Source organism: Epinephelus fuscoguttatus, linkage group LG19 (genome assembly GCF_011397635.1).
Source record: "Epinephelus fuscoguttatus linkage group LG19, E.fuscoguttatus.final_Chr_v1".
Classification (NCBI taxonomy): Eukaryota; Metazoa; Chordata; class Actinopteri; order Perciformes; family Serranidae; genus Epinephelus; species Epinephelus fuscoguttatus.
Window position 1 is genome coordinate 18,651,196 of NC_064770.1, and position 72,089 is coordinate 18,723,284.

The 72,089-nt window shown below is 40.3% G+C and overlaps 1 protein-coding gene across 1 annotated transcript; it reads right to left on the reverse strand.

Annotated features, from left to right (window-relative positions):
- Positions 1–17,986: 17,986 nt before the first annotated feature.
- On the reverse strand, positions 17,987–50,431 carry shisa9b (shisa family member 9b). Its single transcript, XM_049562191.1, has 4 exons — positions 49,656–50,431; positions 45,279–45,385; positions 27,908–28,048; positions 17,987–23,788 (listed from the first exon to the last, which is right to left on the reverse strand). The coding sequence occupies exons 1-4, from the start codon at positions 50,162–50,164 to the stop codon at positions 23,406–23,408; spliced, it is 1,140 nt and encodes a 379-aa protein (XP_049418148.1). The 5' UTR covers positions 50,165–50,431; the 3' UTR covers positions 17,987–23,405.
- Between the last annotated feature and the right edge of the window lie 21,658 nt (positions 50,432–72,089).

Consider the following 72,089-nt stretch of genomic DNA (forward strand, 5'->3'; position numbering starts at 1 on the left):
AATTGTGGTTACTGTGCTGAGTGTTACTGTTATTTGAAGCATCCTCTGGCACAAGAATTTCCTTTGGGATAAATAAAGTTCTACTGAACTGAACTGAATTAAAGTGATAGAGAAGGACAATGACTATTGAGGGCAAAGTCACCACAAAGAACTTTTCAATCAACTTTTCAAACTTTGAGCAGAGTTTTCAGGAAACTCTTCTCTTCTCTGCTAAGTTAAAGTTATTGTTCATCTTTAATATCTTTAGATGGATCATTGAAGAGCAAGATGCAAATCCTGCACATATAGCAAAGCGAGTCTGCATGTAAATGTCACTTTTCAGTCCATGGCACATATTAAAACATACTTCTAAAACCCAAATCCTCATAAAGCTTTATTCTAAAATGACCCATTTGTTTCAAGTTCATCATAGATAAGCAGGTGGAAATGTGTGTCACTGCAAGGTGATTCAAATGGCTATGTGTTATCAACCTGTAGCCCAGGGCTCCTGCTCCACATTTAGGGCAGTAGAATGAATAAATGTGGATAGAAGTGTAGGTCAATAATAAAAAATAACATGCCTTTGGGATGAGGGGAATATTTTGATCGTTCCTTTTCTGAGCCACGATTTGTAGCACACAGATATCACTTTGACAAGGTTTTATTCTAAAGTCTTAAGAGTCCTTGTTTGGTGATGAACTTTTCTTATAGCTCATGAAGAGACTTCATAGAACACACACTACGGGCCTTTGTTTTCAGTCAGATTGCCCTCCCTTCAGCATTATTTGAATCTTTCATAACTGAGCCTCAGCAGCTGAACAAAGCCACAAATTTTTCTACTACAGCTCCCCAAACAAAGACAGTTTTAGGATTCCTAGTGAGTGAGCAGAAGCTTTAAAAGCTTCTGAAAGCTCAAGGAGGATGTTCACATTGTTAGACGGGCCTTAACAACACACACTTCTTTTTGTCAGATTTACTTTTCTTCAGATCACGTCGCTCCGCAATCAGAATTCTCTATAGACGATGGATAAATGAATTATTAACTAGTCCAACAGCAGTTTCGCTGCAGAGGAGCTCATTTTGGCTGACAACATGGGTCCTGTTGTTGCTGTTTGAATACTGCCAACTGTGATGCTATTCCTCCAAAGAGATATAAGGCTGCTTCATTCCATCTAATTTTATTTGGGCTGTAATCTTCACAGTTTTGTTGCCCTCCTGACTGAGAATGGTTTGGGCCTCTGCTTGTGTGGGGATATTGTTTTCTCTTGTTCATATTTCAGTCGCATGCAGTAACACATTTTTGTTGTATTCTCACACTTAGGTAGAAAGAGATTTAACATTTTGGATGGTGGGAGCCAGAAAACTTGTGGTAACAGTAACAAGATTACAAGAATCCCAGTTCCTCTTTCAACTAGAATATAGTACACAATATTAACCAAATGATGCTGACTTTTCCTGTATTGCCTTACATTTGCCCTTACTGAGTAGTCCTACCAGCATGGACATTATTGAATTGTATTTTAAATACATTCACCGTTGGCAAGAATAAAACTTATGCAATGCCAGGAGCCTCAAAGTATAATCCAGCCACAATCCTTTCAGTTTAAGACAGGGGATAATTTAGCAGAAATAATACCTAATTTTCAAAACTACATTTTCAGTACTTTACAATCACCTGAAAATAAGAAACATGTTTTTGTTACCTTAAAATTAGCCATTTACATCGACATACTAAGCAGGTCAACTCCCACAGGGTCAGCCATGTTGTTTCTACAGTAGCCCAGAATGGACAAACCAAACAATGGCTCTAGATAGGGCACTTGCATTGTTGTGTCAGCCACTATAGTTCTCCTACACGCTTGGCACACAGGAAAAGTTTCAGTTGGCTGCAATCTGCAACCTCAACACTAGATGCCACTAAGTCCTTTGATGAATGTGTTTGAAGCACTTAGTGTTGAACATTTGATCTGTAGTAATCTGTAGTAAGTAATTTTATCACTATTAAACGTCACTCACCATTGTTGGTGCTTTCATCACACACAGTTAAAAAGAAAATAAGTCAAACGCACATGCTTTGCCAGAAATTTGATGCTTCAGGACTGTGATTTGTCATGCAGCAGTGTTCCTTGCAAAACTGACATTGTTAGAAATCTCTGTCTAGAATATATCTTTATTGTCCATCACTGGTGGAAATTTGTCTTTGGCTCACCAAACACAGAAGACAGCATTGTTAAAAGCAGACAAATAGTCAGTAAGACAAGCAAATAAAGTCATTACAAAACACATTAAATCAGCTCATTGTCTGTCTGTGGTTTAAACTCATCAGTCACTTTGTTGAGTTAAGGATACTGATGGCACTTGAAATGAAGGACTTCTTAAATACATTTTCAGTTCCCAGAGGGACTCTATAGCGCAAGATTAGAGCGACTACTTTACAGAGACTCACCTTTCTCTGCAAATCGTTTCCATACTGGGTAATTAGCTAGCCCTGGTTGCATTTCACGAAATATGGCTGACCGGAAAAAAAGGTTTTCTTTTCCCCTGTAGGACTTGAAGGACTCGTTTTGTTTCAAATTGTCTTCTTATGTTAAATTCCTTCCTCGCAGAAATTGAATATCAGCAAATTAGGCAGAAACACATGCACTTGAACTAAGTTGTCATTTTGCCACCATGTCTTCTATCTCCTGCATTCATGATGTTTTTTTCCCCCTTTCTTAATGCTGCCGTTATGTCCAGTGTCTGTGACTGGTAAAGCCTCTTTGGCAGGAAAACAGCACACAGGCTCTGTGTCCATATGGCGATTGTGACAACTGGTATTCACAATGAGAACAGCAATTTATTATAGTCAGCGGGACAAATATGATTTTAATTTTAAAATAACTCCTCGGTCGAGGCTGCACATCACCTGCGGGATTTAGTTTTGACACCCCTAGTGTAACTCAATATAAGGCTAGACTCATCAGGGGATTTGGATTTTGCATTAAAGGTTCAAAAATGGTTTTTTTTGGAGTCGTCTTACAGAAACTGTTGTTGATAACTGGTGTAAAAATAACCTTTCTATTTGCTGAAACTGTAACTACATCCACACAGCATTACACAGTATTACATGACATCATGTTCCTCTGCCTCCTTGTAGTTCACGTGAGCAGAGGAGTCCCTGATGCAACTATCAGTCATGTTAGTCACTGCTTGTAAGCTGTGGTCAAGCTGTAAATCTAGGCAGCACTGATCAAACATGTAGCTGTAAAATGAGAAAGTTTGTGACTCGGCTGCCAAAGAAACGAGCTGGAGCAAACTTTCTCATTTAACAGCTAAACGGTACACTAAAATATGTTTCTGGAAACATTCAGGGCCAGAAATATGCAATGCAGTTACAGAATCTTGATTCATATTTGATCAGCGCTGCCTAGTTTGACAGTTTGACCACAGTTCATGAACCGCGATTGCCGTAATTGGCCACTGGGTTAGAGACTCCTCTGCTCTGATTGGCTGTTTTCCAACAGCCACGTTAGATTCTAGCAAATGCCACGAGGAGGCAGAGTCTTTCTCTGATGTTCTTCTCACTCATGTTGCACGCTGTGGATGTGGTGAAAGTTTCAGCAAATACGTCACAGAGGATTTTTATAAAAGTTACCAACTGTAGCTTTACAGAAAGGTCTTTATATTGGTCAGTGTCTGCTCTGACTTTGCGACTAAACCTGGTCTCCAGAGGGCTTTTGAGGAGCTGGAAAACCAAAGGTGAAAGGCCATTTGTTGAATGGATGTGAAAGAAAGAACTGAGATAAAGAGGTGCAGCCAGTCTGAAGGGACAAAGACACCAAAAAATTATGAGCCATGTCTGTGACTTGAATGACTGTCATCACTCAGTGAATAGAAGGCAGAGACTGCCGAGAGAATGAAGCGGGAATTAAATTAACACATTATATGACTTTTTTGAGTCCATTCGGGGACCTGTTATCTCACAGTTTGCTTGTTTGTACTGATAGTGATTTAACCAAAAGCATGCAGTGTTGAACAGAAAGGAGTAGTAAGACACAAGTTAAAAGAAAACTTATAAACTAATATAAAACAGGCTCTGTAGCCCTTTTTCAAGTCACTGAGATTTCCAGAATAATTTTGGATCCACTTTAATTCCTCATGACCCAAGAGGTTCTCAAGCACATATTTAAAAATCCCTGTGCTTTATTAAACTAAACCTGATTTTACATGTCATCAGCTCGCTCTCTGCACTCGCTCACCCTTTCCCTGACATTTCTTGATTAACTGTGGTCAAACTTAGAACTCTTTACACAGTTTGTCACCAGTATCTGACTCATCTGAGTTCATTTTAAGTTGCAAACTGTAGAGCATCCCTTAGTGATGCTCCTCTTGCAGCATTTTATGGTATGTTTTCATATTTACATTTACTCTCATCCTCCATATGTGGAACGTTTCTACTTGCTGTGTGCTGCAGCAGTTAGCCTCTGAGGAACCTTCTGGTGCTGACTTGTGTTACAATGTTAGCAATAAGATGTACTGACGATTTAATTGAAAACTTAATCACGTCTGTTGGTGTCTGATGGTGGGACCCAAGGCCACATTGGAGAAGAGATTTGGGAAATAAAATAGTCACTGTGGAGGCATGACCCACCTGGCAAAATTGCCATCTCGCTGAGCTGGTTAATAAGAATTTGAGACACTTAAGCAGTGTCACTGCTAATTAAGAACAGTGTTGGGTAAGGGTTACTTTAAAAGTAATCAAAGTATGTTACTGCGTTACTTTTTTAAAAAGTAACTAGTTACTTTACTGCGTTACTCCCTGAGTAAAGTAACTCAATTACTTTAAAAGTACTTCCAATGTTACTCCCTGAGAAAAATAACTCAAGCACTTTTAAAGTACTTTTGAGTATTCTACATTTCCTATTGGGCAATGGACCACAGGGTGCTATGCCTACATTTTTTTGTCTCCAAAATTAAAGTTATGGACCACTTGCCCTTCACTGAGATCCAATTCTCCCATCACAGCCGTCACTTTGACCAGTAGAAACACACAATGATCTGCTGCCGTAGACAACTGTATGACAACAACACCCCAGCATTTTAATATTTCCTCTAGGGATGTTACCACACAGAGTAAAAGGGGGAAATGATGGTGTGAAACAGCAGAGGCACTTTGTCAACCCGCTGAGTTAACGTTACTGTCATTAGCATCAAGCTAGCAAACAATGGTACATCCTCACAGTCGGACATAAAGTAATAACATTAACAAATAGCGGCAGGGCTTTTACTCACCACAGCTGCAGAGGCTCCCAGCTTCATTTGAAACAAACTACATTATAGACACTCCGTTATTTATTAATCCCTCTGTGTGTTTATATATTTACTTTATATCCGCTCTGTTGTCTTTGTAAAGTTAACATATCGCACCGTCATTTCAAACTCAACACTTGTTTCAAATTAAAAGCCCCTTATAACCTCGGCTAGAGAATCCCTCCATTTTCTAAATAGACTTTTATTCTGAAACATTTGTCAGAACTTCCTGTGGAAGATACAATAGCTTGACAGTTTACATATGGCACTTCAAATGTAGCTCCTGCCATCTGCTGACGCTTTTAGGTGACTACAACAACATGTCGGCTGGCACATGAACAGACACAGTTCTGGCAGAGTATAATAATAGTCAAAGTAATAAAAATAGGACGAGAATAACCCTATGACATCACACATGCCGTGAAAGACGACCGGGGATAATTGGTGAGTACCAGTGTGTAGCGTGTACCAGACATAATGCAAGTCCTGAGTCTGAAATATGTCTGTCAGCGACTCCTACTCCACCTATTTAGACTCCACTGTAGACAACGACAGCATTTCTCCGACCACATAGTGAGCCACAAGCTCTGTGGCTTCTTTCAGACTGATAGGTTTAACGTTATCTCCATTATTAGAACCAAACGACAGCCGTTGCTGTTTCGGAGCTGAAGGACCAGCGTTCTAAAAGTAACGGAAGTAACTGATGTCTTGTTTGAAAATGTACTTAAGTATTTGATTACTCAAACAGCAAACTAACACGTTAGGTTACTCGTTACTGCAAAAAGTAATCAAAGTACTCTAACGCATTATACCCAACTCTGGTTAAGAAAATGGCCTCACCATCTCAACCAGCCAAAGCTCACACTTTATTTTTAGGACAGACTACTCTCTATAAACAGATATCTGCTTATGTACATATGTAGAATCTGTAGGCAGCAGGACATGATTTTGGTAATGGAAGCATACTGGTTTCCGTTTGTAGTCCGAGTAGCAGAGGTGGGACCAAGTCATTGTTTCGCAAGTCACAAGTTAGTCTCATGTCTTTGCACTTAAGTCCCAAGTCAAGTCCCAAATCAAGACAGAGAAGTCCAAATCAAGTCCAGAGTCCTAAACTTTGAGACTTGAGTCCTGAAAAAGTCATAGCGTGCGCTTCAACAGATGTAATGCCATTTTAATAACAGTGCTATATTAAATTTACAAAAATCCTAAATGCATTTAAAATTTTATATTTATTTATTAAAACATTTTTGTGACTGAACTTTATTATAAAAGAAGTATAGCTGATATTGCACTATCATTGTGTAAATCACTGTTCACCACAACAAGATGAATTTTGTATGTTTTTTTGCCCATTCTTGTTGTTTATAACTCATCTAATATTAGAAAAATGTTTAAAACTTTCCGCTCCCAAACTGGCTTGGGGGAAGGTATTCATATTTGTTATTTTCAAGTCAAAAGGCTTAGGTCCCAGTGAAGTCACGAGTCATTGGTCTTCAAAGTTGGTCTATCAAAGGTGTGACTTAAAAGCCTGACTCAAGTCCAAGTCATGCGACTTTAGCAGTATTGACCCATCGCATTTCAGCTGCAGTTACACAGGGGAACTGCCCATTGGTCCGACAGCCCATTGGTTCGACATCCCATTATTCCGACCATATTAAACTCATTGTTCCTAAGTCCTTTCCGAAATCATCGTGATGCCCTGTGGTTAAGGTCTGGTTAGGTTTAGGCACAAAAACCACTTGGTTAGGGTCAGGAAAAGATCATGGTGTGGGTTAAAATGAAAAAGAAAGTGACAAACACATAAGCCGTGAGCCTGCTCCGCCTCAAGCCGGTCGCGGCGCACCATTCGCCCGCCGCGAGCCGTTCAGCACCGCGGACAGTCGGACTAATGGGATGTCGAACCAATGGGCTGTCAAACCAATGACATGGACCCTTACACAGTCCGTGTGAGGAGACAGGATGCCTTGGCCAAAATGCAGCCTTGGAACCTGGAAAATATATCTGCATTCTTACACCATGTCATAACAGCAAGCGTCTGACTATTGTGCCACATCGTGTTACATCGGACGTTCTAATCCCTTTGATATGACACTTCACCACTTGTTGTGAACAAACCTGCTGTCTCAGAGTAACCACTGAAGAGATGTGAGTATGCACTTCCTTATTATATTCACAATACTACTATCCAACACAATCGCAGGTAACTTATAGATATCATTGTAGCTACCGTACAATATCATGCCACCATCTCCATTTTGTAAGACAAGCTACCTTGCTGGCAAGCTCTTCTGAGCACCCCACACAACAACACTTGCCAGAAACATTCAGCCCCCTGGTGTTCTCCCCTCAGCCAGATGCCAACTTATTTAGGTATTTGTAGTGAAATGAGAAGGTATTATATCAATAATTCCTCATTTCAGCTTTGTGAATCAGCCATTCCTCGTCCATTGCAGCACTTTTAATACCAGTGACAGGAATAAAATAGAAATGGAGCATCCAAAGTTTTGTTGCATGCCACATCATGCTGCGTTGCTTGTGGGCAGTTAGGACATGGTGTTTTGCAGATACCTGTTTATAGAGATGAGACACAATGACCTTGTAGGGAAGAGAAAGTCTTGGCCCAGATATCCACTGGCTACATCAGATCTCCTGAAATATTGGTCATTGCCTACAGAGGCTTATCATCATCAGAACGATAGCTTTGAGATTGAGGACTGACTGAAATTAGGCTTATTTCATCAAAGATAATACTCACAGAAATTACCGGTACCCTAATATTGTTTTGTGACATAAGAAAATGTTGTCAAGCTTCATACAAATTAACAATGAATACAGAAAAAAAACAAAAAACAGAATATTGTAAGCTTGTAGTTCTACATGTGGCCATTTAACATAAATAAACTTTATTACATACATTTGAGGCAATATTTTAAATACTGTAAACATTTTGTATTTTGCATCTTACATTGTATGTAGCATGATTTTTTTCAAGCAATTTCCACTGAATTAATGTACAAAATTAGACAGTTTTACTAGCCTGGAAATCCAGACCCAAATCTAGAATGATTTAGGGTCTGGCTATGAGTAATGCAAATGGCCCAACTCGAGGGGGGCTCTCGCGAGAACTCTGGATTTCCAGGGTACAGTTTTGCAGGAACGAACTGAGAAAACATTCTGCTCTTGTAATATAAAGGAAGCTAATGTTTTAAAAGTTTCTTAGAAGGCCAGATTGAAATTATTTAATGATATTAACTGTATTATTATCTTTGAGCAAAGAAAAGGGCAACGTTGTTGAGATTGTAGGGGCAGGACCGAAGTGCATAACGTGCTTTGATGTGACACATAATTTGTGTGGACAAAAAATTGAAACTTCAAAATAACATTTGCACCTTGACACTGAATTCAGTCTAGTCTCTCCTTAACAAAAACATGCATACATACAAACAAACAGAAACAGAGATGCTCAGGATTCCTCCCTGCTAGGCAGCACTGTTTTTCTTCAAACTACCCTTGAAGTTGGAGCAGAGAATTCCCCATGGACCTCTAATATTTCTTTCTGTTTATATGATCTCTGTTAGAGAGGCATCTGTCTGATCTCCGCCTCACAAATACAGCAGGAGATAGCAAAGTGTAGGTTACACCAAAACTTAAGCTAAAGGAATACAATGACCAAAGATGTGAGGGATGAGTCATATTAATATGGTGTGAATATATTTAACCCCAAGCTGATACGAACACTCTAAAAGTGAGAGTTTTGCAGCGATGACTCTGTCAAGGTAATCACAGTATCACAGACTTTTAACCCAGGAAAACAGCCCCATCCCAAAATAACATGACCTTTCTTCGTGCCTCGAGCAGGAGGAAAGTCTTTCTAGTGTCTTTGTCTGCTGTGGAGGCATCTCTCTGAGGAGCTGCATATTCCTAATCTCTGTGTGCCTCCTTTCAGAAACTCTCAGATTTTGCTCCAAGCTGCTTCGCTTGCTTTTGTAGCGGCACAGTGATCTGGGCTACGTTACTCTGCACTGGCTTGGAGAATGGATTAATTTGGAGCATTGACAGCCTATTCTGGCCCTGCTGGTGTCGATTTATGTGAAGGGAATCGCTCCCTTATTAACAATCTAGCTTGACAGCAGTACAGTGGAAATTACAGCCATTGATGTCTTCTCCCTTTTTGAAAATGGTCATAGATCCCTGTAGGTTTTAGTTTTGTATTCTTTAATTATTGTTCCTTTTCATTAGAGAGGATACACCAGTGTTTGTAGATTAGTGTATGTGTTCACTATGTTGGTAGTTGCAAGTGTTGGAGTGCATGAAAAGCAACACAGAAAGAGAAATAATAACTATATCATGAAGCTGTGGAAACTGAACCTCAGCTCACAGATAAAAAGTGAATTAAAACGCAACATATCTTAAAATTTCTTGGCACACTGAAGAACATGACTGCACTCACACGACACCGGGTATACGGTAACCACACAACGGCAATTTTCCATTAAGATGCTAAAATGTCCCTCATTATCTCCGGCAATAAGTCATATTTAGTGGGGAAGTTATTACTTGTTTTTTTTTAATAAGCAGCAGCTAATGAGGAATGCCTCTGTACTGCAGACTGTCACAGTCCTTTTTTTTTTCATGTCAGGGACTGAGGGATCTCGACAGCTTGTCATTCGAAGATTCTCACTGAGTTCCTATATTTATTGCAGTCACGGTAAACACTTGGCATCATCGTTTGTTGAGTGTATACATGAAAGGCATGTATGACTGCATGTGAATTCTGGAGTCAGGATTTAAATTAGTACGTAATTTAATTGTGTGATATTACTCGTGATACACCTCTAAAATTGCATCCTCGTTGGTAGCTGTGGTAGCACAGATGACTTGTCATACACAATCCATATTTCATGGCGTAATTATGTGCATAAAATTAACTGATCTGTTTGCTGATAAATTCAACCTGAGCTTCTAAGTGGCTCTGTTTCGAACCAGCAGTCAGCTTTTCTATTAGCCTGTTGTTTGTGAGATTGATGGTGAGGTTGGAAATTACTGGGTATAATGTTGAAGAAAAGGACTGCAGTCTCAGTCTAGATTGTGTGTGTGTGTGTGTGTGTGTGTGTGTGTGTACTTGTACATGCTACACAGTGAGGACCACAAAACGGATTTTAGTGACAGAGTGAGGACATTTTGGCCGGTTCTCATTTTGTCAAAGGCCTGTTTGAGGGTTAAGACAGGGTAAGGGTTAGGCATTTACTTGTGATGGTTAAGGGTAGGGTTAGGGGCAGATAGGTAGATGAGCTTTGGTGTGATCATTTATGAGACAGGAGAATGGTTCTAGGATGCCAGAATTCACTGCTCAATATGTCTGAAAAGGCTTTATGACACCCTGCAGCTGATAACTTGATAACATGAATTTACTTATTTTGTCTTGCAGGGCTCAACAATAAGCATTGCCCGATAGCCTTGGACAAGTAAAATGCCATGTCAGGCTACTAAATTGGACAAGTGTTAAGAAAGATTTAAACACATAGCATTTGCTGGAGCTGATGTTGAAAGTAGCTGAGTGAGCCATCTCACTTTATTCTCATATCTGTTGAGGGTTGCACATGCACTGGACTGATCGGGCACTTGTGAGTAAATGGCGGTAGGTGAAGACAAAGTTAAAGAGCTGAAGTGCAAGTGAGCATTTCAGTAATCCTGGGAACAGGAGTTGAGTTGGGTGACGTGAGAGGATATGAATGAAACTTCAAGTACGTATTGCGCAGTTTGTTGCAAGTTTAAGAGCAAGGCCTATAAAACAGGGTCGTTGTCCAAAAGCACATCATCTTTCTCGAAAATGTCACTGGAGTGCCACAATGGTGGCAAACAGCATCTTAGTTGCAGGGCAGCTAAAAGAGCTGCCAACAGCCCCTTCTGTGGTGCCTTGCTGGTGCTCGTATGAAACATGACAATTAACTTTAGTGTTTGTTGTTATCTGATCACATCTAATAAATAAGACAATTTGTAAAGGAGCAAGTGAAAATTGACTTTGGGCAAGTAGATTTCTGACCTATTTGCCTGACCAAGTGAGTGAAAAAGAAACATTTTAATTGAACCCTGTCATAGTCAATGCACATTAACAAGTATTTCTATAAATATGTAAAAGTCATTTAAAACCTGGGTAGATGTCATTAATGTCAAACTGAAATTAAAAGCAAATGTCTCTCCCATTCTCCTGTCAAGCTAAATGTCTCATTCTCATCACATCTCATGCTGAAGTTTCTTTTAATATACATGAGCTCTATTACCTTAATCACTTTAAATTAACACCACCACCACTACCACCACTCCCCGCCCTACCTGGACCACTTAACTCATGTTATTGTCCAGCCAAGCTATCCCCTGACATGACTGGGCACCAAGTAAGGGATAATGCCCGACGAGGTGTCCGTTATCAGAAATGAATGGACGAAGCAGAGGCGTGAACCGTCCGATGCGAAGTCCATTCATTTCTGATAATGGACACCTCGAAGGGCATTATCCCGCTTATACCATGGTCACTTACCAAAGAAACGAATATTAAATCAATTATTTATGCTTTAATGTGTTTTACAGTTAAAATCATGAGTTTTTCACAAGCCACAGCTGAGCGGACTATTTAATATCTGTAGTTGACAGGCGTTGCTATGGAAACCCGCTGTGGCGGGTGTTCATTTATAGGCCCAAGAAAATTTGTTTCAAATAATCAACATCCAAATAGTAGGCTAGTCAAAATCGTTTTTAATTGCAACAGGTAATTCATAAGCATATAGCCTAGTCGTCGAGATTAAATCATATAAACACATTAACAAATTAACGATTGTTTTCTATTTAAAATTAAATGCTACATTACCATTAATAGTGACATTTGAAAGTGATATGGGTATGTTCATCATAGTGGCATTTGAAGGACGGAGATTGACAGATTGAGCACTGCTTGTTGGGACATTTGGAGACGACAAGATGTTGCTCCAGTCTCATCTCTCCTGCACTGATGGAGCCCAATAAGCCTGCAGGCTGCTCTCACACCAATGTCCCGTAACGGTCATGATCTGACGAGTTTCCAGGTGTCTCATCTTCTAAATTATTTAATTCTTCCGGTGTCACCTCCTTGTGCCATTTCTCCCTTTTCTTTTCATTCTGTAACCTCTCTTCTTCTGCATCCCAGTCATCAAATTTACCAAATTCACCAAATAACCTAAATTAAATGAAAGGATAAAATCACTCATGATGCCCGTTGTAATCCGTTGCCTCTGCTCTGAGTCTCCGTTGCTATGGTTACAAACTAGCAGTTGAGCCAGCGCAATAATTTAGAACCTGTCATCAGGCGATTTGACCGGAACGTCTTTGTAGCTGTCCTATAACACCTTTTAATGGACACCCTGCAGCCAATCAGAATTGAGTATTCACCCAGACCATGGTATAATACACAATAACGGTGACCAGCCATGTATCATGCTGCCTTGAAAAGAAGCTTTGTACCAGCGTGTTCTACAGATGCTCAATTAGATCAGGATCTGGAAAATTTGGAGACAAGGTCAATATCTTTAGCTCTTTGTCACATTCCTCAGGTCATTCCTAACCAGTTTTTGTGGTGTGGCATGGCACATTGTCCTGCTGGGCCGGCCACTGCCACCAGGGAGTGCCTTTGCCATGAGGGCGTATCTGGTCTCCAGTGGTGTTTGGATGGGTGGTGCATGTCAGGAGGTATCCACATGAATGCCAGGACCCAAGATCTCCCAGTGGAACATTGCACTGTATCGAGATGATCAATGTTATTATTTTCATCTGTCAGTGGTTTTAATGTTGTGGCTGATTTTTGAGGATATATGTAGATTGTTGTTTATCATTTTAAAGACATTTCCATAATAGATCGCCAGTGAATAAACCGTAACATTCATCTTTCATGTGTTCAGCACAATGAAGACAAACCACATTGGGGCCAGGGAGCAAAAGCCACTGGGGAACCACAACTGTATTGTGGAGCAAGAGATTTCCCAGGGATTGTGGTTACACTGTTGTGCATCTTGTCAGTGTAAATAATTGCTATTTGAAAATAAGAATTCTGTCCGAACACATTTTAGAAACTATCATGTAAGGAAAACAGTAAATGCATGTAGTTGCTGCCATGAAGTTGTCCAATCCCAGCAGACTCTCTGAATTTAAACCTGTGGCACATTTAATTTTTTACTCCAATGCATTTGTTTCCCCCTTAAGAGTTGGCTGTTAGTTCATGTGAACAGTACAATCCTGCCTTATTTCATGTTCGAAAAAGCACACAACTTTTTTTTTTTTTTTCCTCTCAACGTCATTGCTGTAGGATCAAGATTTTTCACACACCAGAACTATGGCTGTGCCCCTCTGTCTGACTGAATTAGGTTATTGTGCTGATTTAATTTCCAGAGGGAACCACCCTGGTGGTAGGAAACATCATTTGCTAATTAACAAGAATGTCTCCTGGCGTTTTCAAGAAAATGACAGTGCTCCCAGAGGCTTGTTAAAAGTGAAGTTCTGATAGAAAGCACGGCTGTAAACAGGAGTAATCTGCAGTAACAAGTCCGAATTGAATTCTTCAACAAGTGCAAAAGTACGGTGAAAAGCAAAGTGAATCAAGAATGCCCTCAGTCAGTTGTTGTATTATGGTGATACATTCCTGGTTACTGCCTGTGGAACTACAAAAGACGATTTGGTGATGAAATTGTGTGTGAGTGTGTACAAATTTAAAATGCAAGAGAGGTGCTACTGTTTGGATTTAACACAGAATGTCCTGTGGTTAAAGTGTTTCAGGAATGTTTCCATCTTTTTCTTAAAAGTATGTATTGTAATTTCAGTCCAAGACTATTATACAGAACACATAAAAGCTTTTGTTTCTGATAGCAAAAACATATTATGGCTTCTTCTCCCTCATTATTGTGCAATTCCACTGTTATTGTACTTTTATTTAATTACTTATCCACAAGAGACAGACTCTCCATGGAGTTTGGCAAACTCCTCGAGGCATTAGCACTTGGCTGAATCGATGCAGCTCCTATATTTATCCAGCCTTGACAGATAAGCATGTATTGAACGTTTCACACAAGAGTGGCAGCGACTTCAAGAAATGCCTCTCATTGGTACATCTGTGGTGAGGCTACAATGAGGAAATCAATGTGCAAAGCTGCCAGTGCTTGGACTGAATGAGTGGGAATGTGAGGTTGTAGCCTACTATTGTTATTGTGTCAAAACACTTGAACAACCACTACAACATGAGCTGTTGTATGAAAACTGGTATTTTTTCCACTTCACTGTTACAGAGATTCAGCTCAAAATAACTTATTTATTGATCAAACACTAAAAAATATAGATTGATCTGCAAAAGTCAAATGGACAAAACTTTCACGATGACTGCACAGTATGAAAATATGCGAGAGAGAGAGAGAGAGAGAGAGAGAGAGAGAGAGAGAGAGAGACGCACATATATATAAATATCTATGGACTGGAGATGCATTTGTTGCAATACCCATAAAATGCCACAATGTGTTGGTAGTCAGTGTGTAATATTTGGCATGGTTTATTGTCAAATCTTAATCTGAATATTCTACCCATTAATATGTTTATATAAGTGTATAATTGCTATAAAATAAAATTTGTTTAGTTTTTGTAGCTATACTTTTATATATTTATATATATATATATATATATATATATATATACATATATATACATATATCAAGGGCCTTGCTTTAGAGAGGTCGCCATCTTGCACGCCATGTATGTACGGCAGCCCGAGCAGACAATCCAGCCAGCCAGAGAACGCGTTTCGCGTGTATAAATAAACCAATGAAGACAGCGGAAGGAAGGAAGAAGGAGGAGGAAACAGCAGAGAGTGTTAGTAGTTCGTCGATAGAGAGTAGTGAAAAGTTTTTTTAGTTATAAAGTTTGTGAATGGACCACACTTACCACGCAGCAGGAGAGAATGAACCCGAACCGTCATCTGCAAAGAAAAGAAGACCCAACTTCATTCCTTGTGATGCACTCTCTGAGGTGCTTTTCCTCCTGATGATATATCTCCCCAACGATGGTAGCACCGAATCCCATTCTGTGCAGCAAAATGGGAGCGGAGGATTCAGCCTCTCTTCTCGCCCGCTCAGCATCCAACACATGGAGTTCCTCATCTGTGTACTCCGGCTCAAACAGGTATGGCTCTGGAGCTGTGTCCGCTACAAGAAACTCTTCAAAATCGCTTGCAAAGTCGTCCATTGCAGCTACTATAGTCCGGAGATATTGCTAGGCTAAATAAACAGCTGAGTTTTGTTTACAGGCTAAGCTATCAGTCAGTGTGCGGGCTGGAGATTGGTGGAGCAGAGAGGGGGAGGGCGGCCCCGCTAGGTACTGTAAGTGAGTATGTGTGTATGAAGTGTGTGTGCTACGCAAGAAGAGTCAGTGTTTGGGACGGAGTCTTTTACCCCCTGCAGTGTTACCGGAGTTTTTGGAGTGCTCAAATGAACGGGCCTTTTTCCCGAACGCTCCTCTGGTCTCCTGTTCGTGAGGGATTCATTACAATATCGTAACATGGTTTAGATTTCTAAATAAACATTCACCTCGTCGCTAGATAGACCTACTCCTGAAAAACTTGTGTCTGCGCAAGGCTTTTTGTCCCTACGAGGCCACCGTCATTTACCCAATGGGAGGGGTGAGCGAGTGAGCCCTCCAGTCTAGAATTTGACCACTGATGTCACTGTTTTCAATGGTTTTCAACCCATTTTACAGACTGGCCCTTTAAACAAGGGTATGCTGAGATCAATAAATCAGATAACTGGTGAGGTTATTTTAATTCATTAACATGTTTAACTGCCGTTGTACAGTCTTGCTGTCGACTGTTATGTTTATGTTTTGTTGCCTTTCTGAAAGCCTCATTGATTAAGGGTTGACTACTCTCTGTGGTGGTGGCACAGTGGTGGTTAGCATTGTCACCTCACAGCAAGAGGGTCCCCAGTTTGAGTTTGCATGTTCTCCCTGTGTGTGGGGTGAGCATGGGTTTTCTCTAGGTTCTCTGGCTTCCTCCCACAGTCCCAAGACATGCAGGTTACGTGTCCTTAGGTGTGAATGTGAGCGTGAATGTGTCTGTCTCTATGTGTTAGCCCTGTGATAGTCTGGTGCACTTTACCTTTGCAGGGCTGCTAGAGGGGTCGTGGGTGTTTGTCCATCCAGTCTTCATGTGCTTTGTGGACTTGCGTCCCAAGGGCAATCTTGTTTGGGGCACTGTGGAAATATGGGGTACCAGGCTTGCTGCTACAAGCCATCCTGTCCTTGAATCACCAAAGTGAGAGTTGTGTCCGCATACTTGGCATAAAATCAAACATGTTCTCAATGGGCGTTGGCCTCCGCCAGGGTTGTCCCCTCTGTCAGATTCTGTTTGTGATATTCATGGACAGGATCTCGAGATGCAAGGGATCTGGTTTGGGGACCTCAGAATTGCATCTCTGCTTTTTGCAGATGATGTGGTTCTGTTGGCTTCATCACCTTGTGACCACCAGCATGCACTGGCATGGATTACAGCCAAGTGTGAAGCGGTCAGGATGAGAGTCAGCACCTCCAAGTCATGGTTCCTCTCCTGGCAACCTGTGGATTGCCCCCTCTGGGTTAGGAGTGAGTTACTGCCTTGGCACAGCATCTGCAGTGATGCGACTGTGCCGGACTGTCGTGGTGAAGAGAGAGCTAAAATGAAAGGCAAAGCTTTCGATTTACCTGTCCATCTATGTCCCAACTCTCATCTTTCGTCATGAGCTATGGGTAATGACCAAAAGAATGAGATCATGGATACAAGCAGCCGAAATGAGTTAACTCAGAAGGGTGGCTGGGCTCAGCCTTAGAGATAGGGGAAGGAGATCTGACATCTGGTGGGAGCTCTGAGAAGAGCAGCTGCTCCTTCGAGAAAGGGGTCAGTTGAGGTGGTTCGGGCATCTGATCAGGATGCCTCCTAGGAGCCTCCCTTTAGAGGTGTTCCAGGCACATCCCACTGGTAGGAGGCCCCTGGGGCACACCCAGAATACACTGGAGGGATTACATATCTCATGGGAGAGGGATGTCTGGAACGCTGTGCTCGGCCTGCTGGCCCCACGACCCAGTCTGGATAAGCAGTTGAAAATGGATGAATGGGTAATATTCAATCAGTTAAATTCATTTCACTTTGATTTACCAAAAAACTTAAGTGATTTCCACATCTCCTTCATTATGTCAGTGTATGTAAATGCAGTTCTTGAGTGTAACATTTAAATCTGCTGCATCATATTTAAAGTTTCAGAGCTATAGAGTATATAGCTGTCACCTTAGAAATAAACAGTTTGGTAAAATTAAGATATCAACTTGTGAGTTCACACAATTACTGATTTCCTGCCAGCACTACTCTCTCATTTGATCATTTTTAAGTGTCACATGACACGCTGAATGCGTCATTTGACTTGTTTTATGTGAACACGCACAGAGCCTGAAGAAGAAAGCCTGAATTAACAGAGCAAGCCACCTTTGTGGTACCCATTATCTCTGACTGAGGCTTTAGGGTTTGTCAAGTCACCTCAGGCAAAGAGTTGAATTTGCTTTGTGGTACAGCCCTCTGGTCAAGTTTTATACAAGGACAAATAAAGACAAGGCTGTAAGAACATCTAAAGAAGACACAGAGTTATTAAAAAATAATTTTAATGTAGACAGTATAATGACACTTCACTTTTTACAGCTGGAGCACGCTAAAACAGAAAGTCCCATAAACTGTAGTATATCATACAGAAGAGGTCCTTTGGCTGCACTCGAGTGCTCCTCCATGTTTTTATGATACCATCTGGTGTGGTGTTGAGGGGGCAGCCAATGGAGTCAGCTAGAATCACAATTACAAAAATTAAGCACCAAAAATGCTACAGACAATTTACCTCTGTAGAAATCTGTTTGTGATTATTTGCATCTGTTTTTTCTTTTGCTGCTGGCACACTAAACCCTACCACCGGCCAAATATTTGTTTTCCTTTTAGTTAAAAAGAAAGAGGTAAGTCAGTTGAACAAACCAATTACAAAATGCTCAGAGCTGAAGTAGCTTCACTGACAGGTAAATGGAGTCCCCTAACATTGTGCTACAGTTGCTCATTGCCAATGACTGTTTCCTTTGTACAAGGTATGCTACACTTGGTACATCTAATAAGTTGACATCGTTGGCGTGCACTGTCTTGCAGTGTCCCCATAAAAGGCAGTCATGAAGGTTTTCCACATTTAGAAATGTTTCATGAACCTTGAACTCTTCCATACCGCACTGAATTAGTTTCAAAAATACCACAATAAAACTGCATTACTAGTTTTAATGTTATTTTATATAATTCAATATAACAAAAGCATTTTTCTTTTAGAAGTTTAAGGTTTTTGCAGGACACTGGCAACATGGGGATTATATTTTACTGCACAAAGAATGCATGGAAAACATTTTAATGCTCAGTAATTTTCCAATAACTGGAAGATGTGAACAGTCGAATACAGAGGTTGTGTGTATATTTAACAGGGCATCTTGAACCAAGGTATCTTTGTACATAACAAGACACATAACAACATTCATTAGAGCAATAACTCAATCAAATGCATATTCTGATAATGCGCTAACAGAGATACAAAGACCTGGTAGTCATTGTAATGAGCTGTATTATTAGAACTTTGATCATGGGGACTTTCCTTTAAGCTTTACCAAAATACAACATTGCTGTAGTGATCTTCTTTCTGGGTGTTGCAAAGCAAACAGATACACACATAATGTGTTTAACTGGCAGTATAACAGTAGATCTTCATGTGTAAATACGGTGTTCTGTAGCTTAATAACAGTGATTTCAGTATCTTCGGGAAAAAAAAGAGTGCACTCACAAAACAATAGCATTCAGTGGCAATAACTATACAGCATTGGTTGCATAAATAAATAAATAAAAATCTCAGCTGAATTAATAGTTGCGTTTGAATAGTGTGAATAACAGATTTCATATAACAGTGAAACACTTAAACAGTTAAGTGAAAGAACAGTTCAGTGCACTAGATCAACATATTCTGGAAAAGACAGTTTGGTTCGAAGTCTGTGAGAATATTAACAGCTACGATTTGGACTTGAGAATACATAAACACACCATTATACTGTCCCAGCAGTTCCCACTTCCCACTTGTGTATGAGCTATGAGCGCACCTATGTGTGCAGCCTTGTCTTCGGCTGCTTGAAATAGTCGACCGCATGAGTAAGACTTGCAGGCAGGCATGAGCATCTTTTTATATTGCTTGGCTGGAGAATCAGTGCAACAGATGACAAATTGCACCTGAGAAACTTTTTAATTAAAAACGTTTTGCCAAGCGCAGCGCGAATGTCCTTTGTTAATGAGTTCTCGGTACGGTGCTTCAGCTGAGATTAAGGCTGGGCAACATATTTATAGTATATGGCTATTGTGATATGAGATTAGATGTCTTAGATTTTGGCTATCGCAGTATCGTGAGAATTCTCTTCGTGGTTTTAAAGGCTGAATTACAGTAAAGTGATGCAATTTTCTGAACTTACCAGACTGTTCTGGTGTTCTCTTATTTGCATTTACTCACTTAGTCATTATGTCCACATTTTGACCACATGCCTTGATATTGATATTGCGATGATTTTGTAAGGTTGACTATTGGTGCTTTCACAAAATATTTGCAAGTGAGATTTTTTGATAATCATCAGTAGTGTGGAGTACTTAGTGGGTAAAGGCAAATAATAGAGCAGCTAGAACATACAAAAATTACGATATTGAAAATTTTAGATGCTGTATAGCCTCATATAATATCATATATTATACACACTGTTCAAATAAATGAAGGGAACACTTAAATCACACATTGATCCTGATAGACAAATTATTCAAGTTGAAAATCTTTACTGATGTGCATTGTGTAATTTATTGAGAACAAAATGACGGAACAATGGTCAATAGAAACCAAAATCATCAGCCCACTGAGGGCTGGATTCAAAACTGAAATCAAAGGCTGATCCAACTTATGTTAATTTATAACAGCAACTCATAATGTGACTCAGTTGTGTGTACGGCCCTCGCGTGCCTGTATGCAGTCCTGACAATATTTAGGCATGCTCCTGATGAGTCAGTGGATGGTATCCTGGGGGATCTCCTCCCAGACCTGGATCAGGGAATCAGTGAGCTCCTCGACAGCCTGTGGTGGTACTTGGTGGCATCGGATGCACGATACATGATGTCCCATAGGTGCTCAATTAGATTAACGTCAGGGGAACAAGAATGCCAGTCAATGGCATCAATGTCTTCATCATCCAGGAACTGCCTACACACTCTGGACACATGAGGCCGGGCATTGTCCTGCACCAGGAGGAACCCAAGGCTCACTGCACCTGGTCTGACAATTGCTCTGAGGATTTCATCCTGATACCTAACAGCAAGCCGAGTACCATTGGCTATGACATGGAGGTCTGTGCGACCCTCCAACGATATGCCTCCCCAGACCATCATTGACCCACTGCCAAACCAGTCATGCTGGATGATGTTACAGGCAGTATAACGGTAACCACGGCATCTCCAGACTCTTTCACACCTGTCACATGTGCGTGGTGTGAACATGCTCTCATCTGTGAAGAGAACGGGGCACCAGTGGCAGACCTGCCAATTCTGGTGTTCTCTGGCGAATGCCAATTGGCCTGCATGTTGCTAGAGGACCACTAGAGGATGTCAGGCCCTCATGCCACCCTCATGGAGACTGTTTCTGACAGTTTGGTCAGAAACATGCACACCAGTAGCCTGCTGGAGGTCATTCTGTATGGCTCTGGCAGTGCTCCTCCTGTTCCTTCTTGCACAAGGAGCAGATACCGGTTCTGTTGCTGGGTTGATGCCCTTCTGTGGCCCTTTTCAGCTCTTTTCATGTAACACTCTCCTGGTATGTCCTCCATGCTCTTGAGACTGGGAGACATAGCAAACCTCCTTGCCACCACAGGTATGGATGTACCATCCTGGAGGAGCTGGACTACCTGTGCAACCTGATTAGGCTGCAGGTACCACCTCATGCTTCCAGTAGTGACAAGGACACCAGCAGAACACAGAGCAATCAGTCAGGAAGGATAAGGAGAGAGCAACTGTCATGTAAAACCATTCCCTTTTGGGGGTTGCCTTGCTTTTGCCTCTCCATTGCACCTGTTGTCACTTTAATTTGCACCAAAGCAGCTGAAACTGATTCACAATCACTTGTGCTTCCTAAATGGACAGATTGATATCCCTGAAGTTTATCTGACTTGGTGTTATACTGTGATGATAAGTGTTCCCTTCATTTTTTTGAGCAGTATATCATATCATATATAATATCAACGTATTGCCCAGCCCTGTGCGTAAATATTTTGTGAAAGCACCAACAGTCAACACTACGATATTGTTGCAATATCGATATCGCGTTATTTGGTCAGAAATATCATGATTTGATTTTTTTAATATCACCCAGCCCTTGCTAAGATAATTAGTTGTGACCAATATTAAAACATATTTCTTCAATAGTTAACTAAAACATCACTACAGCAGGTAAATATTGTTATAGTAAAGTATAGTATAGGGTCGATCAAACAAAAAACGTTTCATATGTCTTAAGTTGACCCATTTATTTGAGTAATAACACACAAAAAAAAACCTTTACTATACTTAACAACATTTTTACACTTATCCTCATGACAGAAGTTCATTAACTGTTATCCTCCAACACTGGAAACTGTTACTGTACCACTAGTTTCAGACTGTCCAGTCCAGATACATTCAATAAGTGTGAGATTTGGAATTAAACCATACACATTTTAATAAAAGCTGAGAGCTTTAACTATGATGCAAACTCTACGCCTCAATCTTTACACTGACAAGACTTTTGTTGGGGGTGTAATGTATAACTAAGACCAATCACTGTTCTAATACTGGGGCTTCATCTACAGTTTGTTCTACAGCAGGATAACCACACACATGCTGGTACTGATGAGAGGCACTATTACACCAATACGACACTGGTTCAACACTCTGCTGCTACTTCTCCTACAGAAGTAATCATGGAAACATATCAGTAGGATGTCTGTTGGCAGTGACTTGGTTCGAATGCATTTGTCCTTCAAAATGAGACATCTACAACTTTAAAAAGTGACATTACATTCACAAACTGAAGTCTTTAGTCATTTAGGTTAACAGTAACACTTTCACAGACTCATTTATCTATATATTTGTTATTTTCTTTAGAAATACGCAATGATAAACTTAGCTTATGAACCTCTCCAAAATGGATGTAAAGCATTTTGGAAACCTGAATAACTAACTTTTGGACAACATTTATGTGTCAAAGTCTGTTTCTTATATGAAAACAATTCTTATTTCGATCAGTGACAGTCACGGTCATTAATATTGTGGTTGACCAACTGATATTGCTCATGTTTTCAAGGTGGACTGTAGACATTTTGTTCTGATAATCAAGTTTAGCAAAGTCAGTTATCCTCTGCGTTCTTCCCGATTAACTTGTGTAATAAACTGAGGACTAATAGATCTTTTGTTTCAAATAAATACATCAACAAAACAGCTAGAATTTGAGCTGGTTAAAATTATTCTGGTCATTTCCCCAAATTTAACAACCCTGGACGATGCACTTGATCCAACACCTCACATTGCCGAATATTTTAATTATCAACAGTATTTGTACATTTTCCGGTAAAACGTAACCACTCAACCTTGATTGGATAAATAAGAAAGGTTTTCTCCTTTAGACAACAAAATTATACAATATACTTTAATGTTTAGGTCCATTGATATCTCAGTAAATACTGACAACAGTACTGTATGTGTCATGTCTGTGTTATATGAGTTATGTTTTGTTTTTTGTTTTAGCAGTTGGATTATACGAATACCAATGGAACATATTCATCACTGTGCCCTCCTGCAGAACAGTGATTGATACTGAGTCCTTTGATAGTACACTTCACCTTGAGGTGGCATCTTAAATGCTGCCCATCACATGCACAGCTGCACGTACAGTCCATGCTGATGTCTGACAACACCACCCACAGTCAGCAGCTCCTGCCTCCCTTTGACGCAGACTCCTTTTTAAGCCTGGTGCTCAGACATTCCCTCATACTGTCACTTCTGTCTTGCTGTTGGTGACAAAGTACGGTTGCGGAGGCAAGTAACGAGTGGTGTGCAGCTCCTTCTCTATGATGCAGAGTTTCTTTGGGCCATAGCTGTGTCGGAGGCCCAGCATGTCCTTGCTCTCCCAGGATCTTAGCACCCCCGGGCTGGCGGCAGTGTTGGAGCCGTAGCACAGCGACTGGGCGCTGCGGCTCTTGGGGCTCTTGTACTTGTGTCCATTCTGTTTTGACGACAGCTGTCTGGGCGGGCTGTAAGGATTGCTTGGCTCCGGCTCCATGTCCACGGCTTCCATGGGAAGGCTGCCCTTGGTTGTCATCTCGATCACTTGCCGCCGGTTGCTGTAGAAGCTGTCATTAGCTTTCTCTGCTAACAAATACAGATAAACAACATGATAGGTCTTTGTCATTTCTTTTCCCTTCATTAGCCATTGCATTGTGTGCTGAGTGCAGAGCTAAACAGACAGATAAAAATAGATCTGAAGTTAAATTTTGTTCAAAGTAGTCCAACCTCACATCATCAGGCATCACAACCAACTCACATTGATCATTTTATACAAATGCTGTAAATGTGCATAATGTTACACATAAAAAGTAAAAAAAAAAAAAAAAAAAAAAAAGGAGAAGTGGAACATATAAAATTAGAGATGAAATCCAGCCTTTATTCATTATAAACCCATTGTAAACCTGTATTTTTAGTTACTGCTACAATGAGTTGAGCACTAAATCCTATGAATTCTAGAAATCCTATGTCAGTTGTTCCCAACTGATGGGTCTCAGTCCAAAAGTGAGTCGCGGGTCCATTCTAAATGGACCACAATTAACTTGAAAATGTGTCAAGTTAATAAAAAACACACTTTATTTGTAAGTACAGTTCATTTATGGCACAGAGCTTTTGTTCTGAAGTGCCATATCCTGCTGTAGAGAGTAAATAACATATAGCCACTTAACAGATGCTGTGTCTCAAATCGCATACTTCTGTATTTACACTTAATATTTTGAGTGCATAAGTGCGTTCACACTGAGACGTATGGAAAAATGCTGTGAGCTATGAGTACCTGGATGGTGCACTCACATGGTCAGGAAGCTGAGTGTGGAACAATGGACACTTCTCGCACTCAAAGACCGTGAACGTTGCTGCTTTGTACAAATACATGTGTTTTTGCACTAAGCACCACTATACTATTGTCAGATATAAACCAGCACTATGTTTATTGGGTTAATTTAGCAGTCTGTAATGATTTGGTACCACGAATGATAACGCGAATGCTAATGCTAGTTTGCTAACTAGCTAACTTGCGGTCGTCAATTCCAGTGTGTGCACAATGTTTGAGACAATACTACCCTGTCGAAATTTGCGCACTACGCCAATACGTACATAGTGCACATAGTATACTACGTGGAAGTGTACTAATGGAAGTATGTGATTTGAGACACACCAAGAGACAGCAAACTAGCTCAACAACATGGCCAAACATAAGTATGACGCTGAGACTGTTTGGACCTTCAACTAACAACAAGACTTAAAATCTTACCTACCTACCTAGACACTGGCTTGCCTATCTACTAACAGACTAATTCTTTGAAACTAGAAGAAGCGTAAAGCAGCCTGCTTCACAAGGGACTCTTGGCTGAAGGAATATCTGGACTTACTAAACATCGAACGGGCAGCCTACCTGTTAAAAGACTTTGAAAAGGGGCTGGAAGACCACTGGGACACTGTCCTTACACTTTTGAAACAGTTGTTCTGTTAATTGCTATTCCTGTGTTTTTCCTATCTGATTTTCCCTTGTTAAATGTACGTTAAATCTAAAAGAAAGAAATAACAATAAAACTGTTTATAACAGAAAATCTTGTTTACTTTACTTTAAATAATAGAGATGATAGATAATGTTGTATTTGCATCTTTGCAAGGAACTCTGTCTATTACTGCCTTATCTTTGATGTGTTACTCAACTGTTTATGAGGATAATATTAACAGTAAATAAAAATATAGATTTAATAATTTTTTTATGCACTTATGCATTTCATCAGCCCTGCGAATGTCTGCAGGCATTCATTTCGGGTTGCATACAGCCCTAACAGCCTCCATCAACCAGTTACAGGGCAGTCTGGGGCGAAACCCAGGGCATGGAAAGTCTGCTAAACACTGCCTGCACCACTCATTAACACGTCACAACGTAATGACATGACATGTCTTCCCCAGTGGAAATTATGCCCTTGGTGCACAGTAATGTAGTGTGGAATCCTAATAGTGTTGTGTAAGTTGTGGTAGCTTTAAACAAACTGTTACAGGAAGTCAAAAATAGACCTCTCTACATATTTTATTTTTTACATTTCCTGTCAGACTGCAAATATATTGTGTGAGAGGTCAGTTAATAATTAAGCTCCAACTACAGAGTATTTGTTGATATTCCAGTATATGGGATTATTTTAGTACGACTCCGGCTGAGGTGGCGTGCAAGTATATCGCTGCATAGTATATCTTGTCTTATGACATTTGTCTTGCCTTAATCAGCTGCTGTAATTTGCTCATAAAACAACTGCAGTGTGATTTTGTGTCTCCAATCAGGTGCAGACAATGTATGAAAACAGCACTCACTTGAGCACTAATTGAGCCTGAGCACACCAAGCTCCAGCAATAGCCTTTTCTACTGTAACATTTCTGACTTTTTTTTTTTTTTAATGAAATGTCTCCCAGATAACCTTTAATGTGGTCTCTTCATCAGTAGCAAGCTGTAGCTGTGCTCTGGGTCTCATTTCATGGTACAGGAAAGAGATGTAGTAAAGACAGCAGCAGCTTCAGTAAACCCAAATCAGTGCTGGTAGATGAACACATATATATATTAGTACCACAGAGGCTCACGTGGCTCACCGTGTACAGTATAGATGCATCTCATCACCACTCTCCAACTCATTTGTGTTTTGATTGCTCCTGATTGTCTCCTGTCCCCAGTCTCATTATCTAAGATTTGCTCTATTTTTATTTTCCCTAATGATGAGTTTGTTTGACAGCACTTCGGTGTATTAGCAGCAGAGAAGCTTCAGCTGCTAGCATGGATCACAACGGGCCGTTTCATGTGATTGGACCTACTACACACATGCTGGTAGCTGCCATCCCCTCCGTGGCCACATCTGTCAAATACAGCTAATTGATTCATCTATAAAAAGAGACTCCCGTTTCGCAGTGCTAAATGGCATCAAATACAGATCCACAAATACCTTCACTCCATACTTTGATCCTGCAGATTTTTTTTCATTTATTTTTTCTCTAAATTTTCAAAGCAAGGCGTACAGGCAAAAAAACGACTGTCGGTCAGAGTGGAGTCAGTGAAATTTAAGACTGCTTGTTCTTTGAAATACAACCAAAATCAATATGAAAGGCAGTGGAATATAATGTATTTAAAATACGGTTAAATTCTTGTTTTTTAAAATTATGAGACAAATCAAATCTTTAAGTTTAAATATTACCAAAGGGACCTCTAAATGATGGAATTTGGTTTTAAAGTTTGCACATAGTGTAAAATCTAGTGGTAAAATGATCTAGCAATTGATCACCGGTGATGGTACTTGGTTATCAAGTGTGCCTGACTATACTCACCCATTGACTGTTATGGTATTTTCATATCAGCATAAACGCATACTATTTTCATAATGAACCTAAAATGATTATTTCATTTTATTTTATGATTTGCATTAATTTATTTTCACTTCCATCCTTTGACACTACAAACGTGTTTTTCTTCAAGACCTAAACACTTTGGCATTGTCTCGCTGACTGATACTATTTTGGTATTTGCTATTATTTCTTGTCTCAAATGCTGCTTGTCCAGGCACTGTCTGCAGACTTTCCAAAATTAGCACATGAGAAGAACAATAAACTTGCGTCTATAAATAAACTTCCAGTCCCCCTCTCTGCTGGCATTGACGGACTACGGATTAACTGACAAGGATTTTCTGTCAGTGGGAGACTTGATGGAGATTTGAATCGACTCCTATTTAAACAAAGACGTACGTGTCATTTCGAAGCACATATATGACAACACGTGTTGTGTAAACAGGATTCTTGCTGCACCTGAAGAAGATACAAAATAAAAGACTGAAAAATGGCCACTTTGAGAGAGATGGCAGTGAAGCTTTACTAATAACTGCAACTAGCAGAACATTTTAATAACATGGTTTTTGTCTGTTGAGACAATTAATGTTTAAAACAGAATTAACCACGATTGGGATTCCATGAAACATTTTATGAAGCGTTACAGATGAATTTTCTGCCTCATGAATTTACAAATGCATCCTCATGATTACTCAGATTACAGGTTCAGTTGTTTCCGGTTCACTCAATTAAACCTAAACACTTCTCCTTATAAGACCCTGATTAATTATGCCTGTTTTATTTATAAAGGATGTAATGGGCTGTTTAATCAGATCAAATGATGAATGGCAACGTCTGGTTCATCATGACGGCACATCTTAAACAATTTCTTACCCACAGCCTTAAGCGTGGCGTACTTGTTGAGATCCTTGACAGGCTTCTGTTGTTCGTAGGGGCTGGCGATCTGTCCCACGAGCGGGTAAGGCTGCGCTATCAAAGTCGATGCTTGAACCACGTTGTTCATCTGGTTGCTATCTAAAGGAGGGAAAACACACGCTGTTAATGCAGAAATTCAGTGTATGTTGTTTATAGCGACAAAATTCCTTTTGATCGATGTGGTAATACAGTATGTTCAAATCAAGTGTATGTACCGTTTGCTTTAGCTATTACAAGATGTGATTAAAAATATATTTAATATTGTATGTTGAAGTATATACAGTAGTAAATGTAAAACTGTTTAAACTGGCTTGGTTTCCTTGATGTGACTGTTGCATGAGCCGAGGATATAAATCAGCTGGATGGATGGATGTGAATATAGAATAATTGTTTCTCTAACCGGGTAGTGTCACTTTGCCTTAAGTAGACTTTTCTGGGGACCCAGCTGGAGAGTCATGACTGCTCTTTGTGAAACTGTACTAATCCTACAGTAGACATCTGGTAAATTAAGGGGTTCACAGCAAAGAGACTGGCCCCCTGCCTACTGGCATGACAGAGCAAACAGATGTTCAGAGTGTCTTCTCTGGAGGAGATTAGTGGAACGTAACAATTCACAGGCAGCGGTTTGAAGAATGCTGCATGTGCTGTGTGTTATATATATCTGAGAAGAGATATCAACATGTTTATATAACACGCGATACTGATAGATTGGTGCATTGATTACTTACTAAATCACAATGATGGTTGGTTATATTAAAGGGGACCTTTTAAGCTTTTCCTTATTTCCTGTCAGAGATATAATGATACAGTATTGGTTGATCATATTAACCCTTAAAAAACCAAGCCATTTTTTGCTATTTTTTGTCCGCCTGGCCTCTCTGTCTATTAATACATGTATAATCTCAACCCTTTCATGCACAGTCAAGTAATGAACATCTTTTTTTTTTCAGGACAACCTGGGCAATAATAATATGTATGCTAAAATGATGCCACATGAATGGATCAATAGTTATATGAGTATAAAAACAAAAGAAAAAGCAAAACGGAAATTGAATGTCACAGAATTTAATTCAAAAAAGACACAGATCAACAATGTACAAGCTTTTTCATTTCAAATATGTTTCTCTCAGGCCTTGGCTATCAGGAGAAAAAGATCCCAACATTCTAACACAAACACAACAAAAAATATTTACATTTTTACATTTTTTCTCCACTCGTTTTTTCCCTCTCTTCCTCAGTCACTTGTGCCACTCCTTGAAACAGTTTCTGTCTGGAACAAGACAGAGGGCTACATCACACATCTCACACTTCCAGGGGGTGGACTGTTGGACCTGCCTGTCCTTTCTGCAGAGGATGTACTTTTTTCTCCCAGCCGTGGCCTTCTTGCCCTTATCCTCTACATGGGAGACTGGCACGGGAATGTGTAAGCCCTGTGCTCTTTGAGGAGGGACATTCACCGTGACACCACAGAGCTGAGCTGTCAACTCTTGCAGGAAGCCTCTGTGGCTCATGGGTTCCTGTTGCCTCTGCTTGCACAGATCCTTGTGAAGGACATAGCTGTTGGTGGCAGCAATGTCCATGAAATGGTAGAAGAGGGTGCGGTACCATCTGTTGGATCTGTGTTGCACAGAGTAGTACTGTATCAGCTGGTCTGATAAATCAACACCTCCCATGTGCTTGTTGTACTCCACAACAGGTGTTGGGCATGGGACAGATGTTGTGATCCAGCTGCCATCCTGACTTTTCATCCTCCTCTTTACAGTGGCTCCATCAAATGCTCGGTGGATCGTGGAGCAGACAGAGACCTCTCGTGTATCCATCCACTTGACGAAGATGAGTGGGCCTTGGCGCATCCACCTGATGGAGCCTCTTGGGACTTTTTTGTGCAGGGCATTTTCAGATGTCTGGGGGCACTCTTTCCTGTTGTCTCTGTAGGTGCCACATGCTCCCATGTTAACATTATACAGTGCCCTGAAAAGCGTTGGGCTTGTATAAAATTGTCCATGTACACATGGAAGCCAGTGCCCAGGTATGCTGGCTTGATCAGGGACATCACTGCGTCGTAGGCTAGTCCAACTCCTGATGGAAACTGGTCTTGCCTGTGTACACAGTAAAATCAACTGTGTAGCCGTTGCTGCTGTCTGCCAGCACAAAAAGCTTGAAACCCCATTTAGTAGGTTTTGCCTTCATATACTGAGTCATGCCAGTATGAGCCTTGGTCGCCACCATCCGCTCGTCAATCGCCAGGTTCTGGTGGGGGTGGTAGTGGGCCTTACAGGCATCCTGGATGGAGACCATAAGGGGCTTCAGGCGAAACAGGCGGTCATGCCCTGGTGTCCCCTTCTTCTTGTCATTCTCCACATCTTGGTCAGGATCACTCAAGTGGACATTCCAGGAGATTACCAGGTACCTGTTCCGTGGCATGACACTGGCTGGGAAGGTCAGGCTGAAAATGGAACCAGTTTCCCAGTAATCCTGGACTGCGTTCATCTTCACCAGGGCAAAATAAAAGTACAGTCCCAAAAACTTATGGAATTCCTGGGTGGTGATGTCCGTCCATGAATATTTTTTGCCCTGTACAATATTTTTTGCAGCCTGTTTGTTTGTGTTCTGACACAGTGTTTTCACAACATCATCTGTGAAAAACAGTTTGAACAGGTCCAGTGGTGTGTACATACTGGTGGAGCTTAGTTGATGTCCAGGGGTTCTTACTGGGAGGAACCTCTTTGGCTCTGGAGCTGTGTCTGGATGCTCCTCTGTTTTCCAGGATGCGGCAGAGGCTGCTGACTGTGGCCTAAGAGGAGACCTGGACCTGCATCCATCTCTGGACCTGGCCCGTCCCCTTCTGGTTGCTGAGGGGGTTCTCTTCCTCCCAGGACCTCCAACTGATGGCTGCAGCACAGCAGAGGTTGATGGCTCTTCCTCCTCTTCTTCAGAAGAAAGAGCATAGTTCACTTTTCCTTGTCCCCTTCTGGAAAGTGGCAGAGCAGCCACAACAGCAGAGGAAGTGGAAGGAGAACCAATGTATCAGGAGGGCCTGCCTGTTGTTGATGATCAACACTGTAATACAAAAAATATGAGAAAAAAGAAAAAAAAAACATTAGATCTTATAAAGCCTATCAGATTATTTTTCATTTCACTTCTCACACTATGTAATGTCTGAGTAAACCCCACACTTTCACATTCTTTACAGCTAACATGAGACTATTGAGCTCCATTCCCACCCAGTAAACAGCCAACCAGCCAACCTAACACAGGTGTACTAAAAAAAAAATATGTACATTTTATTTTATTTATTTCGTTATTTCAAATAAGGCCACTTACTCTTCAGCAGGGTCAAGTCCCTCCTGGTAGACCACCTCCTCATCTGTCAGGAATGACTCTGCTCCTGACTCAGAGTTGCTGGTTAGCATTAGCTCCAGTCCGTCACCACCACCATTCAAAACTAAATCCATTGCTTCAGCAACAGTGAAGCACCTTTTTGCAGTCGCCATAGTTCTGAAAAGAACTTTCCCCTCTCCAAGTAGTTCTGAAAAGAACTTTTTGCAGTAAAAAACATACGTGCGCACAGGAAATGCGGACTAAGCACATGCCATATAGTGCGTAAAGCTTGTGTGTAAAGCTTGTGTACATTTCCACGTTCAAAAGTTGTTAGTAAATGTTTATTTATCTTTGTTTTGGCCATGGGAGATTATTATTCCTTTGTTTTCGATACTGGGAGATAACTATTTCACCTCACGCTGATCTTTGGCTGCTGGGATTGGATGTCACCGTCATAAAAACAAAAGAAGAAGAAATCGGAGCATCTCATTGGTCGAGAGACCAACCGGAAGTCATCAGCGTTTACATCAAGCTTCAATATGGAGGTCCGCTAACATAATTTACACATTTTTATCACAAAATATAATGAATAATGAACTTATCACGGAGTTATCACGGTGAAATTCATGTGCGAAGTTCCCGGAAAAAACGCCGCACTTAACGGCTGGATTGAAAACCTTCTCGAAAGGCTAGAATTGCCCCGAGCTCACCATAGATCGCCCAAAGAGTATGCTTGTGATAGCAATTTTCCCCATTAAGTTTTGTTGTGTGGTTCCCGAGATATTCTGCAAAGTACCGACGCTGTCGCGTGGGAACGCCCGCGCACCCGTGGAGTTAGAAGGGTTAAATGTGGTAATAATTTACATACTTTGCAGTCTCAGATTAATAACACAAAATATAATCAATGAATAAATGATGTAATTTTAACATATCAATTGAGATTAAACTTTACTGATCTCTGTTTCAGTTTTTTCTACCTTTGAGACAAACTCAGAGGGATTGAGGGATTTTTATGGAGTATTCTGCTGTGTTTGCATTATGTAGCCTACACTGCTTCATGTAGCCACATGCTAATGTCAGGAAAACATATAATCTTGGTTGCTGATGTTGTTAATGTGACCTTGATTTTGGATCATATTCCTGCTTTAACAGGTCTGGTTGTGAAGATGTTGGTTTTATCTGTGATTTTCCATGGTAGAAAGCGCTGCTACACTCATTAACAGTCATTCCTCAACTTCAAGTACACTGCTACATGTAGCAACATGCTAATGTAAGGGAAACATATAATGTTGGTTGCTGATGTTGTTAATTTTGCCTTGATTTTGGATCATATTCCTGCTGTAACATGTCTGGTTGTGAAGATTTTGGTCTAGAAGCTTTTACTGGTATAAAAAGAAAAAAAGAAAAATAAAAGTCTCCTTTAGGTAGTATGACCAGCAAGAAATTCAGCACCAACTACAGAATGGATGTCTGTACATATGCATATAGTGCAAGTACACAGATGTTGTTTGTCCAACCCATTATGAACAAGTATCTACACATACATGCAAACACTTGAGGCCATTCTTGATAAATAGGACATAAATGGTTGCCATGTTTTATCAAAGATTAGAGCTGAGGTAAACACTGTATCTAACTTTCTCCATGTGTAACAAGTTGGTGATTTCTGCCAACCAGGTTTTAAAAGAAGGCACATCCTCAGTTTTCCAGAGTTAAATATTCATTTTTGCCACAGCCATGCCATGTTGTATTGTCTTTTGTTCCAAGTGGGATAGAGCTAATAGAGCCACTATACTCATTTAAAGTCATTACTCGATTTCAAGTGCACTGCTACATGTAGCGACATGCTAACATCAGGGAAATGTATAATCTTGGTTGCTGATGTTGTTCATTTTGCCTTGATTTTGGATCATATGCCTGCTGTAACATGTCCAGTTGTGAAGATTTTGATTTAAAAGCTTCTATTGGTGATTTTCCACTGTGGAGGATGCCGCTATTCTCATTTACAGTCATTCCTTGACTTCAAGTACACTGCTACATGTAGCAACATGCTAATGTAAGGGAAACATGTTATGTTGGTTGCTGTTATTGTTGACTTCTTCTTGATTTCGGATCAAATTCCTGCTAGGACCAGTTGTGAAGATTTTTGATTAGAACCATTTACTGGTGAGTTCTCAGGGCAAAAAGTGTTGCTATATTCCATTCTAGTCATTCGCCTGTTCACAGTGATGGTTTAGAGACTCCAAGATTGCAGATAGGGAAGACCCCGAAATCCTATCAATCAGAGCAGACTGGGCTTTTTCAGGAGGGGGCCATACAGAGCTAAAATGGAAATACAGTTGTTCCAGCACAGACAGTGTGAGGGAAATAATATCTTGAGCATTTAAAACGTGTAAACATGTTCTAGTAGAAACCCAAAATACAAGAATGACACTGAAAATGAGGATAATAGGTCCCCTTTAAATATCCTGCAGGCTGTGAATCAGCACTCCTGTTGATGTAAATGGGTTCCTTTAAAGGTAACCTGACTCACAGGAATTACCACTATTAATCCACTATGAGTCCAGCACCAATAACTTAAATATGAACCTTACAAAAATAACCATCAACTCATCATTGCCCTTGCTAATGGTTAAAGTTTACAAACTTTCTAAATTGTGGGGAGTCCACTAGTCCTTGGTCTAGAATGTGTCTGATAAAAACAGATCATTAATACAGAAAATAGGTTAATTAGGCTCTTATTCCCCACTGGTCAGCAAGAAACTTTATTACTGTGCTAATTAATTTCTGAAAGTCTCAAATTATCAATGCTGTCTCATGAAATGATGCAGAGGACGGCTTTGACAATCCTTTTCACTCCACCGAACCTCAACAAGGGGGTGGGGTGATGAGTAAAATCAGATTTCGAGGTCATGTAAGGTAGCAAAAGACTGATGGTGTCACGGTGTTCTCTTTATGATAAGGCTGTCTTTATAACAAGCTCCTGTGTTATCCAGCCTTATTGGAAACCTTACTAAAAACTGTAGGCCTTGAGAAAGGCTGCACAGTACGTTCACATGTACAGGTAACTTATTAAGCTCAGTAATGGGTCGGTCTTAATAAACCAAAATTTCCAAATGCTTCACTTCCCTGCATCAAATCTGTCTGTGTTATCTTGTCGGGTTCCTTTCTGGGCTTGTTGACCTGTTTCAGTTTCATATAATTCACCATAAGTGGGCCATGCACACAGGCTCTCATTCAATGTGATCTTCTTTAAGCTAAAAGTCACATTAGATGATCTGCTTCCATAGAATACATTGCATGTACCTCAAAAAGGATAACTGCTTTTTAGGACATCCTGGGAACATACAGTATGTTAAACACGTGTTTTCTTTCAGATAATCTCATTCAACCATGGACAACTATTCTTATATTAGCCGAACCATCCACTCTGGAACAACTTTGTAAACTAAAGCATTTGAGTGGTCACCTGACCATTGTGCTCATCTGATCCTCCAGTCAAGGTCAGGGTCAGGGTATCCCCTTTAAAGGCAGAAGCCACAGACAGTAAATAATTCAAATGAAGATCGATGTACACTGAATGCTTCGGCCAAACTGTTTTGTATCCCAGTATATTCAGAAACTTTATTTTTTGAGTGCGTCTGAATGCCTCAAATGTCCTCTATATATAGTCTTAAGATGATAATAGATTTCACTACATCTCTTAAATGAGGACAGTGCTTTTTGTAAACGTCTGCTGCAACTTTGCTATTTTCAGGATGCCAAGCCCAATTTAAACCGAGGGGCTGGTTCATGTCCTTGTTTATCTCTCCCTTTAATGTTTATCTGACTTTGTGATAACCGAGTGTCGTTTGTGCTTGTACTGTTGTCAGAGTCACAGCTTTTATGCCAGCTGCTGGAAGAAAGTAGGCCACTTCTGGAGACTTGTAAGGTTAAAGACTCCATGGTTGTTGCGGGAAATAAGCGAGTTAACACTCCAGACACAGACACCACCCCGGAACTCATAAAAGATTTAAGAGAGTATTTTGGGAGCTGTGTGCCCCGAAATAAATGGTGCAAGGAGAAGGGCGCTCTTATTTACAGGCAGCCTACTTTCAAGTTAGTGGTGAAAATATTCTATTATCTAAGAGTCAGTATCTCTCCACTTCTGTCAGACTCCAGAAACTTTGTATGAGAGCATTATTTGTAACTGTTAGTTTACCTAAGTACTACAAATGTGTACACTGTTTGATAAAACACCTTTATGGACAATGAATTAACCTACTTATTGATTATGTAAGAACCGTTTTGAATCATTCGTGGACAGGCTCTTATATGTTTCATTATGTCGTACAAAATCAAGATGTATAAAGCATGTTGGAAGTGTCTAAAAAGACAATACATGAAATACTTTATTTTGGTGTGATGTCGTTAATATAAAGCAATCAGAGTATAAAGTTCTTTAATAAGTTAATCATTAGCTTGACAAAGTCATTCATGCTGTTTGAAAACTGATAGATTGTTCATGAAGCATTAACAAGTTTATACAAAGGCTCATTTTTCTTTCTTAATTGTGAAGACCAGACACATTTCCTGACCAAAAGCTTATTATCCCAAAGCAAATTAAAAGTATCAGTCAAAATATCTTAATTATCTAAAAGAGACAAATTCAGCTGCATTTATGCCTGTAGCCTGATACAATCTGATATAGATGATTAGACATTAGTGAGAGGAAAACATGCACCTTCACATTTATAACACTGCTGCTACACATGAGCTCCAAACATCACAGTATTCATAACCATTTTTGAATGGCAAGTCCAAAGTATTGCACACTGCATGAGCCCTTTTTAGCAAATGTATGTTATAGGGGTGTAATGATCGATGTGGATCAATATTTCAGTTAAATGATCAACGATCCAATGTCATCGATGCAAAGTGAAAACATCGATCCATATTGTTATCTTTGGGATATGCTTTTATTTTGAAAGTCTGTGTCACAGTCAAACAGTTGAGAGAAAGACAATGAGGATAACGTTTATTTAATCGGGAATACATCAGTAGAGTGGAAATATTTCGGATTTCCGTGAAAATACAGGTCAACAGACAGAGCATATAGCTATGTAAGTAATGCTGTTATGAGAAATAAAATGACGTAAAGTTACCTGCCTGGACGGCCATCTCACTCTGCTAACTTCTCACTACGGCAACATTAGCTGCTCTGTTTCAGCAATGAAAAAACGTGCACGCAGACTGATATTAAACTGAGCTGTTCTGTCAGGAGATGCAGTGACTTAAACTAACGGCGAGTAAGAAAAAAAATAACGTTACATGTAATCTGTTAAACTATAAGTAGAGGAAAAAGTCTGCTAGCCGCTAGGCTAATTTATGCAATGTAAACATGCTAAAGCTAATAATGGGTCACTAGCAAAAACAACTGGTTTGTCTATGAACTTTGACAGTTATTACTGAGCTGAATTTGATACTTATGTTAAATGATGTTGTTAATCCATGTTTTATTGCTGTTGGATGAAGTTTGCCATCAGGGTTTTAAACCAGATAGACCTGGAATTTTTTGAAAAAGATGATGGTTTGGGTTAAAATGAAAAGATTTCTTTCAGAAAGGACTTTCTGATAGAAAGCCCTGAAGGTTAACATATCCCATGTGGTGTTTTATATGTGTTGGTGGAATCAGTTTAAAGTGAACTTTACAGTTGTTTACATTATTTGTGTTATCATACAAAAGCAAAAATAAAGGGGTTGCAGCTTCCTCTGTGACAGAATGTGTTAAATGGGCAGATAATATCGTCTCATATCGATCACAGGCCCCTAAATTGCATCAAACTGAAATTGTATCGTGGCAGACTTTGTAATATCGTTGTCCAGAGAACTGATATGATATTGTATCGTGATGAAACTTGTGATTTACACCCTTATGTTACAGTATTATGATTGAAAGACATTACAGTTGCAACATAAGTTTCAATTTCGGTGGGAATGGTAATTTTTGCATTTCATTTTCACTGAAAAAAATATGAAAATAATAATGATGGGATTTTTGCTGGGACCGCTGCCAAACAAGCATGTTCCCTTACATCTGGAATATGATTTGGAGACTGGGGAACCTCTGTTGCAACACAACGCTCCTTTTAAAATAATATGTTGTGACACAGTTTACCTTTTTAAAAAAATTTCAGCTCCTGCGATTTGGATATTGCACTTGGCCATTTTGCAGTTTCGATAATGCGTCGACTAATTATGCAGCCCTATTACATAACATTACTATTTATCAGTACTGTGTCCTAGAGCCATCACTTGGCTTTACTTCAAAGCATTTCATATTAGTTCAGCTTGACTGATATAACCCTGACTTCCTTTCTTGAGCTCCTGCATAGAAAACAAATATTTAACAATTTTTACTAATAATACCTCAAACTATTTAGGTGCACAACTTTTGTGAAATAGCCTATGATGCTCTGGAACAGCCTTATTTAAATTACTGTCTAATTTTGTTAGTAATGCATGGTGCAGCTGGAGCTTTGGGATATGACAGTCGGGTTGGTGTAGAAAGCTATTTTTTTTCCCCACACTATTAAAATAAACTTAAGCTGAGACTTCCCTTTCATCAGTTGCATTTAATAGTAAAGACTGGAGGTGCACCACTCAAAATAGAGAGGGGAATTAGAAAGCAATAATGACTCATACACATTTTGTCTTCACACAGGTCCAACATTAAAGTGAGCAGGCAAATTGTGTTTTTACACTTGGTGAAATGTTGGAAAACTGATTAAAAATAAGTTTCAGTGGCTGATGGTCCCACTGTATCTGTGGTGGCAGCGGTCAGCATGGTGAAAACTGAAGCTAAAAATCTGTACGTTTCTCATTTCACTATTAAGAGTGAGACAACCCATCAGTCTCCATCCATTTTAGAGCTCTCACTTTTGTCAGTCGGTAATTATCTCCTTAAAGATTTGAGGCTTCGGCGTACAGTTCAGAGTAGAGTATATGGCAGGTGGAAAATAGAACCATAGGTAGGCTCTACATTTGGTAGCAATTTCTCAGCTGCTGTCAGAGGTAATGCTGCTGAAATACATTTCTATCTGGCAGTGAGGAAATGGACTGTCATGCACCAGTGGAGTGTTGGCAGTGAGCGGAGACTTTGTTCTCTCTGGCTGACTGCCTGGAGTAAAAAGAGGCCACACTTCACAATTGCCCCGTGCGCACATGGCCAGCAGGACATGAGCATGATAGCACGGGTAGCCAAAGAAGCCCAACTCACAAAATCTGCATTGCTAACGTCTTGAAAAGAATGAGAGCTCATAGCAAAGTCTACCAGATTCTTTTTGTTATCTTAACACGTGAGGAACATGGGGCTCCTTTCTGGGGCATTTCAATCATCGCTTTGCACCACTGTCTGTAATATATAGTGACTGTTACAGCTGGAGCACAGTCACACCTGCTGCCAGAGAGCACAGCAGGAGAGGACAAGTACAGGACGGATCCATGTGGCAAAGAATATCACCTCACCTCTTGCAACCTTGGAAGGATTGCTGTCAAGAAAGCAACAATCATGCCTGTGCTGCTGCCAACTCTATTACACAGAATCCCTCCAGTACATCCCTCCATACAGCTGTGACCCAGCTCCCTGTGTCCAAGGTCACCTATCAAATGAAGAGTTACAGCTTTCTTTTCTTCTCTGTCGTAATATATGATTTGTATAGCAATATTTAATCTGAATTAGGGATGGGGCAATACACAACTTTATTATTGGGATAAAAAACACAAGTTGATTGTGGTGAATTTCCATTATCAAAAAAATTGTGAACATCGTGTCAGATATATCACAACATTTTTGTGACTATAGGTGTGTGACACTGTAGGGTTGACTATTGGTGCTTCAAAAAATTTGACACAGTAGATTTTTGATAAATAATTGTCAGTACTGTAGATATGATCACTAAGTGGCCAAAGGCAAATAACAGGGTGTCCACAGGTATCAGACGGTTAAATTTAATGCTTTCTAAAGACACCTAACCAAATTTAGGACAGAATTTTGGACAAATCATGCTTTACTTATTCAAACATTGCAGGTAAGCAATGAAGGCAAGTTGTATATATGTGGTCTTGTGCAGAGTTGCGAGTTATGTAGGAATATGAGAGTTATTATAGTGAATTAAGTCAATCTACGTTTTGCCACCAGGTAAGTAGGTAAAATGACAGTATTATAGTTTTTTGAAAAATTGTAACATTAGAAATATGGACTTAAACATAGAAAGGCTTCACTCATTTTCATAAAAATATATTTAAAAATGGATAGATGAAATGTTTGTGGTAGTTAAGACCTCAAACATTCAAATTTAAGACTATTCATTGGTTTTTAATGCCTATTATTAAAGGGCCAGTGTGTAAAATGGGTTGAAAACAGTGACATCAGTGGTCAAATTCTAGATTGCAGGGCTCACTCGCTCACCCCTCCCATCGGGTAAATGACGGTGGCCTTGTAGGGACAAAAAGCCTTGCACACAAATTTTTCACAAGTAGGTCTATCTAGCGACGAGGTGAATGTTTATTTAGTAATCTAAACCATGTTACGATATTGTAATGAAGCCCTCACGAGCAGGAGACCAGAGAAGCGTTCGGGAAAAATACCCGTTTATTTGAGCACTCCAAAAACTCTGGTAACACTGCAGGGGGTAAAAGACTCCATCCCAAACTCTGACTCTTCTAGCGTAACACACACACTCCATACCACATACTCGTTTACCATTCCGAGTGGGGACCCCCTCCCCTCTCTGCTCCACCAATCTCCAGCCCGCACACTGACTGACAGCGTAGCCTGTAAACAGAGCTCAGCTGTTTATTTAGCCTAGCAATATCTCCGGACTATAGTAGCTGCAATGGATGACTTTGAACGCGATTTTGAAGAGTTTCTTGTAGCGGACACAGACCCAGAGCCATACCTGTTTGAGCTGGAGCATACAGAAGAAGAACTCCATGTGTTTGATGCTGAGTGGACGAGAAGAGAGGCTGAATGCACAGAATGGGATTTGGTGCTACCATCGTTGGGGAGATATATCATCAGGAAGAAAGTGCCGCAGAGAGTGCATCACAAGGAGTGAAGTTGCGTCTTCTTTTCCTCACAGATGACGGTTCGGGTTCATTCTCTCCTGTTGCGTGGTAAGTGTGGTCCATTCGCAAACTTTATAACTAAAAAAACTTTTCACTACTCTCTATCGATGAACTACTAACACTCTCTGCTGTTTCCTCCTCCTTCTTCCTTCCTTCCGCTGTCTCCGTTGGTTCATTTATACACACGAAACGTGTTCTCTGGCTGGCTGGATTGTCCACTCGGTCTGCCATACATACATGGCAGCGCAAGATGGTGACCTCTCTAAAGCAAGGCCCTTGCTATATATGCTATATATATATATATATATATATATATATATATATATATATATATATAATGTGTAAAAGCATATTTATAAGGCTACGAAAACCAAACGAGTTTTATTTTATAGCGATTATACACTTATATAAACATATTAATGGGTAGGATATTCAGATTCAGATTCAGATTGACAATAAACCACGCTAAATATTACACACTGGCCCTTTAAGGCTTATTTGTAACATTGAACCATTGAACTTGAGACATTTAAGACTTTTTAAGGACCTGAATAACAGTTTGGTAAATTCAGAAAATTACATCACTTTACTGTAATGTCCTTAAACCCAGAAAAAAAAATACTTACAATATTACCATTTATAAAATCTAAAATGATATCTGGTGTCACAATGTCGATACTGATATATTTCCCAGCTCTGATGTTCACTAAAATAAGATGTGTCCAACATGTGATGCAATAAAAATATTTGTCTTTTAATTAAATTTAAAGTAAAGGGATCCAAGTGTGTTTTAGTGCCATTTAAAGGGTCTTAAGCATATCTTGATGATTACCAAGATAATATTGTGAATTGTAAGTATTTTGTCCAGGATAATGGTAACATGAAATTATCATATTGTCCCATGCCTATAAAATTTAAGTATTTTTTAACATTTAAACCACAAAATTGTTTGTCAAAGGTGCTCCACAGCAACTAGAGCTTCTGGCTTGTGGCTTGTCTTATTTTGATAAACCAGTTAACCACCTGAAAACCTACAATGTGTGGATAGGGTGAATGCAAATTTAGTGTGTGTACAGTATCACGAGAATGCAACAATTGCCTTAACACTGCTATAGACAAGAAGCCTCCTGTTATAATCTGGATGACAGACTTACAGTAAAACTAAATATAAATATATAATGATCATCAGGTGTAACACTGTTTTCTGACTCAAAGAGGGAGGCAGGTAGGGTCAGTCACCTGCAAATTTTTCAAAGCAATTCAATTGTCATTTTTGTTACAAAAGTGACATGACCTTTAAGTGTCTGTAGTGACTACACTTTTTTTGAATACGCTGATGTCCTGTTATCTCACATCATTGATCAGTTTCTTTCATTTACTCCAGGGACTGGAAGAAAAAGTGGGATTTTAAATCAGGACAGAAGTTTCTCACCTACAGTCTCTGTAATGTAAGAGTGCTCACTGCAACATGTTAACACAGCTACTGCTTTCAAAAAGGTGAATACAAACAATTTCATTGATAAACCACAGTATTGAACTTCACACTTATGAGACAGAGTAACAGTAAAACATGCATTTAGCAAGTAAATCATCAACGCATTGTTTCATTGACTCATGCTGCATCTTACACTACAGTACCTTATTAAAAAAAAAGAATAATACTGTACATAGAATATTAAAGGAAGAATATAGTATCTCTCAGAAGATCAGTCCTAACGTGTTGGCTGATTTTTAATGAAATGATAATTATTCTGTGAGAAGGCAAGGTAAGACAGAAAGCGCAATGATTAATTATTACCATGTCAGTGCTGACATCTCACCTCGAGGAGAAAAAAAAAAGCTCAGCTGAAACAAAAAAGACATCTCGCTCTTAAAATAGAATTCCTTTCACTTCCTGGGGTTAGTTTGAAGTTTAACTGCATTTCCCACTTCAGTAATATTTATAGTAATTATGATAGGATGGTAAAATGTGAATACAAAGTTATGAGGTGACATAAAACACAGTGGCCTTGTGGCAGCCATGTAATAGATCACATTTGTGTTTAAAGACACACACACAAGAAAACTTTAACTGTCTGTATCCTGTCATTAACTGGGTTGTTATTACAAAACTGTTCTGCAACCACGTAATGCACATTTCCTGGATTGTTTGTTGGGGATCAGTCATCAAGACTGAAGTTTAATAAAGACACTGTTAGAATGTTTGAAAAGTGGAAACCACACCCATATTCCAAATGCACACCTATAGGCTGACAAGCTAGTTAAACACCCAACTTCCCAGGGCAATAACACAATAGATAGCATTGCAGCCATGACAGCTGACAATGCTTCAAATGTTGCTGCAACAAAGCTGCATATAGTAAAACATGGATGCTTCACACACATCTTCAACCCGGCAATTCAGAAGATCTAAACATTTAGTACAGTTTCAAGGTGGACACCCAAGATTAGTGTCACCAGTTCAGTATGTGTCCAACATCTCCCATTCTGTTCCTGAGATATGGTGTTAAATACTGGCCTGACAAAAGTTTCTTATGATGTCACAGTAAAATTGATCTTTGGCCTTTTGGATATAAAATGTCACTGATTCATCATTTTATTCTGTTAAACATTTGTGTCAAATTATGTCCAAATTAATCCATTGATTCTTCAGTCATGGCCAAAAACATGTTTTGTGAGGTCACAGTGACCTTGATCTTTGGCTTTTGACCACCAAATTCTAATCAATTCATCGTTTAGTCCAAGTGGATGATTTTGCCAAATTTGAGGGAGTTCCATTGAGTTGTTCTTGAGATATCGTGATGATGAGAATGACATGGACAGAAGGTCACAGTGACTTTGAGCTTAAACCTTTGACCATCTATATCGGGGTAGGCAACCTGTGGCTCTGGAGCCACATGTGGCTCTTTAGCCCCTGTCCAGTGGCTCCTTGAGACTTTGAGAAAAGAATTCTATGGAAATTGAATCTATGAATCCAAATGTTGCTGAACCCCGATAGCAGTGGCTGGTTAGCTACGGATGCCAAATCCAAAAAACTAAATTGAATAAAATAGAGAATGTAGTAGTACGTGAACAGATTTGTTTGCTCTCTTTGCCAGCTCTGCAAAATTTAAGTACCAAATAATCATAGATAGTGCCCTGCACAGTGGCCACCTTGTGGTAAAACATATTAACAAATGCTTATTTAGACCAGAAGTATACGCTAATTTAGACATAATAGGCTATGTTACCTTGATTATAAGGCTCAAACATGTTTTGCGGCTCCACACAGATTTTTTTCAAATTAGTTTTGGTCAAAAATGGCTCTTTTAATGGCAAAGGTTGCAGACCCCTGATCTATATGTATTCAGTTCAACATTAAGCCCAGGTGGGCATTCGAGCCAAATTTGAAGAAATTCCCTCAAGGTGTTGTCAGAAGTTGTGTTAATGAAAATAAGACAGATGTGAGGTCATATTGTCCTTGACCTTTGACCTTAAACAACCAAAATCTAATCAGTTTATAGTTTGGTCCAAGTGAATGAGTTTGCCAAATTTGAGGGAGATCTATCAAGGCGTTCTTGATAAACCTTGAACCTTGCACCTATGTAGTGTGCGTAGAATTACTCTACTTAAACTTTGCAAAATCTGACATACAGTAATTGTCACCATTTTAGCAATTAAACATTTTGGAGTTTACTATCTTGATTTAAACTAAAATTATGCATTCGCCGAGATGAGTTTCAATTACTTGCTGCCACAGTCTGCTCACTGATAATGCATTAATATTTGTGTAACTAAAGCCTCGCTATGCACTGTATGATGAGGTAATTTGAGATTGGCATTCAGCTGCAATGTGTGCCAAGAACAGGCGGGTTTTCATTCCAGCCACAGATTACACCAGGTGTTTTCACTAATTAGCAAACCTCCCAAACTAATCATGGAGATCACCTGCTGTACTCCTCAACTGTAATGAGAACAAGCAAACTGCTGGTCTTCCACAGCTAATGAATAATCACAGATAGTGATGTGATGAACAAAATGTCTTGAGAAGCAGCTAGCTGAAAGGAATTCAGTGTATGACTTAATGGGATTCATTTGGTTTGTAATTACTTACACTACGTCATAATGAGGTTTGATTCCTTATTTTACTGAATCTTAGTTCGACTGTACAGGATATGAGGTGTCATTCTTTCACTATAAACTGCATTGGACCTAATCAGTATCAGGAGAGTTTATCCTCAGTGCAACCAAAGATTTTATTTCCTCTTTAAAAGTCAGTGATTCAGCCAGAGCAGGTACTTGTAAATGAAGAATACCTACATAAAAGTGCTGCTTGACTGGGTCTGTTAAACTTTCCTCTAATATGAGATGCCATTTGCCATAATTATCCAGCTTGCAAGGGGAGGGAGGGAAGGGGGGAGACCTTTATTGACTGGAGCAGGTGAGCATTAATAAGAACTTCTTCTGTCGGTGCATGTCTGTGTGGGTGTGTGTAGGCGTTGGTGTTGATGAACAAGAGAATGAGAGTGCGATATAATGTGTGAGGCCATTGCATACAATAAGCATTGGCTTAGAAGCAGGGCTCGAGGTTGTCGGTGGTAATTAGTGTATATGTTAAGTGATTGCTGAGGGCATGGCTAATTGCTTCACCAGCTCGCAGGATTGTTGATGGACCTTTTTCCTTCCACCACTTCAAGTTCTATAGTTAATTCAGGAAAAGGCAAGCAAATAACAGGCCTCACAATTTTAGGTGCGTATTTGTTTAAAAAAAAAATCTAGAGAGTTTGTGATTAGATTTTTTTGTGGTGGTGCGATTTTAATCAGCAAAAGCAGATGGCAGCAGCATTAATGAATATGGAACCCAGTGTTTAAGTGTGTATGTAGGTGTATCGCTGTGTGCTGCTGATGTCACGGTACTTACGGAGACTGTTTACTGTGACTCTGGTTTGTATGTTCTCGTAGTGCTGGCCAAGTCCAATGTCATCCGTATGTTCTGAGGCAGGATGGCGGATAACATGTGCAAGAGCTCTGGAAAGATGAAGAACAATCTTAGAGAGGACATTTTCAGTAAATAACAACTACAGATTCTGTGCACTTCAGTGTTCGCTAACAAGCCTTTCTAAATGACAAAGTAAAGCGTTTGTGTCCTCTGAAATAACCCATGTGACAGTTTGAAAAACAAAAAGGAGCTTTTTTTTTTATCTGCCACCTCAAAGTTTACAGAGGTGTATTTGGTTAAGGTTAGGAAAGATAACCTTCATGGTAAACAGAATACAACTCTGACTGTTTTTAGGAGACAAGAAAACAAATTGTGGTCTCTGGTGTCAGAGTCACATGCTTCGTAAGGCCTGATCACACAGAAAGCATTTTGCAGGTTGCTAAACGTGAGGCAGTAATCAGTTACCAAAATGGACAGGCAGCGGGTACTTGCTCCAGCTCTGGTTGAGGGTGAGAGGCTATAAGCAAATAGTTAGTCAGGCACAGGGAAACGGAGATCTGTGTAGGTACATGAGACCCTAAAAAAGAGGGTGGATCATGGGGAGTACCGCCAGTTGGTCCAGGAGCTTCACCTCCATGATGGCCGTTTTCGGGCTCATTTTAGGCTATTCTGAAGCAGTTTGACAACCTATTGGTTACCATTGGGTTGTATAGCTCTGGGTATCCAGCAATCACTACCACCAGTTTCTCCTCCATTGTTTACCAACTGTAAACTTGTTGTCATGACCACCACAGAAGGCCCGCCTCTCAAATCATCTGATTGGATAATGGAAAAAAAAAAGCTGATGGAAAAAGAGATGACGTGGAGCGTTTCAACTCTGAGTTAAAGTTTTTTCAACTCCAGGAGTTCAGAGCGCTCTGGCAAAAACGCCATGCACCTAGAGCGCAGAAAAGCGAGGCGCTTTGCAATACAAAAACAGTGAGCAAAAAGCTTCATTCTCATTAAAAACAATTACAAATGTCGCCTCCAGCAGCTAAAACGCGTCTGTGTGATCAGGGCGTAAGGCAGTCAATGGTTTAGGTTGGTTAGAATTAAAGCAGCAAATGCTGCAACATCCTGACACTTAGTCCTTAAGGCCTTTACACATTAGGAGCGTTACAAGTAAATGACATGAAAATGCCAAATACTCGCATATTAATATTTTGCATCAAGACTATTCAAACTGGCAGCATTGTGAATTTGCAACAGTTGCAACACTTGTTCACGAGAAGATTTGAGAGCGAATAAATTCGCTGGCAGCGATGCAAATTTGCGACAATACCGAGATTGCATTAACCCCGAGCTGCAACTGGCAGTCTTTGTGAGGTAAGTTGCAGTATTAGCTATTTTATCTAGTTTTGTTTTAGTGGAAAGCTCTGCGTGAATTTGAGTTACCGATGATAAACAGTTAGGCAGTGTATATGTGAGGGCTTTTACCACAAAAGGTAAGAACGCTGGCCTGAGATGCACTGCCTGTTAAGATCGAAATGAGTTATAAGTTTTCTGTCTTGGTTCAGACTACTGAGCCTCCATGTTGTGGTTTCCTAATTCACAAGTGCAATGTGATTGGTTAATGCCTCTATTTGCAGTGCGGAAACTCAGAAAACTCAAACTTACGTTGCTTTTTCACTGCGTAATATTTGCCTTCTTTGTGAAAGTACCCATAACAGAAACAACTGTTTAAAAAATATATATATATTGATATGCAAATTAATTGTAAAAAAAAAGCCCCAAGTGTATAAAGGCCTGTCAGTATGGGTCAAACTCCAGTAACACTGGATCCTACATTTCCCATAATGCAACCCCCTTGCAACAACCCTTGATTTATGCATCTCAAGTTCATAAGACAGGATTTCTGTTTTAAAAAAAGTATCAACCCCAGTTCAACATAACCCTGGTGACATCACAATGATGTCATCAGGGTTAAGTTTATATACTTTATTAATCCCCCTGAGGGGAAATTCAATGTTTTCACTCTTGCTTGTCAATTACACACAGGTCCGAAAGACACACACATGCACAAACAGGACCTATACATGCACAAAGTGGAGAGATGTCAGAGTGAGGGGGCTGCCTTGGTCAGGCACCCCGAGTGGTTGGGGGGTTCGGTGCCTTGCTCAGCGGCACCTCGGCAGTGCCCAGGAGGTGAACTGGCACCTCTCCAGCCACCAGTCCACGCTCCATATTTGGTCCGGACAAGGACTCGAACAGGCGACCCCCCGGTTCCCAAACCAAGTCCCTATGGACTGAGCTACTGCCACTACTGCCTGCTAATTTTTCAGACTGCAGGACGCAGCTCCCTCCGAAGCCACAGCAAACATTATACAAAGTGTTTCCACAGCCTGCTGAGTGACACTCCTCGTGAATGCTCCTTTAAAAGCTTGACTCTAGACCTGCCTGCACTCTTGCACTCACACACACATTCATATTGAAACCATGTTATTTTCTTGGGTAAGAGATGTCAGGGGACATAATTACCGAATAGTTTCTTATACCGGAGGGGTTGCTAGTGGCTGTTGGTAAGCCTGTAACAGCGATGGTGGCTGGAAAACTGAGCAAACCGTGGTATTCAGATGAGGTTGCATACCAAGTCAGCTGGGCCAGCCACTGTAGTTTAACCCGAGCAGATACAATGTGCTGTAGATGTAAGGCTGGATCATGCCGTCCAGTATCTGCTCTTTGCTCGGGGGGATTGTAGGATTTAAAGGCAGCTTTCTGTATGTTATGTCAGGGATAGATGAAGGCATTGCCTGTCAGAAGGCTCAGTAGTTTTATGGCAGCCTGATACCCACTGCAGGGCCTAATGAACGGTGAAAACATAATTCAGCATGAATACTGGGCCTCCATAGGAATGCTTACCCAACATTTGGCAAATTTTCTAGTGTACTAATAACTGCCGGCAATGCTGTTAGGTGCGGTTGGGGGTGACCAAAAGTGTGCTGTGTCACACGTACAGCTACTGTCAGCCAACAGTGACATCAAAGAGTGCCAACCCAAACCCTGAGTGTACTGCGAGCGCAGACAGGTGAGAACTTTAACCACTGGACGTCAGCAAAAGCAGACTGTCAACTGGTGTCCATTTTTTTTAAGTCACTTGGAAACAGCTTTTTTGAATTAACCTTCGAAAACTGTAAGTGCACTGAACACTATGTCCAGGGCCTGTTTACTTCAAAATCTTTATGGCACAAGTTCAGCACAAGTACTATAGTCTATATTTAAAATTCTATGCTCCATGAAAATCCATGTAAATTAGGGTGTAGCCTACAAGTTAACTCATTACACATGTTCAACAACATTCAAGAAAAAATATATCTGTAGTATAATTGCCTCATGCTTTAGTGTCATTTTAGCCTATTTGTTTTAAAGGATGGAAACTGGGCTGCTACAGGCTGATACTCTTTCACACAATAACAATAACGACACACTCTCCTCAGTGCAGACATTGTTCAGCCCAAAATCAGTCTCTTGAGTAGGCTGCAAGAGAGTAATAAGCCTCTTTGTGTGCGTATGTGAAGTGTGTTTGAGGAAAGATTTAGAGAAAGAGAGAGAGAGTGAAAGAGTGTGTCTGTGTGTGTACTAACTATCTGTGAGTGTCTGATGCTCAAGCATGTCTGCCGTATGCAAATTTGGGCACTTTTTCAAACACTGTAGTACATTTTAAAAACAAAAGTGGTGCCTTTATGACAAACTGTGGATGTACATGTTGCAGATGGTTTTGATGTGTTACAGAATTTGATCTGGAGATTTAAAAAAAAAAAAAAAAAAAAAAGATGTTTTTACCAAAATGGTGCAACACAGTGGAGCTTGTGCTTGGGCTCAATTGTGACATACTGAAAAGAAACATATATTTTTTTGCCAAACCACAATAGAGTCAAGCTTTTTTGTGTCAACCATCACTTTCTGAGTTATATTCGGGCAGAAAATTCAGTTGTCTCCTGAGCAGGGGCACATGCATATCACAATTCTTTTTAAATTAAAGCCTGAGGCCAAGGGCAATGTAATAAACATAAAAGACACTTTTATTTGTAACACTGACAAAATGTGCTTGTGATTTACAGTTATGTAGACTGTAACGAGGTTGAGTGTCATTAAACTTGTCTCTGGAGAAATTAATGTCAAATTGAACTGAATCAGTTTCCCTTATCCCTGGTTGATATAAATTTGAACGCCTTTTCCAATGTGTTACAGTTTTAATTACAAAATAACTTGTTGATTTGTGACTTTTTGATAAAATTGTAGTGTTTCACACACACAGAGGGCAGTGTGAGGAGCAAATAACTCTCTGAAACGAGAGTGAGAAATTGTAAACTGATGACCTACCTTGACATATTTTCTCGGTGCGGACGGTGCGTCTTTTCCAAACCGAGCTTGGTGAAAATTCCTATCAGTGCCATTATGGCCACGACCCCGCATATGACATACACAATCAGGTTGGTTTTATCCTTGGCGGCGTCCAGCGCCACGTCCACTTTTGGCGGCGTTCCTCCTGTCATCATCCACGGCGGGGTGTCGTAGTTCTTACAGGTGGTCTGGTCCAGCCGGGAGCTTTTAAACGCGCAGCAGAACCTGAAGCCACAGGTGCCGCAGCAGTACAGGTAGCTGCCCGTCCTGCACACGAACGGCGGATCCCACTGGCCCATCACGTCGTAGTAACCGCGGCACTTGTCCTCTATGTGCGGGGTCTCCGTGACTGCGATCTCCCCATCCTTTGAGTCGTTAAACCCGGTCACCAGCATGAAGTCGTCGACGGTCTGACCCGGCTCGCCCTCTGCATCGCACACCATAACTTTCACCAGAAAGTACCCGAGCAGCAGCTCCGTGCCCCGCATCGTTGCTCACTTTTTATCCCGCACTTGACGCGCTGAGAAGCTCACAAGCCCGGACGCATCTTCCGAGGAGACGAGACACAGCCATGCGTAAATGTGTTTAGGCTGATTCCAACTTCCATGCGTAAAAGCACAGTGCGCCCCTGTACTTTCCTCTCCTTGTTATTGAGCAAAGACAGTTCAAGCTCTTTCCAAAGGGGCAGCCTACTGTAGTGAACAGTTGGAGAGGGGCAGCATCACTGAAGCGGTGCACCTGACTGTGCTGGAGGGTGTCAGACACCTCTAAGGCTGCTTCACTCCACAGAGCCGGCCACAGATACAGAGAGAGGGAGAGAGGGAGAGAGGGTGAGGGTGGGAGACATCGCAAAGTAGAAGAGACCCGATGAGTGAGTGAATCAGCGGGAGAGAAAGGAAAGAGCCAATGAAAGGGAGAGAGCTGTGCGCAATAGGTCTAATTACAACCCTTACAGCCAGTCATTATTGTGTGGAGTCTTAAAATTGTCTGTAATGGCACAATCTGCGATCCAGATCACCCTAACACCAAAATTCAAAATACAAAACTGGAAGCTGCAGTCACTTCATAAGTGATTGAAAGTGCTGTGATGCAGGCGCTTGATAGACACACTGAAGTCCAAGTTATTGATGATATGTTTAAACATTTGTTTATGTTAGTATTTTGCATGGGAGTGAAGACATACACAAAACACAAAATGCTGTTTTTTAAGGTAAAAGTCCACCTGCACAAATGGACATTTATGCAGGTTAAATGCACAGATGGCTCATGACAAGACACTGATGTGTCTGTTATTATTATTCAAATATATTCTGTGTTTTTATGCCTGCTTGGGCTTAAGGAAAGTGATGATTTCTGTGCTGAGCTTCAATTAAAAGCCTAGTCCCTTTTACTGGCCTGGTGTGGCTACGCATTTTGACAAATAAAGGCCTGTCCTAATTAGAGGCCTGGTCTGGTTGCCAAGCAGTTCATTTTTATAGAAGTTCTTTGAATGTATGAAAGCAGGTTGTGGCTACCTCAAATTACGTGTCAATTCCTCAATTATCCTTTAAGTCTTTCATATTTCTTTAGTCTGTAAGGGTCCTCAGATCAAAAGAATCAAGAGTTTTTCATAAAAATGAATCCAAGTTGTGAGAATTGTTTAACAGTGGTGTTGTGTGGTTTGTCAAGTGCTGTAATCCTCAAGTGTCGTAAGTCACTGTTTTTCTGATGTGCTGTATGCTGGAGCTAGATCAAGCGAATGATTCAGAATTGATTTATTATTTGAAGCCTAATTTTTATACAAGTAATATTCATACTGGTTTAAATAAGCAATTTGATTGTATGTCCCGATCTTTGCTGGGCAACAGTTTTGTGTGAAAGGAATTAAAGAAAGGCCTGTCCCATGTAGTTTTTTTCTGCTTTACTTGAGTTTTTCAATGGTACTTTAAACCTCTACTCCACTACAATTCTGAGGGAAATATAATACTTTTTGCTGCACTACTTTTATTGACACTAATAGTTCTTAGTTTTACATTAAAAAGCATATGACATGTTTTATGATATGGTGCAGTGTTAAAATGGTCTTACATGTATGTGTCAGTGACATAAAATGTGTATAATCATACAACACTTTAAAAGGAACCATTCTGCGTATTGGGTATGTTTACTTTTGATACTTTAAAGGGCCAGTGTGTAATATTTGGCATGGTTTATTGTCAATCTGAATCTGAATCTGAATATTCTACCCATTAATATGTTTATATAAGTGTATAATCGCTATAAAATAAAAGTAATTTGTTTTTCGTAGCCTTATAATTATGCTTTTATATATATATATATATAGCCTATAGCAAGGGCCTTGCTTTAGAGAGGTCGCCATCTTGCGCCGCCATGTATGTACGGCAGCCCGAGCAGACAATCCAGCCAGCCAGAGAACGCGTTTCGCGTGTATAAATGAACCAACGAAGACAGCGGAAGGAAGGAAGAAGGAGGAGGAAATAGCAGAGAGTGTTAGTAGTTCGTCGATAGAGAGTAGTGAAACGTTTTTTTAGTTATAAAGTTTGCGAATGGACCACACTTACCACACAACAGGAGAGAATGAACCCAAACCGTCATCTGCGAGGAAAAGAAGACGCAACTTCACTCCTTGTGATGCACTCTCTGCAGCGCTTTTCCTCCTGATGATATATCTCCCCAACGATGGTAGCAGTAGCACTGAATCCCATTCTGTGCATTCAGCCTCTCTTCTCGTCCGCTCAGCATCAAACACATGGAGTTCCTCATCTGTATGCTCCGGCTCAAACAGGTATGGCTCTGGGTCTGTGTCTGCTACAAGAAACTCTTCAAAATTGCGTTCAAAGTCGTCCATTGCAGCTACTATAGTCCGGAGATATTGCTAGGCTAAATAAACAGCTGAGCTCTGTTTACTGGCTACGCTGTCAGTCAGTGTGCGGGCTGGAGATTGGTGGAGCAGAGAGGGGAGGGGGTCCCCACTCGGAATGGTAAACGAGTATGTGTGTATGAAGTGTGTCTGTTACGCTAGAAGAGTCAGAGTTTGGGATGGAGTCTTTTACCCCCTGGAGTGTTACCGGATTTTTTGGAGTGCTCAAATAAACTGGCCTTTTTTCCGAACGCTCCTCTGGTCTCCTGCTCATGAGGGATTCATTACAATATCGTAACATGGTTTAGATTTCTAAATAAATATTCACCTAGATAGACCTACTCCTGAAAAATTCATGCGCAAGGTTTTTTGTCCCTACGAGGCCGCCGTCATTTACCCGACGGGAGGGGTGAGCGAGTGAGCCCTGCAATCTAGAATTTGACCACTGATGTCACTGTTTTCAACCCATTTTACACACTGGCCCCTTAATGCAGTGGTTCCCAACTGGTCCAGATTTCTCCTCAGCCATTAGTTCATGATCCACATAGTTTAATATATTCAGCATCATACTTGCATTTGGCCATGTTGTCGAGCTAGTTTGCTGTCTCTGTCAAGTAGCTGTCCATTACTTGCTCATGCTACAGAAGGGCACAGCACTTCAAAATGAAGGGTATTTTCCGTTCCATTCAGAATGGGCCTGTGACACACTGTTGGACCGGGACCCACCAGTTGGGAACCACTGTTTTAAAGGTTTAGTGTGTAGGATTTAGTGGCATCTGGTGGTGAGGTTTCAGAGATGTCATTCCGTTCTCATTCCTAACTTGTTTAATACGGCCGTTTTGTCAGTGATTTGGTGTTAGACAAAAGCACCTTTGCAGCAGTATGAATACACTGCAAGGTGGCATCAATTCATAACGCCACCGAGGAGTGTATCATACTGCTGCAAAAGGTGCATCAGTTTGTAACGCCACCAGACAGTGCCAGTTTGTAATGGCGCTGGTAACAATGTTATATAAGGAGCTGTAGGGCAGGCAGGCGAGATGGATGGGTCCAGCAAACCTTAAACTTTCACCTGGGAGGCCGTTGTTCACTTCCTGTGTGAATGTTAAGCCAAACCATGATGTTTTTTTGTTTTTTTTATCTAAACCTAAACCACATGCTTTTGTAGCACAATGAAATAGACATAAATATGAGGTGTTTTACCGATGTAAGTCTATTTTGAAAAAGACTGTATGCATCTAACGACCAACAACTGTACATTTTCTGTCAAAACTAAAGTGTATTTTAACATTGTAACAAGCGTAAATTGACATGGTGTCCAGGAACACCAATAACTGATGTTGGAGGACATCAAGCCCATCACAGACATGAAAGTCCCCTGACCAAGGGTGATATTTGACGAGCTGGAATGAGAACGTGTTGGAGATATGGTTGTAAAGGTGTGAGATTTTCAAGGTAGGATAACATTCTCAGAAAATGTCACAGTTGCACGGCACAATGACTCAAGGACTGAAAACAGAAGGTTTTTTTGGGTTGACCAAACGCTTCAATTGAGAGTTGAAACCCTTTAAAGTTTAAAAAGTCTCCATTTTGAAGATAAATCAAAGTGAGATCCTCCATCCGCTTGCAATTTTTTTCAATACCATAGATAATCAAATGCGCATGGTACGATAACTGTCAATTTTCATACCATGGCATAGCTTGAAACATACATATACCACTGCAGCTGTAGTAGGAGACTGTGACGACCCCTCCCACTCTGCCTGTCAGTTATCTTACTCTGCTGTTGAGTTCGCAGATGCTGGGAGTTGGCTGGTAGGTGGAGCTGGGAGGGTCGTCTGGTTGTACCTGCACTGCCCTCTCTGGTCAGTCACTCTCTCTCAGCTGAGTCTGCTGCATGCTCCTTAGCCTCCATTCTTTGTTTGGTTTGCTGCAGCAGCCAGCACACATTACACCATATTTTCTCTCATCCACACACTTCCTACATGACTGATCCCTTTCCCACTTACACACTCACCCAGTTAGTTAATATGTTTATTTATTATTTTTTAATATATTATTTATTTTGACTGATTTATCTGAGTGTGTAATGGTTTTGCCAATATATCCCCCTAAATCGTACACACTGGACCTTTAAGTACATTTTGCTGCTAATGCTGAATTCAGGACTTTTACTTGTAGTATTTTTTTCTCTCCTGCTCATCTTTTGTATTTTAATCAATGACAAACGCATCTTAAAAACGTATGTCTCAGAAATTAGGAAGGATAGTGACTTAAATATACTGTAATAGCAGCATATATTTCTTTCCAGCAAAACGAAGAACAAATAAACTTCACAAGTTATCACTTCCTAGCAGTAAATATAATTAGAATATGTTAAATTATAACAGTTTAAATTAAAACTGTAACCCTTCTGGCCTCTGTTATTATCACCTCTCCCACACAGTTGTAACACAAGTGATCATGTAAGAAAACTCCAACAGGGATGCACTTCTGTGGAGGATTCATCTTTGCAATTCTTAGAGGGGTCAAATTAAATAACCAGAACATAAGCACAACATGCAAGATTATTGAATCGTGTTTGTCCAAGGAAAACATTCAAGAAATTAAAATATGGTCATTATGATCTGGATCAGAGTTTGATTAACCTTACAACCCTCTTCTCAAATTCACTGTAATCACACGTACAGCACTTTGTTCCACTGTTCATTTAATGCTGCAGCCAATGTATCAACCATGCACCCTCAGCTATTAATTACTGATCACTTACAAACAGTAACAGATGATGAAGGCGCCCTGACAAGCACAGAGCTACAAAAAAAAAGCTAGTTGGCTATTTATTTTTAGAGAAACCTTTTTATCTAAAATTATGATTAGTGGAAGGAAGCTCACCATCTGCCACTTGAGAAATCTCACTCTTTTTTTGTTTGATGTTGAATCGTCTTAGCCATGGGAGGCTACTTTTATTTACAATCGTCAGGGGAGTTTTTGCTTTTCTCTCGTCTTTGTGCTTCTTTAAAGTTCCCTATAAATAGTTTGCACAATCTCCAAAGATGAAACTTCAGAGTTCCTTTAAAGTGAAAACACCACAGCTTTATTAGGACCAGATAAACTCCAGACGATGACATTTTATTTAAATGCTTGATTGTAAAAATAATGAATGACTGCCGAGTAATCCAAACGCGCCACAGTTTGGTTGCTGTTTATACCCTCCACCAGTTGGTGCTCACAATGTGGGGCTGCTCGGTGTCATTAACACCCTCTGAAGCATGAGTCACTATTTTTATATTATTATGAATCATAGTGAAGTTAACAAAACTTTTTTTATACACCTTGCACAAAAACAACAAAATCAGAATTGAAAAGTAGTCCCAATTACCTCTCATTGTATTTTCAGCTTTTCGAAGCTTGTTGTTGATTTGTTCCTTCATTTGTGTCTGCCTGAGTAAGACAGTTATTCTGTATCTCTTATATTACAGCTATTGTTCTTACGCATGAGGCACCAAGTTTGACATTTCGAGTCTGACAATATATCTGAGTAGATAATGAAAAATACTGTTTACCCCATCTGTTGGGGGTCATGTTTTCGAAACAGAAACACATATTTCAGCAGGACTCCTCTGAGACTACAGCAATCAAACATAAACAAGCATACATTTCAACAGTTTGTGCTACTGGGCTGCCGCATGACAACTGCATGACTCTTTCAGGCACCTCTTTGCCAAAAACGTAGTGGTGCAAGTTATTCTATGCCAGGCTTTGGGGTGGGAGCAGGTGGGAAGGCGAGAGTGTTGTAATTCTCCTCAGACATGGAGAGAGCCTGATTAAATGCTCACACAGTGGAGAATTTGAATGTAATCCCTCACTGTTAAATTTGAGCAATGCGACTGTCACATGGATCTGCTCAGGTCTGAAACAGTTCCAGGGTGTTGGAGGGGGGTCTGCCCCGAAAGGAGCCCATAAAACACCTGTATGTATACTGTGACATCAGTGTCTTAAGGTGCGGACACACCAAACCGACATCAAAGAACTAGCGGCGACGAAAGCCAACTGTTGCGTCGTCTATGTCGCCTCACGCCGCCTCACGCCGCCTCACGTCGCCCTGTGTCAGTTGCATTTGAACACACTACACAGACTACATCCGACGGCCAAGTAGCACATACGTTCTGCGCCTGCATGAGAGAGCGGAGTGAGAGAGTGGCACATCCTGTCAGCCAAGGGGTTTCCTATCTGTGCAACCGAGCACCGCAGCACCTCCACGGACTATTATATTCAGACGGTCCCAGTGTTTCCTCCGCAGGTTCCACTTCACTCAGCTGCCCGACAAACCTGCTGCTTCTTCCCACTTTAACCTGGCCTTTACATTTGTTGTAATGAATGAGCCAATATTTTAGCAAGCTAACCAAGCTAATGGCTGGCATCTACCTGTTCGCCAGCGAAAGTGAAAGTGAAAGCAAACTCCAGATTTACTCTCATTTTGAAAACAAACTATGTTGTCTCACCTCACTAAACTAACTGACTAACTTCTGCTTGGATGTTGCTACTACCTGGTCGCTACCTTTTTTAAAGCCCTTACCTGGCCTGTATTAGGCTTGGATTGTGTTATGGTATACCAGGGTATTTACAAATCCTGATGGTATGATTTTCAGTACCATCAAAAATACAGATGCTCATCTTTGTATTAAACTCATATAGATGTTGTATTGTGATATATTGTTTGTAGTGCACATCTTGTGCCACTAGAGGTCAGTCTCTACTGGTGGAGCAGGCAGCTGAGCTGACAGATAGGGTGACTGGGGATAACGCTAGAGGCCTACAAGCAGTTGGCCAGTGTTGGGGCATAGCCTTGCACACAAATATTGTCATAGAAGGAATACCCCGGTCAACACATTCTCAGTCCAACCTTGTCACATATTGACATTTTGGTCATGGACTTTTCACGTCCACATATGACGTGGAAGGTACCCTGAGTGCGTTGATTGTTGACGTTCTAGGACACCGTATCAAATTCTTGTGTCAAGATTACCGTTTTCAAAGGAAATTTTTTAATTGTCTCTTTCAGAATAAATGCACTTCGTCGGTACAACACAGCAAATTGACTTTTTTTTTCCTTCAACAACAAACACACACGGTTGGGTTTAGGCAACAAAAGGAAGTGGTTAGGTTTAGGAAAAAAGAACAGGGTTTGGCTTGCGAACACTGCTCTCTCCAGTTAAGGTCAGTGTTTGTTGGACCCATTCATCACCCCTCCCGCATCTCCACTCGGACTTTCACTGCCTTAACTTTTGGCCTTGTCCCGCTGCGTTTCCCCCTGACGCTGTTGTTTAACTATAACAGTAACCTATCATGCTAGCGTTAAAGGTTGCCTTTTTTCATTGGTTTCTGATGCCGCAGGTCACTGCCCATGTGCCATATTTGGATGACTTCCGAGTGAGAGCGGGTTCCCCTGGTGGAATTTCAGGAAGGTATGAAGATACCACCCAAGCCTAACCTGCATGATGTTACTAGCTGGGGGGGCTCAAAGGTTGCAACCTATAAATGTCAGGAACAGAGCAAAATAAGAGGAAAATCCAGGCAGAGGGCAGGGTCCCTACAGATAAAAACATCACCACACACTTCTAGTGGGTACGACGGAGTATTAGGGCCACATTGAAGAAAAAAAAAAAATCAGAGATTTTGAGAATAAAGTCGAAATATTACGAGAAAAAACTCGTAGTATTTCGAGAATAAAGTCATAACTGAGAAAAAGTCATAATATTTCGAGAATAAAGTCGAAACATTATGAGATTAAAGTCATAATATTACGAGAATAAAGTCATAGTTTTTAAGAAAATAACCAACAACAAACAGAATATCAGATTGTCTTTCATGCCGTTGTAAGTAGCCTACTTAATTAGGTTCGGGAACCGGCACCGTGCCGGTTCTGTGTCAGTCGAAACTCCGGGCCCAGCTCTGCCACTGATTGGCCAGTCTGACATTCTTCATAATACATAAAGAACGTTAGTCAAACACATAGGCCTCACAGAAACACGCGTTTGTTTGGGGACAAGTTAGTGGTCACGTTACTCGTTCCACAGGCGAAGGACCCCGGACACATAGCCTACAGTAAATACACCGGTTGTAGCCTAAGTAACTTTTAACATATGTGAGTCTTTGTGACTCTTGGCTCTTGTCCCCTAACTAACGCTTGTTTCTGTTTCACTAATGATATTTTCACCCCATTAAGTCACATCCCGTTATTTCCTCTGTAAACCTACATTACAGCAGCCTACAAGCATGCTGTGTCAATAAATCAGCTCAGACACTGTTAGAAATGTAGTATTTGACCTAATAACATTATGCTTCAGCAGTAATAACGTCAGCTTTAGTCAAATGGCTCTAGCTTTCCCGCTAAATGTCATAAACTCTGGACACATTTTCCCTGAATGTTGACATGATAATGGCTGCGTTTCCCAGATCGCTCTTAGCTTAAGAAGATCTTTCTCTAAGAAGGAGTTTTAAGATCGAGCTGACCCACTCTTAACACTCTTCTTAGCCACCAAACACTCACACATCCAGCCGCGGCAGGCACATTAAGCATGAAGCATGATGTTATTAGGTCAATACTACATTTCTAACAGTGTCTGAGCTGATTTATTGACACAGCATGCTTGTAGGCTGCTGTAACGTTAGGTTTACAGAGGAAATAACGGGATGTGACTTATGGGGTGAAAATATCGTTAGTGAAACAGAAACAAGCGTTAGTTAGGGGACAAGAGTCAAGAGTCACAAAGACTCACATATGTTAAAAGTTACTTACAACCGGTGTATTTACTGTAGGCTATGTGTCCGGGGTCCTTCACCTGTGGAACGAGTAACGTGACCACTAACTTGTCCCCAAACGAACGCATGTTTCTGTTAGGCCTTTGTGTTTCACTAACGTTCTATATGTATTATGAAGAATGTCAGACTGGCCAATCAGTGGCAGAGCTGGGCCCGGAGTTTTGACTGACACAGAACCGGCACGGTGCCGGTTCCCGAACCTAATTAAGTAGGCTACTTACAACGGCATGAAAGACAATCTGATATTCTGTTTGTTGTTGGTTATTTCCTTAAAAACTACGACTTTATTCTCGTAATATTATGACTTTAATCTTGTTAAATTACGACTTTAATCTCATAATATTTCTACTTTATTCTCGTAATATTATGACTTTATTCTCGAAATATTACGACTTTAATCTCATAATATTTCGACTTTATTCTCGAAATCTCCGATTTTTTTTTTCTTCAATGTAGCCCTAATACTCCGTCGTAACTGGGTCATAGGTGATGATTGAAAGATATTAATTTCTATCATTCTATACATTGTTTATTAGGAAATCCTGCATAGTATGCCTTTAAGTACATTGACATTTTTCTAAAAGGCTGGATATACACTTTTTAAGATGGCTAAAGATGGGGCATTTTATTCCTATTGTATTCTTTAAAGTAGGTCGTCTAAAGCTTTATAATCAGTTATATATGAAGTGTCAGCAGCAGTGTGACAATAAACTATAGAGGTTTTGATGTTGCTTCTTAAAAGTGGAAAAAGCTGCATACTCATACTTAAACTTTTCTGTGACAAAAGTTTTGATCTACAATTGAATTGCTCCTGTTACATCTGTTCTGTCTGCCCGTGTTCTTTTTTTAAGTCCAGTCTGGTCTAATCCTGCTCATTAGGGCTCTATATTTATCTGTTCCTTTTCAGCAATTGCTTCTACATGTCATTTTAACATCAGTTCTTTGAACAGGTTGAAGGGAATCAGATTTCAATACTCTCCAGAATATTTTCACTTGACAAGTAAAATCACATTTTCTTCCTCCAATATAAATACATAATCCTGCTATCCAAGACATAATGTATAATTATCTGATTTCTGTGAACAACACCATGAGGATTTCACTAAAGATCAAAGTAATAATAAAATAAGTAAAATGTGTTGTAAATCCTTAGATAATCACCCACAAAAATGCTTTAATTTATGTCAAAACATAAATATCCAACATAAATATAAGGGTTTTATCTAATAGCTGCCAATATTTCTCTGGGGAAGTCTTGCTGTTAGCACGCTGACCTTTCCCATTCAGAAATATCAGCGTTCATCGCTGCATCATGCTCTATTTTCCCAATGTTGGAAAGGGGGCTTTAGGAGGACACTTCATGATAAAATGTTGTTGAGTTATGTAAGCTACTTTGCCTTCATTAGGTGTTATTTTGATCATCAGATAACATACTGCCATTTACTTAAATCTGTGACTAATTCGACATTTAAGTCATTTTTACAATAAAAGTGACCCATATTTGTTGTATTCAAGATTTAGGTCACAACAGTTCAATGTTTACAGCTACATTTCAACAGAGTTATTATGGAAAATGCTTGAAAAGTACTATAAAGGAGAATTATCATGCAGTCGTTTGTCATGTGAGCCCAGTGTTACGACCTCTGCTCACAGCTGGAGGAGTTACTCATGATGCTGTGGCTTGAAGCTCTGCCTCACAGTGACACACAAAAATAGACAAGACCTTCTGCTTTGTATTTCTTAACTGTGGCTTCTTTTCATCCTCAGGTTCTCTTGATACTGTATGTGCTGCTCATTGTTCTGAAACGAGGCAAGGTGGAGGAGGACTCTTAGAGGCAGAACACTTTGTTATCAAGCCAGAGAAAAGGGTACGGTCTTCTTGCACAGTACAGGACTGATTGGAACCATTAGGGTAGACTTCACCGAATTCTTGTCATCAAAGTGAGGTTGCAGCCAGCTGAGACTCCAGAACGTGCCAAGAAATAGCCCCCACATAAAACCACAGTGTGTTGTACAGATTAAATAAACAAGGTATAACATTTTAATTATTGAGCTGTAGAAGTACTGAAAGGAGATTTTATTACCTTTAGGCAGTGCAAGGCTAACTGTTCCCCATCTTTCCACTCTTAATGCTAAGCTGTCTGGTCTGGCGGTCTGTCTGGCAGTAGCCTTGTATTTCCCATACAGAGTTGAGAGTGGTAACATCTTATCATCTAACTCTTGGCAAGAAAGTGAATAAGCAGAAAATATCCAATTATTGATATCTTAACAGTGTGGAGCTTTATGTTGCATGGATCAAACTAAATTGTAAGTTGATTAAAACAGATACAGGCTCTGCTGCTTTTGTATTAAAAGTTGCACCTGCAACTTTGCAACTCTTGAATCAACAGTTCACCCCAAACTCCTGTATCCTATCTATCAGTCTAGATTGTTTTGGTGTGATTTGCTGAGTGTTGGAGATATCAGCTGTAGAGATGTCTGCCTTCTCTCTGATATAATGGAACTGGATGGCACTCAGCTTGTGGTGCTCAAAGTGCCAAAAAAATACATATGGAAAACTCAACAGCAATGTGTCTTTGCAGAAATCATGACCCAGTTACTTTAGATAATCCACAGACCTTGTGGTGAGCAGTTTCATGTAGGAACTATATTCTTTCTACCAAACTACACCCACCAACCGTATCACAGTGCAGAAAGGATCGTGCATCTATTGCTAGCTCACCTAGCACCACAGAGCCAGCTAACATCACAGCTCAGCCAAGGAGGACACCATTAATGTTTACAAGCACAAATCTCACGTTCATGAGTAGATGCACACTTCCTTCTGTGTGGTGATACGATTGAAGCAAACACCTTTCAGCTGCAAACACTACAAAGACACATGGCTGGTTTAAAATCGAAAAGGTTTCCCTGTCTCACCCTACTGTTCCTGTAAAGCAGGATAGGTCTTTATTCACTGTTCCAATCATGAATAGAAATAGCCTGGAAATCCAGACTCAAATCTAGAAAGATTTTGAGTCTGGCCCTCACCGATACACCCTTCGTACCCAAGGGGTGGCACTAACTGAGGCATTTCAAATGTCGCCGCACGCAATTGGATAGCACGATAGCCAATCAGAGCAGAAAATAAGGTGATGTATTCACTGCACTAAGCCCCATTGGTTTGCCGACCAGTGGGGCTAACTGATATATTATGCTTTTGCCATATCTGGTCAGCAAAATGGCAAAAACGTCCTTCCTGGAAGCGAAGGCTTCTAGGGCAGTCTTCTGTTCCTCTCTCAAGGAAAAAGATAAGTGTAGTTGGCTTAGCGTTTCTTCCAAAGCTAAATTAAATAGACACGGTCCTTCGGCAGCTGCCATCTTGGCTGTTTACTTTTCGACTCCTACGGCGCAGTGCTGTCTTCATCATATTACGCCCCCTCAGAGCCCACCTCTGTCAGATAGACTGATCTGATTGGTCCGATAGGCGATTCAACGGGCTCTGCTCGTCGGAGCCAGATCCCCGTGCAGTGCAAATTTGAATTTGCTAGGGGCGGGGCATGTGGATTTCCAGGTTAGAATAGAAAGGCAGCATGTATACATTCAGTAGGCTATATCTTCAGTAGCTAGCTAGCTAACCCCACACTTTTCAGGGTTTGATTTTGGTTTTGGAACAGAAAAGAAATGTATATCTTTTTCCAACCTCTGCAGCTAACAACTATCATTATTACATGTGCTCCATGCACAGAGTTCAGCTCAAAATCCACAAAACCAGGCTGAAAATGAAGAAAATTCCAAATGCATGAGAGTCTATGGAGCACAGCCATGTAGTTGTCAAACCCTTGTTTGTGCTGGCCAGTGCTACACTCTGACTGGTCAGTCTAGTCTGCATTTGAAGGGCGGGACTAAGGGAAGGGTCATTTGAGTAGCGTTTTTTGTGCTTCTTTCAGTGTAATTTGTCTAAGGATTCAGAGATGCTTCATAAATACATGCCCAGGCCTCCATACTCAAGTTTTCCTCCTTTCCCCTTCTTAGCAGTTTCTGAGGACAAGTCATATTGGGTCAAATAGGTTATAAGCCCTCCTTTTGGGCTTTTGGGCTCAGAGTAAGCCTTGGTGAACGGCCAGTGCGCTTGTGTTTATTTTATTTTTGCCCTAGTTACAGCAGATACTACGGGGAAAAATGACATCCAACTATTCTGGCCAAACTTTGAGGGCTGCTCCATAAAGTGAAGCTGACAGTATGCCACTGTATGAGATATCAGGGGTTTGTGGTACCTCCAAAATCAGACCAGAGATTGACACCGTACGACTGGTTTTATTAATGTAGAATGACAGTGAAGGATTGGCCTGCAAGATGGAGCGACACACTTTTCCATGACTAAAGATAGCTGAGAACACTGAGACTTGGTGAGATATGCAACATCTCAAACGCATCAAGCCGAGCCTTTAAGTGATTTGTAGTCGGAGTAAAGGCCAGTCAGTGGTGACTGTACGTCTGTGTTCAATCGCTGCCTCTCAGTGTCTGACATTTTTCCCTTTGTCTTCTTGTTCATTTTCCACACAATCAAGAGGCTGAGGAGTGCAGAGAAATGTTGTCATGGTAACAGAAAAAAATAGCCAGGATGACCATGAGTAAGACAGACCTGATAACACACTGTACTGTGCAAAGTATTTCATGACCCGATGCTGCAGCTGCAGGATATTACTTTGAGATTTCCTACAGATGAAAAAGATGCTGAAGTGAGACAGTAGTATGAGCTTCAAGGTCACAACTCTATTGGATATTGGCTTTTTGAAGATTATCGCTGCCCTGAGATGTGTTGTTAATAAATTTCAATTTTGCTCAAGCAGTTAAATGCCTGTTTGGCAAGGCAACATAATTCTGAGCTTGGTTCGTCTTCACTGAAGTCGCTGCTGTCAAAGTGGCCTATTTCCCAAATCGCTTATTTCTTCTTGTGTTTCCAATGTGTCTTCTGGAAATTGAGTTCAAACTGGCTGAAGAAAAAAAAAATGCATAACTTGGTTTTTGTGTGGTCCAAACCAATCACTAAAGGGACTGGCAGCTCACAATGGTCCAAAGCATTTTTCAGATTTATCACTGATAGCTTTCTGTGGCCGAGACAAACTTTGGAAATTGAGCGTGTAAAATTTGAGTGTCTTTTCAAAGCAGAAAGAAGCTGAACGAAATCTGATTAGTTAGGCGCCCAACTGCGAGGCTTTGAGATGACGTGGACTTTTGTAGTTCGATGATGCACGGTCTAGTCATGAGAAAGAGGATCTTTTGAAAACGTACTCATATAGCAGGAGTAGCACAGAACTTTGAAGTATTTAATGCATGTTGTCAGAAGCAGATTAGTGTTTAACCTCTCATGATGTTTCAGATGCTGTAATTGGTATATTTCTTACTCTCTCTTCTGCTCTTTAAAAATGTTATTGTCACACAAACCAAACCCTCGGTCATTCCCAGTCCTATTAGGAGGCTGCTCTGTCCAACAGTTGAACTTTGCTGAAGTATTCACTGACATACCTGCAGGTTTGTCTTATTATTCTGACAATGATGAGTAAGAAGGACTTCATAGTATCTGACTCCTCTATAGCTGGAAATAGCCACCGGAAAGACTTCAAACTCCTCCTGAGTTTAAAGCTGTTGTTAAAAAGAGTGTGAGTGTGAGAAACTTGTTATTTTTGTAAAAATGGCTATTTTAGAAACATGTCTGTTCTCTCCTCTTCAGTTATTTAGTGTTTTATCTGTACGTTGATGTATTTCTGCTACTGTGGTCAAATCTCTCACAGAAAAAACATCAGTGATGCAAACAGGACAAGTCTCAGACACACTAATAATAACAGCAAAGCGTATTGACAGAGAGCTTTGCAGAAAATACTCACTAATCACATATCATTCATGTTTGATTTCTCTTTTTAACATTTAACAAATTATACTGTAAAGACTGTAAGGTGGTTGAGAATGACTGAGCTAAGATCCTGTCAGACTTCCAGATCCAGACTGACAAACTGGTGATGGCTAACCAACTGGACATGGCGTCAATCAAGAAACAACAGAAGAAGGCAGTGGTGATAGATGTAGCAATCCCGAACGACAGCAACATCAGGAAGAAGGAACACAAGAAGCGCAAAAAATACCAAGGGCTGAAAGAGGAGCAAGGAAAGATGCAGGGAGTAAAGGCAACAGTGGTGCCAGAGGTAATCGGAGCACTCCAGGCTGTGACCCACAAACTGGGAGAGTGGCTACAGCAGATTCCAGGTACAACATCTGAGGTGTCTGTCCAGAAGAGCGCAGTCCTAGGAACAGCTAAGATACGGCGCAGAACTCTCAAACTCCCAGGCCTCTGGTAGAGCACCCAAGCTTGAGGAAGACACACCACCATGAGCAACTGAGCAGCAGTTTTGTTTGAGAGGAATTAAATGCCTGTCCCGTATAGACGCCTGTCCAAAATATAGGCCCTTTGATTTCAGTGATCTGAGCATATAATGGCCAGGGCTATTAAAGCAACTTTTACCTTTCTTGCATTTCACACAGCACTTAGAAAAAATTTGAACATCCACAACTCCTGCCTTCCTCCAAAGTCCCATCCCCTTCCTCCTGCAAATACACGGAAGAGGAGAGCGAGTGTAACGTTACAACCAAGACAGTCAAACGCAACCCCAGAGTTTTAAAACTCAACTGGAGTCAGTGATGACTGATGAGTTTTAGAATAAGGTTACAGTGCTAATATTAGATAGTAACGTTAACCTTACTAGTAAGTGGAAACACACAAGGGAGATAACGTTAATGTTTCAGAGGCTACGCTACAGTAGGCTAAGGTTAGCCATTAGCAACTGGGTGCTGTGTTGTCATACAACATTATAGCCTATGTTACTTTAGAGGCAAACTAAAAATACCTGTCCAGCAGAAACTCTGCAACCATCTCGTCCCTTTTTAGCTCAGGATAAAGCTGCATCAGTGTTCGTCATCGCTCAAAAGCAGAGCCGATGTTGACCCGAATTTTGGCTCTTCCAGCATCAAGTTCTCTCTTAGTGTTAGCGTTTTCTGCAATATTCTTTCTTTTGCCAACTGATATCCCTGTTGGAGCGGCTGGAGGTGGAAGCAGTGGTCTACATTTGTCTGTCATGTGAGTTTATATCCACAAGCATCCCTGTTACTAGTTTATATCCACGTTACTGGCCTGTTTGTTGTCGGGACAATTACTTTTTATCTCTGGTAGAATTCACTTACATTTTAGTGTGCCATCAGCTTATTGATAGAATTTTAACCTAAACAAAGAAAAGTAATTTAATTAATTTAATTGAAGTTTCATGGTGACTGAAATGTTGGAAAACACAAGTGAGAAACACTCTAATGACAAATGATTCCAACCCCTAAGACTGGCACTATCTCAATATAATTTAAAGCATTTAAGTGCATAAAGGAAAAGCTTAACTTACAAAAATATGGAACAGACTATCCCTTATCCCTTGCTCCAAAATAAAATAAAAATAAAAAAAAGATAATTTTATACCAAAAAAAAAAAAAAAAAAAATCAAGTAAGGCTGATGTTTGTAGGAAATTTGACCTATAGTCTAAAAGTCCTTCTAAAGACACACTATACAAACAACCCAATCGCCAGAATAAATGTTGGCACTGTACATTTCTGCAAGCCACAGACACATTACTTTTATACACATTTTGTAGCAGACACGTTTCAACAATGCTGTGGTTAATATGTTTTTAGTTTAAGGCACAAAAACCACTTTGTTATGGTTTGGAAAGGTTTGATGTCTTGTTAAAAAAAAAAAAAAAAGCAATGCTTTTCATGGCACTACCTTCGCTGGGGTAACACAGACAGGTCGCTACTACTGTTTGTTTGTCACGAAGAGTGGTCTGCAGCTTTGCAACTGTCTAGGTGACGAGCCATTCACCATCCCCTCCACCTCCTGATGACAAAATTATCACATCATTACACTAGTAGCATAGTAGCATATGGATTACAAATGCGTGAGGAGTAACATGGAATTAAAACAAAAAGAACAGCATCAAGGTGGCAACAGAGACAATTTTATTAGTCCCCTCTTCTTCTCACAAACTGCAAGATTCAACAGCTGCCCAGCAGTAGTCAGAGAAGAAGCCTTACAAGAAAAGTGCATGTAACGTCAGGTCATCCTGCTCCACGGAGAGCACTGGAAGCAGTGATGCCTGACAGTAGATACCTAACAGCCCATTCAGGACCCCTTCAGAGGCTCCTTTCATTTTCCTCTGTCAGCTGCGGAGCAACAGGGTGGCTGCGTCGCTCCAAGCTGGCCAGCTTCATGCCAGAGTCTCTAGTGGAATGCCAGGCTCATTATAGCAGGATGAGAGTTCACTTCTTCTCTAACTGTGTGAGCTTCACAGGGGATAATGAGCCTCCTGACCACTGGGAGTAAATGCTTGTCTGGCTGCTTCAGTTTGGCTACGTCTAGCGGGGCAGATTCGCTCCTCGCTGTTTCCCCTCATGCACTCCTGAATTTGATTATCATATTTTATAGTGCGTGTCAAATTGCAAATCGCACTCAGTCTTGGACCCTATCAGCTAACGTCTGACAGTGATAAGCCTCTGAGGGTAACTGCCAATGATTCAGGAGATCTAGTGTAAGCAGGGGCTATCCCAAGATCAAGACTTCCATTTAGTGCACTGGTCATTGTTTACACTTTGATTAGCAACTTGAGACAGATCCAGATAACATTTGGGCTAATCTCTATAAACAGATATCTGCATATGAATAGAGATAAATTAGAAAAAAAGGTAATAAAAAGCTAAATCATCAGCCAACTGGTTCCCGAGACTGCATGTCAGCCTGCGCACTCAGAATTATGAAAACAAGCGGTCAGAGCTGAGGATCCTCGGAACACAGCTGTCAGTCATGTCAGTCACTGCTCATGAACACAAAGCAGTGTTGATCACATATGAATCAAGCTGATGCTACTGCATTGCCTATTTCTTGCCTCTGATGTTTTCAGAAACATATTTTAGTGTACTGTTGAGCTGTAAAATGAAAAATCTGCTCCGGCCAGTGGACGGCACTTTGTGTTGGCTCAACTGTTGTCAGCATGGTGACCGGGCAACAAACTTTGAGCAGCTGGGGCTGCAACTCACTGCTACTTTGACATGCAATCTGAAAGACACGGGGATCAAACGACTGATCTTCCAGTTGTTGGACAACCCTCTCTACCTCCTGAGCCATCGCTGCCCCACGTGATTAACATCTGGTCTCTCTGAAAATGGCCAAGGACTCCTGTCATGAGCAAAATTTTCTAAAGCCTGAAAACAGAGCCACACAGAGGTGTAAAAGTCTAGTGTTCTCTCAGACCACTCGATTGACAATATGCTAAGTTTATTATGGGGCTTTTGCAAAATTAAATTGACAACCTGAGCTCTAACTTGCTAGTCTTATAGCTTTCAAGTATGTACTGTATGTCATATGTGACTGTCACAATACGACAGTTTATATAATACCTTGATTGCATGTAATTTGATTACAGTGTAGTTTGTCTTACAGCAAAAGTTTGACATTTTGGGGAATATGCATATTCACTTTCTAACAGGGAGATTAAACGATTGATACCACTCTCATAACTAGTACAGCCAGCATCCCGTCATCTTAGCTTAGAATTAAAAGTGGAAACAGGGAAACAGTTCGTCTAGCTCTGAAGTCTTACTGTCTAAAACATTGGCCTACAAGCACCTTGAAAGCTCCATAATGTTTTGGTTAAAACCATAGTGCTAAAAGGACATTCGCTGTTTTACAGGTGGTGCTAAACTGTTTCTTGGCTCTAAGCAGCAGAAACTCCAGAAAGTCACTGGTAGCAGCTAAAATATAGTTGGTCACATGTAACAACCTCTTTCTTTACAGATTAAACAAACAAGATATAATGTGTTAGCTGTTTCCCTATTTCCTAAGCTAAGCTAATGGGTTGCTGGCTGTTGCTTCATATTAAGGCTAACGGGCAGATGTGAGAGTGGAATGAATCTTGTCATCTAACTCTCCACCACAAAGTGAATAATAATTGTATTTCAAAAAAGTCAAACTATTCCTTTAAACACTATGAAATATAGTGAAAGAAGGAGACTTGCACACTTTGTTATTGTATTAGACAGTACATTACAGGGAGACAGATGATGGGAATGGCTTACTGGATTCAAACCTGTGACATCAAAGTAACAGTTTTTGTTGTTTGCCCTAAACCACTAACACAGGCACCCTGCTGCCACCCATTTAAAAGTTCAGCAGAACAAAAAGATGTACAATCATAGCTTTACTGTGGAGAATTTTTCTTCCATTTCAAGAATCACCGCTTTAGGTGGTTATTTTCAGATGTCATTGAGTATTCACCTTGCCTTTCAAAAACACTCTTGCTGCAGGCGATGCATTATGTGTGAGAGACCCAGATATGTGGGTCTGTGGGGGGGCCGTAATGCTTTTGGTGCTGGGAACATTAGCTGCTCGGAGGGGGAAAAAAAAACTGTGGACCTGCCACAGCAGAGATATCCAGAATTGGGCTGCCAGCCTTGGCACACATCCCAGAGAATTGTGACTCAACTGTAGCACTGATGTTTGAATGTCCGTCCAGTCCGCTCCCAGGTGAGCCAACCCACAAAATGCCCATTACTATTTTTACATAGCTTGTGGCTTCTTTGATTATTTTAGTGTTTTTTAAAAGCACAAACATAACGGGCAAAGTCATGCTCAAAACATTTTGATATGAAAAGAAAACAATATTGTCACAGGAAAAAAATAAAATCAATAAAGAAGAACTGCATTGCTCAAGGGACCGAGATGTTTATGAGTCACAATTGCAAGCTGAGTGATAATAAACTCATAACTTTCATGTAAATAATTAAAGTAAAGAAAAATAACAGAAAAAATATTTAGTAACTAAATCAGCAAAAAACATAGAAATATGTTATAATTCCATAATGATAATAATATATTGGATTTATTTAGTACTATTTGGGATACTCAAATATGCTGTACAGAGAACAACAGCAATAAAAAAAACCCCAATAAAAATTAAAATAAAAAATAAAAAAAAAGTGAAAAAAAATAGTAGTAATAATAATAATACAGTACTAATGCCAGGAGCAAAACAATATCAAATAAACAATACATTATTTAGGAACTAAATCAGCAGAAAACATAGAAATATGTTAAAATTCCATAATAATAATAATAATAATAATAATAATAATAATAATAATAATAATAATAATAATAATAATAATACATTAGGTTAATTTAGCACTTTTCAGGATACTCAAGGATGCTAAACTCAATAAATAAATAAAAAAAAATAGAAAAGAAAGAAAAAAATAAATCAGCAAAAAATAGAAATATGTATTATTAATAATAATAATAATAATGATAATACAGTACTAAGCCTAGGAGCAAAACAATAACAATAACTTTTAAATAAACTATAAACTGAGATTCTCATTGGCAAAATGTTTAATATTTGCATATTCCGCTGTGGTTGGCCTCTACTACTTCACTGTGTTGATCATGTGACCTTGACTGCTGTCCTGTTAGAGTCTACTGTGTGCTGCTCAGGAGAAGTGGAGACCTCAGTCTAGAAGAGTGAAGAGGACATCAGTAAGAGCTTTAGCTGCACGGGTCTCCTGTGCAATGTAATATGAAACACTATTCTTCGATCAGGCCTATTTTCAGCCCACACATTTTACTGGAGCAAAGCTGATCTCCCTGACATGCACTCTGGGAGGACTGGCAGGAGTGCACAATCTCTCTCTGTGTGTCTCTCAAACACACACAGATACACACACACACACACACACATAGAGCAGACACTTGACTGGGTTACTCAAATGAAATTGGGGCTAAATTTGACCTTTGAGGGAAAGTCTCAGGTCTGCCCTGCCCATCATCTTCTGCAATTGTGAAATCATCCAGTCACACAAACTCACAATGAGCTGATATACTCTGTGTTTATTTCTCTCCTTGTCCTCTCAGTTTGCATAATCAGTGGAAGTAACAGTTTGAGGACAATCATGAGATAAAAATTGCCTCTGCATCGTTCATACATCAAGAATGTACATTGTCGTGTCGAGTTAAAGTACATTAGCTTGTTTTAATGAGCTGGTGATGCTGCCACTACATTTCAAAGCACGGTTTGGGAATATTTTGACAACATGATCAAGCTTCCCAATTTGTGTGAGGGCCAGAAGACTTTTACATTTACGACAAATTGTGCTTTTATTCGCCTGAGCTCCTGTCAGAGCTGTACGTCACCACGCCCGGGATGGACATTTATTGCTGCTGTTCACTTTCTCTCTGCAAATTTACTTTCCCCAAGTCGTAAATCTCTCCACGCTGTTCCGTCTGCCCAATGTTTTCACAGCTTTATTGCTTAAGCCGTTTGGTGGAGTTGAATGGAAAGTGACAACTGTCGGCATCAAGGCTATAAATTTTGTTTTTATGGAACTTGTTTTCTTACAGTCTCACATTTATTTGCTATCACACTCAAGCAACATATGCAAATTTTAAAAAACAAAACAAAACTGGTAATCAAACATAAGTCTTTCTGTAACTATATATTACAAAACTCATTATCAGTTTTATTCCATTTTGTTTAACTGCAAAATAACCTGACGTACTAAAGATGATATATCTGTTTTTAGCCATATATAGATTCACCCATTTTGAACATTATCACTTGATTGACTGGCTGTTAAAAAGAGGCTACATCTAAAAGCAGCTTCAAAA

Coding starts and splice junctions, on each gene's coding strand:
- shisa9b (XM_049562191.1), bottom strand. CDS start 50,164: ATGCGGGGCACGGAGCTGCTGCTCGGGTACTTTCTGGTGAAAGTTATG. Junction 45,386..49,655: donor CACCGAGAAAATATGTCAAG/GTAGGTCATCAG, acceptor TCATCTTTCCAG/AGCTCTTGCACATGTTATCC. Junction 28,049..45,278: donor AGTCACAGTAAACAGTCTCC/GTAAGTACCGTG, acceptor TCCCTCCTTTAG/ATAGCAACCAGATGAACAAC.